The 58,252-nt window shown below is 34.7% G+C and overlaps 3 protein-coding genes across 3 annotated transcripts; 1 reads left to right on the top strand and 2 right to left on the bottom strand.

Annotated features, from left to right (window-relative positions):
• Nucleotides 1-16,343: 16,343 nt before the first annotated feature.
• Nucleotides 16,344-20,954, bottom strand: LOC138322267 (U1 small nuclear ribonucleoprotein 70 kDa-like). Its single transcript, XM_069266308.1, has 6 exons — nt 20,898-20,954; nt 20,283-20,347; nt 18,513-18,550; nt 17,107-17,357; nt 16,841-17,019; nt 16,344-16,653 (listed from the first exon to the last, which is right to left on the bottom strand). Exons 1-6 carry the CDS (start codon nt 20,952-20,954, stop codon nt 16,344-16,346), a joined length of 900 nt encoding a protein of 299 aa, XP_069122409.1.
• A 14,474-nt stretch (nt 20,955-35,428) lies between these two features.
• Nucleotides 35,429-39,123, top strand: LOC138321551 (ubiquitin-ribosomal protein eL40 fusion protein-like). The gene is made up of 3 exons (XM_069265297.1): nt 35,429-37,370; nt 38,262-38,343; nt 38,465-39,123. The coding sequence occupies exons 1-3, from the start codon at nt 37,302-37,304 to the stop codon at nt 38,893-38,895; spliced, it is 582 nt and encodes a 193-aa protein (XP_069121398.1). The 5' UTR covers nt 35,429-37,301; the 3' UTR covers nt 38,896-39,123.
• Nucleotides 39,124-41,027: 1,904 nt separating this feature from the next.
• LOC138322266 (cilia- and flagella-associated protein 157-like) lies at nt 41,028-48,096 on the bottom strand. The gene is made up of 11 exons (XM_069266307.1): nt 47,942-48,096; nt 47,651-47,741; nt 47,197-47,317; nt 46,017-46,166; nt 45,517-45,670; nt 44,694-44,961; nt 44,204-44,334; nt 43,451-43,601; nt 42,823-43,028; nt 41,817-42,024; nt 41,028-41,294 (listed from the first exon to the last, which is right to left on the bottom strand). The coding sequence occupies exons 1-11, from the start codon at nt 48,094-48,096 to the stop codon at nt 41,226-41,228; spliced, it is 1,704 nt and encodes a 567-aa protein (XP_069122408.1). The 3' UTR covers nt 41,028-41,225.
• Between the last annotated feature and the right edge of the window lie 10,156 nt (nt 48,097-58,252).

Below are 58,252 nucleotides of genomic sequence, written 5' to 3'. Positions count from 1 at the left end.
CTGGATCAGCTGTGCGGCTGACATTTTTGTCCGTTTCCGTTCTATTGAAGTTACAATATAATGACGTTACAATAGATAACCTAACGTCACTGAATTCGAAAAGTCCCTTTATGCTATATATGGCTACGACTCAACGTCAAAAGAGTTTATGACGTCACATATAATTAGCGAGGATTTCGGGATATTGCATTTGATGAATACTTCTGCGAACATGTATCGGTCCAATCAAAAACAGCATTTTTAAAAGTTTATAAAATAAAAATCCCCCTCTGGTCCCAGTCCAAAACCCATCCCATATCCATAATGTTATTTTTGTCTAAGTTTATAATAAGCACGTATATTGCTCAATGTAATTTTATTTTGATATATAACATTTTGTTCAAACAATCCTACTCCTCCACAATGAGCTGTGTCTGTAGGAACGTTACCAAACATCAATGACCATCCAGAAAAGGCACAACACATTTTTGAAATATTTTTTTATAGAAGAGACAAACTTATGAAAAGGACATTAAATTCTAATTAATTAAATAACATACATCTTGAAATCAATTATAACATAAAATAACGGCCAAAATTGTTCTACACCGTGAGTAAGATATAGTGTGACAATTATTTGTAATACTAATATAACAAAAGAAGGTTTTAATCCATTATATGAATTGTACCATGCACATCGAATGTGTATTGGCCGAATGACAGACATTATCTGTCCACAACTCAAAGGTAACTAGTACAGTGTATGATAAATGAACCACAGAGGTATTGATCGAGTCCCCTCGAATAGATGGGTAAGATTACAAAAAGTAAAAAAATACACATAATCAGCCACTGTAACCCTGAACGCGCGATGGGGGTAAATGAGAACTAAATTTGAAATCACAATTTAATAATATTTACACGATTATACAAGCTACAGTTATATAATCACACCTCAATTAATGGTGGTAAAAAAACGTTTTAAATTGTTACCTATCTGACTGCGAGTATCCTTGGATAACTTAGTTTTCTTAAGTCGTCGATGGCTCCCCAAATTAAGAATTCACGTCAAAAATACACATATCCACATACAGATTCACACAGTACATTGTATTAAATAAACGTTGTAAATCATATCGGCTGTCCATGCAGTTCTCACATAGCACTAAATAATTCCCCACATTATAGCAAGGGAGTATACAGAAGTCATAAATAAGTTTGTTCGTATATTGTAAAACGATCTATTTCAAGTATTGCCAGTAAACAAATACCAAATAAACAAACATACTGGGGATATTTTACATGTGTGCCTTACAGTTGAGATTGGTCTCAAGTCAAGAATATTTACAACATAGTTTCCTTATAACATAACTAAAATACATAGCGCCATACATAACACTATTAAAGGTGTCTACAAACATTACGGGTTATTCATCAATATTCCAGGTAAAATAAGCTGAAAATTATAGTTCAGGTTCAATTCCTGGTAATCAACGGATAATAGTATCAAGTACTTTTATGTCCACTATTCAGGGCGACGTGTCTTTTCGTCAAAAAACTAAAACACACAATTTTATTTATCAAGAACAAATGGTTATAACACAGATTTTTGGAAATAAACAAACTTTGTGAAGTTTACAAAATCGTACACTCCGACCGAGTTGATCCCGATTCAGAATTGGACGTCATATTCATCCCTATCACTTCGATGTGGCTGGCCTAGGATTGTGATGTCAGAAGTGTTCTGTACCAATTCATCTGTTTCTTCTTCCACATTCCCATCTTTCGATCTTCCTAATGGAAGTATCGCCGTTCCAATTCTTCCCTTAGTGTTGAATGCATTTGGAAAAAGATACTATTGACATTGTGAGGAACATTCGACTCACTTTCATCACTTCGCGCTGAATGCCTTTGGGTTGATATGCTAGAAGTATTCTGCACCGCATTATCTGCATCTTCTTCTGCGTTCAACCTGTCGATTTCGATATCGCCAGAATTATCCGGTTTCATCAGCAAACAATCCTAGGTCAGAGTCGGTGTTAAGGGTCAAACTTGTTCGCTCTGTTCCTTCGTCAGTAGTAGTGTTAGCAATCTTCTTTTGGATAGGAGCAGCATACCATCTCTCGTACCAGATGTCTATTTCAGTCTGGTAAAAAGACTTCTGTTTCATCTTCAGACGATTCCAGGTCAGAGTCGATGTTAAGGGTCAAACTTGTTCGCTCTGTATTATCGTCAGCAGTTTTCATCTCCAGTAACACCACTGAGGTTTCTTCGTTATCCTCATCCCATGTGTTGCCAATCTTCTCTTGGATAGGAGCGATTTTGCAAGGATTATTGTAGGCTCCACAGCGTATAGTTGCCATCGGCTCTAGGTTTGGTAAGACAAATGAAGCAGAATTTTCTGGCCACATACACAAACCCTGTGTTTACAGGCTTCTGTATGTTCAACTCAGCAATCCGCATTTTGGACAGGCTCGGATCGATGGGCATCACCTTCAACTCCAACTACCTCTTTTAGTCTGGCTTTCTTTCAGGATTTTTTCAGTCTCGGATCCTCACCAAGTGCATGCATCATTCCCACAGTTACTGGTTCCAGGTTGAATTCCAGTCGCCGAGGCAGTACCAACAGAAACTTCCTACGTTTTGCCGTCTTTATTCTTTGCAGGTTAGATCAATAGACGATGCGGCCTCTATCTTTGGAGATTTGACCTCAATGCAGAAAAAACTGAACGAGTTTTGGACATTCTTGAATACCGGCAGATCTGACCGCATATAGTTTCTCATGACGTGTTATATTTTCGAAAGTATATACATTTTCGCGTAAAGTGTCCATGTTTCTTTATATTGGACTTGGGAACTACGCCATTTTCCCAAGAGCCAATCAAACGTTCGCTACAGTATTCGGTCAGAGGCATATCTGGAATCTGTGAAATATGGAGATATTATTTCTTTAAGCATTTTCGATGTCCCTAACTCGTTCAATATCCTCGAGGAAAAACATCTTATTTCATCAAAACTCAAACAGGAAAATTATTATTACGACGACATGAGTACAGCATCTGCTTCAGGGCATTAGGCGAACCTGTAGAAGCTGGTGTATCAAGTTCAAAGCTCATGTTAGAAAAATCCACATAAAACTGAGCCCTACAGCCAAATTTTCTTGAAACTTTGTATATCGAAAGTACTACTAGTTACCCCTTCAAAAGTACCTGCACAAACATGCCAGAAATTAGGATTAGCTTCTGTTAAATATTTCTCTTTAATATTTTTTTTTTATTTTATTTTTTCTTTTTTTAATCATTTAAGTAGATCGTATATGTAAGTCATTTATTTTTTATCATTAACAGAAAAACTTTTATTTGAAATAATATTTTTTTCGAAAAAATAAAAACTTTTGGAAATTACGAAAAGCGAAACAATTGTCATTGTTTTTGTCATCTCATTTCACCCTATCACGGGTTTTGTCCACACAATTTTAACCCACATTAACAAATACTTTCATGACTTTTTCTGGTCTATGTGTAAATTAGTTATCGAAATTAAATCCGAGGAAAACCGTTAATTAGAAAGGGCATCTTTAATCTTGATCTTTAAAATAATATGAAAATTCGGTAACATATGAGGTAGTTTCATTTCAACAAAATGTGATTTCAAACAACGAAGTTGAAACTATGGATCAGTACCAGAAAAGGGCAGTGCCTATATAAATCATATTTGTTCTCTCCCTGCGTAAGAAAATGCTATATATACACATGACACAAAAGAGTATTTGAACACGATTGAAAGTATACGTTTCATAAGTCATGACAATATATCATATATTAGTTAACTGAGATTATTGAAAAGTAATTTTAGTTTTTCAAAAACAGTAAGTCTACATAATAAAGAAATGAGGAGAATGCAGCAGCCATGAGGAAATAACCTTCTCACCCCCCCAATTACAGGACCTAGAAAGTCCAGTGTGACTAGAACAAGCCGATGGGGGTTCATCCACAATATGGATTCAGAAATTCTACCATGGCTGCTGTATTCATGTATATGATTTAAAAGATAAAATGTTGCAGAATATTGAGATAAAGTTTGGTCTAAATCTATAATTTGTCAGGACACATGCATTAATTTTAACAATTACCCTAAACATGATATGTAGCCGAGAGATAAATGTATTAATATCATATATTTTAAAAAATATTGACAATTTATATAAATAATTACGTAAAATACAATGAGTTATGAGGTATACCGAATGAGATAGTAACAATTTTTGATACTTTGTTTGTCATTGTAACGCAAAATAAAGGCTCCCGGATTTGTCAAAATTATGATTGTAGCCTTTGTGGTGCTGGTATTCGTTTAGAGATTAAACATTTTTAGGCTGGAATCTAGGGGAGGCTCCAAGTGCACCCCCCTCCCCCTACAACTTAACGACCCAAATGTTTTTCTGAAGCCACTGATAACGAAATCGAGAAAGGTAACATTGTATAATCTGGGATTGAACTGTTCGGTTATGACGTCATCAAGATGGCCGTCATCTCGAATTCACTAACAATTGAAAAAAAAATAGTCATAAACATTGACTCATTTTTCACCGAAATAGGACAATTGAGGTTTCAAAATGACCACAACTCGAACAACAACTTCATATCAGGACCATATAATCTCAATAATAACCATTATCATTGTGCGTGCTTTTGCTGCCTCACTTCACTATCCTCTGACGTGACTCTGCATGTCTGGTAGCTGGTACATGCTTTCCGAATCAGAGTATTCGGGATATCAGTATCAACTCGGCGAAAGTCTGAGCGTCGTCTTCGATGTCGATGAGCTGATGTGACACTATATTACCAGTGTTATTCTAGCCTGTCATCTTTCATGACCCATCCATGGCCAGAGTTTATATCAGGAACAACAGGTTCAGGGATGTGGGATCTCCTTCAGATTCTAATATATCGTATATGCTGTTTCAGACTTCTCAGGAAATTAGACCAGATCCATATTCTTCGAACGGTGTAATGATTCCATAACTTCATGATTCGTATGAAGCACCATTCATCAACCTTGTGGACACTCGTGCGACAACAGATGACATAGGTGATATCCTCGATACTTTAATGAGGTCATAAATGTTAAATGTTTTTCATTGGTCAGACTTTTCCCAGTCCCTTGAAGGCACTGGTTGTGTCGCATTTGGTGTATGCGTGGAGACACCATTGAAGACTCTCCAGAAAAAAAAGTTTTCTACAGTGCTTTCCAGACTTGGCAAAGAGAGGACCTCATTTATGACCTCAAAGAATTCACCTGTGCCATCTATGGTCACTAAGAGTTCACCAGGATGAAGAATTGTGCTTCATACGAATTAAGGAGAAGCAACTCAAACCTTCGAAAAGAATGTGGATCTGGATGTCGCTCTTTCCAATCCTACCGGGGAATGGTCTGGAACATTCATATACGATATGTGAACACTAGGTTGAAAACAAAGAAGAGCTCCCACATCCGCGTACGATGTTCTTGATGTTACCTCTGGCCATGGCCTGTTGACTCAAGTTAGAACCTCCGATGGTTAAGACCCGGTACATGTAATGTCACATCACTCTAACGACACTCTGGCGAGAAAGCACGCACAATCCGCGGATGTTCATCATTAGAAGGAACCTATTGAAAGAAAGATTGTGGATTACGGTAGTATATCCATATGTACATGTCCCTCTACGTTATTATACACAGGACATAGATTTAAGACATGGGTGTGCCATTTTCTAAAAGACCACAATATGTCGGAAAGTGTGCGTAGGATATTATCGGATAAACGCTATAGGCTTTTCTTCTCATTGTAATTTGTTTACCTAGTTAGTTCGGCGTTGTGCTGGAAAATTCAGTGTGAGACGCTAGCTTAGTCTTACAAACGTGCGAACATGAAAATGGATTTATGTTCGGACTACTTTTCCACTTCGATATTACGCCAACTTAAAATGCATAAATGTGTTAAGATAGATTAATCGTTACCAATTAGCCCCAATGCTAGCGTGCAAGAGAAATGCTTCATAAGGACACCCGGATAGACCTGTAGAATCTCAGCGGTTTGGAAAAATAGAGAATAGCAATTCACATGCCTTAGTCATATCGCATCCGGTGATGTTTTTGTAAACCAAATGATGGTTATAACAATATTTCTCTTGTGGGCATATCTATATATTTTTGTTGTTGTTGTTTTTACTGATTGATAAGAGGTCAAATAACTGATTACGAATAATAGTTTCTTGTTGGAAAACAATTTTAGCTGCCGTCAAACTCCTATATGGAAAAAATTTGCTGAAAATATTACCATTTTTGAGCTTAAAATCCGATATTTTCATTTCCAGCCGAGACATCACTTTACATTATTATTGAATTTATTGTGGTTACCGATGTTGTATTTGTTGTTCTATTGTGGTCATTTTTGAAATACTCATTTGGCTACTTTATCGGTTGAACAAATGTCTCAATGTTATGGACTATTTGTTTCAACTGTGTAGTGTAAATCTTAGTAGGCGAGGCCGTCGTGATGGGACGTTCAATCAACCGGAGCTTAATATACATATGTTAGCATTCTTTTTTTGTTTGGCGTGTTGTTTTACTGATTGAATAAGAGGGCCAAAGAACTGATTAGAAATGATAGTTTTTGCGGTTGGGATTGAACATTGTTGCTGCGTCAAGCCAAATATGAAAAATGTTGCTTAAAAAGTACCCATTTTGATGCTTAAAATCAAGATTTTCGCATTTCCTGAATCGCGTAGATTAAAACTATCATATATTGGGATTAATATGGTCCTGATATGTGGTCATTTTGGATACTCCCATTTGTTCTTCTTGCGGTTGAAATAATGTCAATGTTAGGATACTATTTTTCAAGTTGTTAGGGAAATTTGATTGATGACCGGCCATCTTGATGACGTCATAACCGGACAGTTCATCCCACGTTTTATTATCATATTTTACCTTCTCGATTTCGTTATCTGTGGGTCATAAGGACATTCAGAAAAACATTGGTCTTTAAAGTTTGTGGTAGGAGGGGTGGACTCGTGGACCCCCCAGTGATCCCGCCTATTTTATTTGAGAACGCAAATACTAACTCTGTTTCTCCTCTTTTTACATTTTGAATTCAAATCTAAATATCAACTATCGCAAAAAATAGTTGTTTATCTTTATAAGAGGGATGGATAATCTTAATTTTGTATCTTAAAAAAAGTTATGAGGTGCTGACGAAAATTTTTCTTTCTCAACTAATTTGTGATTTCTGGATATTTAACAAAAAAAAAGTTTCACCACTACTAGTTTAATTTATTTAATTATGCTTTTTTTGTACTGTCCTGGTTATAGTGTAAGAAAAAATTCACTAGTCTTTTGTATCTAGGTAAAAATACTAGGTTTAGACCATTGTGCGAATTCATCTCAAAGGTGGGTTTTTATTGATGAATAGTCTCTGACATGGCCAGAATTTTAGATTTACCTCTCATCAGAGGGCAAAGATAATGATATTTGCTTCTGCAGTAGAACATATAGATAATAAATACACTGGCTACAATTTTCATGCCCATAAAATACGATTTTCACGGATATTTTTAACTGTTTTTGATAAAAAAATTAACGTTATAAAGACTTACGATACCTATGGCATGGTTTTTAAAATGGTTTAAACAAGCGTGGAGACAAAATCGTTTAAAAAAATTCCGTAATATTTCGAGCAAGCAAACCCACTATCCTTAATTTTAATCCTGCAAATATTTTTAAATCTTTTGCTTTTATTATAAAATCAATCTGTGTGGTAAGTAAAAAATGGACTAAGATAAAGAGATCATTATCAAGTGGTATAGACACTAAAGGAATTCTTAGGTATTTTTTTAGCCAACAGACATAGTTGAGTAAAACTAAAACAATATGTTTCATAAACTTTGAGCATAAGGTGGTACCCCCACTTATGGCCACAGTTTCCATAGTATTATTAGTTCGAGGCCCAATTAGGCGCTTTTTATGGCACCTGAGACCCTTTTGTAAAACACTGCCAAGAACTGTGAGACATTAATATAATGCTGGAGGTAGGTGGGATTTGGTTACACCCCTACATTTCGAATATAATTTTGTACGTTACTTTTATCGTCAAATTCCTTGGGACACACCCGTTAGCAATAATTTATTAAAAAATCACAAGATACTCTTAACATATACGCCGGCATATTCTACACAATGGCATAACAACAAGGCGGATTTGTTGGCACGCTATGATGATTCGGGATCATATTTTCCCAGTTATCATCACTCTGGCGGAATCATATCACGTCATTACGGTCATCATTCAAGATTTGTGTTTTAACTGGCGGGTGGTTTCTTTGGGGTATCCGGGTCATTTCCTCCGCGGAAGCTTGAAACAACTTACCAAAATAGCTTAGGATCTTGTTCTGTTCGAGAGTAATTAGTCTGGTAGATTCATCTTCTTCACTAGTCTTAATCGGAGTTTGAAGCTCCGCATGGCGCAGTACAAGTAAATATAATAAAATTGAAACTAAATTGAGAGAGGTTGTTTTTTGTAAAGTTCCTTGAATGATCTAATATCATATCAGTAGCGGGTCTTCGTAAATGGGAGATTGTTCAGACAATGATTCTTTAATGTAATATACGGTTGCATTAAAGCCTGTCAACATAGGTACCCGTTGAATTGCTTGGAGTCTTATGTATCCTGATATGCCTATTCCGCGCTTATTATAGCTCAATAGAGGTCTTCGCAGAGTTTGTACGGAGGTTCCTAAACGAGAAAAAGACATATGTTTTTTGATCGGCAGCCTTCGGACAGACAATTGTCCTCGCTAATGATTGGCATTAGATGAGACTTAATTTATTTTTTGATGCAATAGCGCCATCGCTTCAAAATTTAACCCCATTTCCATAAACTATAAATATTTCCATCTGCATGTGCCGAAAAATATAATCATGATCCATTACTCTTGGTTAATTGTTGTGTAAAATGAACTTAAGAGATCACGTTTAATACTTGAATGTCAAAATGCAATTCACATTTTTAAATACGAGTTGCGTGCAGTGAAAATCGAAACGCTAGAACGAATTCAAGGGTTTTGTTCTCTCGATCTGATTGTAAACAAACGGAGGGCTCGTATCTAGAGTCAGACCCAATGCCTCACTTCTTCAAATCAAATAGCGTTATATGACTTTAAAGCGATTATCTCACGAGAATTCTTGAGATGAGTCAAAGGAGATTCGCTTTTAAATGGTTTTGATGGGTATGTTATTGTGAGTCACTTTTTGCTTAAAGTGGAATGTAGATATACATGCAGCGGTATAGTTAAGGAATGTGCGTATTTGGTGGTAATGTACTACTTTCTCATTATCCAAGGGAATGTTCAAAAGATTATTGTTGACTTTAGGATTTGTTCTGTACTACTTTTGTTGTAGGTTACGCTATAATAGAGTATAGTTTGCATGATGTGCCCAGAAGGAAATACCGTTAAATAACTATTTTATATTAGGTCCTAGGCCACTATCTGTGAAAAATTATATATAACACACGGCGGTAATGTTTAACTCCTTTGGCAGCATGATTTCAATTTTGACTAGTTCAGATTTCTTGACCAGAGATACAAAACCAAAGACATAATGAAACCGTATTGATGGGTCCTCGATGCGATAAATTCGGCGTTATATACGACAGTTACTGACCCCCTATAAAGGGGTCACAGGCGGCTCTCAACTTCCCTGATTCTGATTTAAGCTTTTAACCTTGGACTACTTGTTTGGCGCATTTGCTTTTAAATTACACATTAAGGGTTCATTTGCTTATTTAAAGTGTAATACAAAATTAAATTTTACTCTGTATTTTAGGTACTATATTTTATGGCGGAAATGATTCATGACGCGAAATATAGTTTTTTACGAATTAGCCCCTTTGACTAGTACTATTTTAATACCAGTCATATGCAGTGCAATCTGTTGCAATTCATGGCGGCACAATAACTTTTCCATAACCAGGTTTTAATCGTTAGATTCATATAGTAATAAGATAAACGCATTGTGTCTTATTCCGATATCCTCGTGTGTAAATAAGATATGATGGTCTGTATTTTTACGATCGACATCCAGCGATAAACTTCATATGATATTTATCAAATTTAATTATCTATTGTTAAATAGCTATAAAAACGTTCAAATTGAAGATTTAACTAAACCAGTTAAGGTAATGTCGCCACAATATATATTTGCTCATTCGCTTTTGCTATTTAATTGACTAATTCCATACCTAACATGATTTAACCCTAAATAACCTTACTGTGTGTATTATCTGGTGACAATCGTGTAGCTTCGCTTTGACGAACATTTAAATTATCACAAATTGGGATTCAAATCGCATTCTATGTACACACAATTATTTTTAAAGTAATATGTGAAGTATTTTCCACATACTTACATAATATAGATAATGCTTTTATTTACATCATTCGCCACCAAAAAGTTATCAACATTTTGAGAATAGCAATACTCGCTCATTTCTCTTTTACACGTAAAATTAAGAGCTAAAAAATGTTGTTTTGTGAGTACTGCCTAACTCATTACATTAACATCTACAATGCGCGCTAGTGATATTGGCGTAACATCACGATAATAAACCATGAAGAAAAATTGTGATTTATAGTTTCATTTTACATTTTTAATTTTTTATTCTGTTAGTAATAATTGTTATGTGGTCATTCCATACCGGCAACTAAAAACAAGAAAAATTTACACATATTTAACGTCTGTGTTTATGCTAACGTTTATTTGGTATATTATATGCGATACTCAATTTATCGTGCCGTTTGTCCCTTTTGAATGATTATCCGCAGGATTGTAATTAAAGGAAATATCATGGTTTTAAATAGATTACCGAAGGTCAACTTAGATGTCAAGATTTTCTAAGACGGCGGACCAATATTTATTTAATTTGTAATTGAAATTTATTTTTTGGTGATTAAAATACTGAAAGCAAGACGTAAATATATTCATATTTGTTAAAATTGCGATTTAGTTGTCTTTCTGGAGGTAGATGATTGTACAATACGTACATCGCGTTGCAGATGAAAATGACCAGTGTTTGGAATTCGAAGCGCATCTTTTCATATGTGTGTCGCCATATTGAACAAAACCCTAACGCATTCCATTAGACAGAGTGTCGTAATTCAGTTAAGTACAACTGGTACGAAATCTGGCAGAGAAACCGCCTTTTTTGAGACATAAGGGTTCAGGCAACGGGTATTATTAATGCAGGGGTTGTTTTCTATTTGTTTCGGTTTGTTCTTCACTTTCGTTTTTTAAAATGTTCCACAAATTAAAACAAGCATTACAAGTATTAACGTTTTTAAATATATTACAGAGAAGCCGGGTAATGGTGACCTTTAACTTTACTCAGTCTCAAAAGATACTGGATGTAACAACAAATATTACTCACTCTTTGTTGTATGAAGTGACTTTCGTGCGACAATAGATGGTGTTGTTTTGGTCTGTGGTTCCCCCATCTTACAACCACTTGCCATCATGTCATTCAATTTTCCTCGGATCTCCAAATTTACGTTCTGGTGAAAATCATATAGTAATGTATATGAGTACGAAGCGGGATAAAGGAATATATACTCAAGGCCAGTTGTTGGCTAAGTTATTCGAAACTTTTAAATTAGAAATGAAATACAGCACTAATGGACTCATCTAGATATACGTCATGATTTGTTTTCTGACGACTTGGTAAATTGCTTCATTGTTCATTTATTACTCACGGCAGTTTCGACTCACTGCAGATCTGTCTATAGATATTAGCTTGGTTGATTGCCAAATATGCAGGAATCCGTGAGAATCAAAAGACTCTGTTACATTTAAGGCCTGAATAATTGCAGACCTAATATATAAGACCTGATAATAAACCACCACTCTCGCGAATGGCAAGAAGGAAAATGTGGGACTAATATCATTACATTACTGCGGTACGAAACACAAGCTTAAACAATGCATTTTTATATACGGCTGTGAGTTCCTTTTAATATATTATTGAAAGAAATGATGGCTGTAGTGATAATTAAAATGAACTATGATTTAATAATCCGTTAGATTATCTCTAGCCGATCATGTACATTTAATGATCCTTTAAAGTGTGATTATAAGGGAAAACAATTCATGGAGTATTTCGTTGTATTCTATATCTTGACACTTAAACAATCTCTACTCCACAATGACATATGTCTGTAGGAACGTCACCAGGGGGACATCAATGAACATCTAGAAAATGGCACAAACCAAACATTTTAAAAATATTTTTTATTCAAGAGAAATTTTTTGAAAAGGACATTGAACATTTTAAATTCATTCATTTTGAATTTCACCTAAGCCTAATATTGTTTTACCCCCAACTGGAGTATATGATATAGCAATCGTTGGTACTATTGTGGCAACTGATCGGAATAAATGTTTCAGTGGAAATACATGTTACTATAGTGTTATGTACAGTTCGCAGTATATATACAGATATGAAAATTTCCTAGGAAAAAGGCCTTAAAAACGAATACGTAGGTATTTTTTCAAAGTATCATTCAAATTAATTTTGCCGCTTTTTTTAGAATTTTTATTTAAAAGGGTTATGATAATGTAATTTTTATTGTTAATTATTTTATATTAGTTTAAATATCTTTACGACACTCGTGTAATAATACTATTGTGACGTAACAGGTGTAATAATGAATCGTCATTTTGAAAAAGTATGACGTTGCACGATTGTCCTAGTAGAAGAAAACGTCAAATCCTAGTCTGATTTTCACCATCTTGTATAGAAACGAAATTGAAATTTTTATTTACATTTCCATAAATACTAGTTATTTGATAAATATAATCATCCACTCTGATGGCAACGCAATCTGTTTATTAAAATCGTTAAATAATTTGATTATGACCACTCTCCTAAAGCCTCGTGGCATTATCAAATTATTGAACTCTTTTAATAATTTTCATATCGGTATTACTTAGCCACTCATGTGTGATCCTTTCTATGTAAAGATATCTTGATATCGTATAACGCTTTGACAGAATCAATAATTGAGTATCGCACAATTTATCACCCATATCTAATAATGCCAAGTGCCTAATCCCTACCAGTCTGGAAAAGATGTATGTGAATTCATCCACAACGAGATTAGAGGAACATGCGAAAGATACTCTCGAATTCTGGCAGGGTAACAAAATGTCAATGGGCCAAGTGTAGGTATCATATATATCATACATCTTGTTAGTGCTTTGTATATGCTCAAAAATTACTTTAATATGTTTTCTTTCTTACAATCGCGTATACCACAACCAGCATGGTATCTTCCTAAAGAATGACAATCCTACAAAATCTTAACCACCTCTGGGTTTAAGAATAACTGTAACATAAATGAAATGTAACAATGTTAATATCTGTATATGTGATTCTGATTTACTCAATGACCCTCCTCAGCGTTTCACCCTGTCTCTATTACTGATTCGGAAGTGCAATGAAGGGGAATGACATCTTATAGATCTAATCCCCGGGCCATATGAAGGTTTGCTTATAGAAATAAAGGAGAAAATCACACAAGTACTAAATTTCACGCCACGACAACAACAATCCTTTTTTCTCGAGCAGGGACGGTTATTATTCACGTTGACCAAATCACCAGATCACGTGGTTACACCTATGGGCAGCATCTACAACTGGGAGGCATTCATGTAAAAATATCCCTAGTGTATTTATTTATTTGGTTTTTGTTTGTTTTCTGCCAAGGAGAATGCTGTATGGAAAGGGCTACAATAATTCACATGATATTGAACTCCTTGACGGTCATAGTGTATTAATGTAGTTATAAACATATGCCAAAATATGTGTATTTACGGGACGATTAACTGAGAATATCATTGATGTCATAAATTATATTATTTTGACATTATTTTCATTCCCTGATTAGAAGAGCCATCTATGTAAAACAAGGGTTTTCTATATAATTCTATATTTGCATTCACTTCTCTCTAGTTACTATATGAACAATAACACAGTACGCCAAAGTCTTAAGTGCAATAATTGACATCCGCAAAATTATGTCCATTATGACGTAAATAATGTTGACATAGAAACAAACCAATGGTCATAAATCCCTCTAGGAGGAATTAAAGTCAGTCGTTGATAAAAAGTTTTTTTTTTCCGTCTGACCTGCAAAACAACGTAAACGCAAAGGAGACCGTTAGATGAATCATAAATGATATTATGAAAAAATTGACGACAAACACTCCTTCAAAATAATCCGCTCTAGATTAAGCAAACAGTACCAATTGTTGACATTACACAGAAAAAAAAATTGTAGAAAAATTTCACAGACATTCGCCACAGAATACGAAGGGGGGGGGTACTTTACTGATGGCTGCCACGTGTGGATTTTTTTTTGTTTTTTTTTTTTTTTTTCTACTGAACTATCAACTTCGATTGGTCAGTATTTCGCTTCAGTTCCCGGATATTCATTCTAAATGACCCAAAGCAAAATAAGAAGGATGTTATTATCTTAAGAGTTCCTATTGTATGCAAAATCAATGATGAAAGGAAAACGAATATGGTAATGTAATTATAGGAAACAAATATATCTGCTGTCAAACCATTCTAGAAAAGATTAATTTAGTAATTTTAACACAATGCTTCCCTGATATTATTTGATTTTATCAATTTTTGTTACGCAAATCGAATTTATGATAGATGAAATATTTGTTTCCCTATATTTACATTTTTTGTTTTTTGACTTTGACTTCATATGAAATAACTAGTCGTCCATTTGTAATTTTGCATGTTTATAAATGCATGTTAAAGGTAAATTAAATATTATAGCTAAAACGACTTTAAAATGACACACGATTTTTCATGGGCTGGGGAAATTATTTGTGACGTCAGTCAACTATATTGACGTGTCGCGCTGGAATTTGAGTACATCGTGACAAAATGGCGGCGGCTGCTGGATTGTCGTTCGCGCTTCATCTTGTGGAAGTATGAATTCGATAGTAGTGTCTATGATGGAAATCATATTGTAGGGAAAACTGATCAAAAGTGCGACCTGGAGATGAACTACCATTTTAAAAAGTGAATTACCACAATACTATCATTAAGTGTGTTATATACAATTTTTAATTTTATTTTTCATTCCTTTTACTCATTCAGACATATGATACAATTGGTCTAGTGTGTTCTTTCTACCACTATTACATTACATTAGCCTTTGTAACAGTTTTCCACCACAATCACATTAGTGGTTTGCAGTTCAATACATCAAATGTCGTTTGTTAGGTTCCATATCAAATCCATTACGATTAGATTAATTATGAAATGTGTTTTACTTGTGTTCCTAAGTGGTAATATCTACAAATCAAATCAGTAATGACTTTGCTATCTTATAAAACTATAAATAGACTAAATATTACTACAAAATGATAATAACACAATATGATTACTCAGTATATACTGATAATTCCTGTGAGAAACACCGCTCGAAAATGAACTAATAAATAAAAGCAGCTGCTTTTGTGACTACACATACATTTTAATATGATAATGTCTAATTTTATACAATCAATCAAATATACTGAGCGTAGAAATCAATTGTTAATTACAATGAATAAATCAAGGCCTACCCCTAAAGCGTTAACGTTAACGAGCTACCGAAACGCCCAATGTAACTTAAATGATGCTCGACAAACGGTATTTTTTCTCTATCAAAAAACAAGGATATCTTTGGACAATCGCAAAAATGGCCAGGACTGTCTGGATGATTTATACTGGCTAAATATATCCTCTACCCAGTTTTCATTATTATGAAGCTGAAATTGTTGACTTGCAATGATTTTCCATCTATCCATTAGAGAATTACATTATTGCATCATAACTGAAGTTAAAACAGAATCTGTTTGTCCATTGAAAGTTGTCCTAGTAATTATCCTTTTTCTGACGATGGGTCACAGAGTGCAGAGTTATAGAACCTGACACAGTATTGCACATACAAATGTGTTAAAAACGATGTTTTTTTTTATAATTTGAATAAAAATATCTTTTAACACACTAATGTATTCATTCATAAGGTTCAAGTAATTAACATACATGTTATCACAGATTAGACGAAATATTTACGTGATCCATATATTAGTAATGTTAAAACGTGACTATAAGCAGATGATAACATAAGACATATATTTTTCTTCCTACAGACAAATTCTTCTTATGGAGAAGAAGGAATAGTCTAATAGATAAGTTGAAAAACGCAAAATCCATTCAGCTACATGACCATATCAGCACCAAGAGTCATTACTCTGACCATTCACGACCTTATCCTCTGTACTGTCCTTTGTCCTGTCCTAGTGTCCTGTCCTCTGTCTTGTCTTTTGTCCCATGTCCTAATGTACGTGTCCTCTGTCGTGTTCCATCCAGTCGTGTCACTCTGTCGTGTCCTTCTGTCGTGTCCTATGTGTGTCCTATGTCGTGTCCTTTGACGTGCCCTGATGTCGAGTCCTATGTCGTGTCCTATGTTTCGTGTCCTCTGGCCGTGACCTTTTGTCCCTGTCCTATGTCGTGTCCTCTGTCGTGTCCTCTGTCGTTTTCCTTTGTCCTGTCCTATGATCGTGTTCCATCTGTCGTGTCCTTTTGTACTGTCCTATGTCGTGTCTCTGTCGTGATCCTTTGTCCTGTTTATGTCGTGTACTCTTGTCGTGTCCCTTTGTCCTGTCCTATGTTCCCAGTCCTATGTCGTGTCCTCTGTCGTATCCTATGTAATGTCCTATGTCTTGTCCTCTTGTCGTGTCCTTTGTCCTGTCCTACTGATCCGGTGTCCTCTGTTCGTATCCTGTGTCCTGTCCTATGTCGTGACTTCTGTCGTATCCTTTGTTCCTTGTCCTATGTCCTGTCCCTATAGTCCTTGTCCATTGTCGTTGTCCCTTTGTCGTTGTCCCATGTTCGAGTCCTATGTCCTGTCCTTTGTCCGTGTCCTTTGTCGTGTCCTATGTCGAGTCTATGTCGTGGTCATATGTCGTTCTTATGTCGTGTCCTATGTCGTGTCTTTTGTCGTGTCCTATGTCGTGTCCTACACATGTCGTTGTCCTATGTCGTGTCCTATGTCGTGTCCTTTGTCGTGTCCTATGTCGAGTCCGTCTGTCCTGTTCCTCATGTCCTGTCCTCTGTCTTGTCCCCTTGTCTTGTCCTCTGTCCTGTCCTTCTGTCTTGTCCTCTGTCTTGTCCTCTGTCCTGTCCTCTGTCTTGTCCTCTGTCCTGCTCCCTCTGTCTTGTCCTCTGTCGTGTCCTATGTCCTGTTCTCTATCCCTGTCCTCTGTCTTGTATTCTGTAGGAAAAACAAGTACATACACAAATATCGATAAGACGTGTCACAGTCGTAGTAACGTTATGCATATTACATGTTTATGTGCGACAAAAGGCCGATCCGACTAGGATTATTTAGTACAAAGAATAAAGCCTATTACAAGTATTATTATAATGAATTTCAACGCTTTTGTTATTTCAAAGTTTTTGTTTTTATAAAAGTTTAGCTTCTACATTTTCTATATATTTTTATCGACATCAGGAAATTCCGTGACAGCAACTTACGTTGTTTGAATTAAAATAAATTTCACACACTTTGACATTGTCGATAGTATTCGTGTTGTTATGACCACAGAATAACAGAAATGAGAAACCAGCAGCTAAATTCAAAACACAATTTAATTATATATACAATACTATACAGAAACGGTTTACAATATCTAAAGTAATTGGTGGTGGCACAAGAGTAATACGATGATTTAAAGTGTTACTTATCTGTATGTGATTGTCCTGGTATAATCATTGATCCTTCCAGGTTTCAAATTAACAATAATCACAAATCCAGGAGGAAAATGAATGTCCACAGATTATTTGTAAAGTTCCAGGCAATTATGAAATAAATCCACACAAAGTGTTGTAATAATCCACAGATAAAGTCACAATAGCTCTCCCAATAGAATCTTATATGGCACTGTACAATTCTTGATATGTCTCATTACAGGTCTCATTACAGTTCTCATTACAGTTCTGATTAGCCTTGGACACCTGGAGTATATATAGCTAAACCCTAATTCAAGAATATTGGAGAACCTTCTACTTCTAGAAATATCTAACAAAAAACAGTAAACAAATAAACATACAGAGCTTGCTGGAAATAGATCATTCCAGATCCCTACTTATCAAACATGTTTACAAACATAATTTGTTTATATACATGATACTATTCTAGAAGGTTGTATAACCTAAATTAATGATATAACCTTTATAGGATTTATCGATAATAAAGCTATAGGAGTTATCTCCCTTATCTAATAACTACATGTATTTAGTGTCATACATAACACGTGCAATAGCACCTTAAAGGCGCACAATCTGTTTCCTTTTAGTTTTTTTTAAATGGGAGGGTAAAACAGAACACATGATAAATTATGAAGAGACGCAAAAGTTATTAACTTACCGTTAGAACTACACTTATCATCATCTTCTGGGCAAATACTTATAAAAATAAAAAAAAGTGTTAATTTTTTTTGTTTTTTATAAAGGCAGGTCGTCTTATGTTTCTCGCTACTTATGTTCTACTTACATCGCTTTAGTTGACTATCATTCATTGCGCAACAACGACCAAAACAGCGACATATATCTTCACTGTAAACATAGATTACGCAGGGAATATTGCATTTATTTGATATTACCTCATCTAAGGCAATTCGCCAAATATTTCTTATGTTTATTATTGCTAACTAGGAAACTTTGTTTTTTGATCTTGGAAACGTTGTGGATCCTTCATACCTTTTTGATGGCAAATTAATTCGCATTTTAATCATAACATGATATAACCGAATTATTTAAATTAAACTCTATCAGTTCTTGCGATTTAGGTAGGTAATAATGAAAAAAAAAAAAGTACGCAAATGTATTCTTTAAACCGAAAATACGTTGACGTACAGGATGTTTTCTTGTAAATGTTTGTTTTATATACTTATGTAATTTTAAATACAATTTCCTTCTCAGTTCCAAAATTTTGACGAACAACTGGTAACATTTTAGTCATTTTCTTCACCGTTTTACTTGTGTCAAATGAATATCGGGGAAACATAGTTTTGTTTTGATGATTAGACAGGTCAAAAATCATAATTAAACGTCACCACAAATATGATGACACGTGTTAAATGACGCAGTCACGTAGTAACCGTATGTACACAATTTGTGCGACAAAAGTCGATCCGACAATGACTACTTAGTACAAAAAGAATTAAGAAATAAGACATAATTTTACGACGAAAACAACGATAGTCAGTAGCGATTGGTGTAACTCGACTTTTTCCAATACGATTATGTGGATTTATCGTGTTAAAACTCATTCTTACCGAAATAAATATCTCAACAACTGTCAATTTGTTTTAACTCAAACCGACTGGTCGATTATAAATATCTCAACAATGTCATGTTATAACTCCGATTTGCCGACATAACTATGTTGTCAAAGTCGAGTTACCGTAATGCGACCTAAACGACATATATCTAAATGGAAGAAATATGCCACCATACAATGTACACTGTACTTTAATTGAAGGATTTAATGGTCGTAAAACTTAGTACTACTTAAATCAGGAAGTAGTAATTTGACGGCTCAAACGGGCTATCAAACATGTGTGCTCTAAACCTGTACAGGATTTACAATTATGTAATGCTTCCATTTATACATAAGTTGAGAGAAACGCCACATTGGACTGTCCCTTCACGCATACCAAGTATAGTAGTCGCGCTTTCATAATACTTTATAACATGTTTTTAAGCTACGAGAAAATTAATGTTAGGGTGCAATCTATTCTTTTCAATATAAATTGGAGTCACCACACATAAATATTGACAATATCCTGAGAAATACAACACGTATTATTTCCTGCTTACTTGGTTGCAATATATTCAGAGATACAATCATGTACGGAATCCTCCGCACCGGCGTATTACGGCAGTGGTGACACTCTGACGTCAACAATTTAAAAAATTGGCTAGGAATTAAGTTAGGCATGCATTTTTCACCTCTCTAGAATTTTCTGTACACTGCATCTAAAACATTATAATCCCCTATAGCCTACAAACAAATAAGGGAGATTTTCTGCTATTTTTCCCATCACCCGACATGGAAATGCGTAGAACCAAAACAAAAATTTGGCTCTAACCAACTAAATAAATAATCGGGGTCCTTCGAGCATGGCCAACCCACCTGTGGTATACAAGACTGAAGCCCAGGATCAGAATTTTTAACACGGGCCGCTGATTGGCCTGGAGCTAATATGAATTTCCAAAAGTAAAAAATGTTTTCATGACAAGGCTAATAATTTCCTAGCATAACCAACTTGATATGAATTTGGAGAAATTAATACTGAGATTTAGGTTCAAAATATCAACATTGTAATTAATACAGATGGTAAAAGCAATAGAATTTTTCATTCAGGTTAATTTTATTAGTGCAAAATATGCGCCTGAAATTCACAATACAGCTACGACCCTGGTTGGTGTTTGAGTCAGTATGGACCCCAAACTTTTTTTTTTTTTTTCCATTTAGAGTGTTATATCGAGACCTAGACATTAAATTGTCATAAACACAGTGGCTAACTAATATTTCCCTTGTTTTTAAATAATACAGTACAAAAACTATAAAAACCAAAGTTTAACACTTGTGTGGTCGTTATATGTGAAAGAGTTATTATAGGGAGATGAGGTGTATTGGCGTCTCGAGAGGGCTCAGGACTTTTTTTACGTCTGTGTTGCAGAATAGAGAAATCATATTGTTATATCGGCAGACTAGTACATAGTCACACATAATTGGTAGACATACATCTTGCTCGGTATCTGTGACTACTTTGAGGAGACGCTTTAACGAGGTGTCATCCATCGCACAATTTTTGGCATCAACAGCAGATAGTTGTTGCTAGTGCTATATGCTGAGAGATATCCAGTAGAACAAGAACATCGTTCTCGAGTGTTACCCATTAGCTCAATATTACTCATTATTTGCTTTAATTGTAGTCACGATATGTAAAAGTCGAGAAAGCGTACCGAGTGAAAAAAGGACATGGCATTGACGGTTAAAAGTAAGTGAGCTACACGATGTTTTATAATGGATTTTTCTACAAAGTACAGGTCATGACAACTCCACAAGGAGATTGTGGATGTACAAAGTTATGGGGTACTGGTTTTCAACACCAAGCGTAGATTTTGTGATTTATGGGCTTGGTTATTTGAGGTACCCATTAAGAGCCCGGGAGCGAACATTTTCGACGCGACAGGGAAATGTCACATACCTAGCAAATATTTCGTAAATTTCCCGATTCTTTCTAAGCCATAACTTCGTCAATACTTGGCCAATTTTGTTCATCATGCACGCAAAGGACAGATATATTATTCTTCATTAAGGTAAGAAATCCGACCATGTTGTATATTACACCATTTACATTAAAATAATAACGGTTTTAAAAAAATAGAGTCCTCGTTTTTACTCGACGCCGAGTTTCATACCCTTGATATGATAAAACATACTATATGTATATCTAATGGGTAAAAATTTTCGTGCCAGGTCCCCTGTGTTTTTCACACATTAATGATCAATATTTTAATTGCAACAAACCTAATTTACAGTAAAGATTAGTATAGGCACAGCTAAAAATGCTAGAATAGTGATTATTTAAGTATAACACAATTCACCGTAAAAAAAATGGTAAAAACTGTGGCTCAACTCAATGCGAAAAAAGACACATATTACAAAAATTATGCCAACCATATGGGTCATTTCTTAAAATGGAAGTTTAAAAAATCCTCTAAGTATTCGGAAAATGTAATTCACTTTTGACAAAATTTAAAATATTGAAAAAAATGACACTATATTAAAATGGGCAAAAAAAGTTCGCACACAGAACCCCCCATTACTCAAGCATGATTTATGTAAGAAGCACCCTTTCGTCTATTGATAATGCAAAATATTGATCTAAAGTTAAAATACCAGAACTTTATCTGTGAAGAGTTAATTTTGGCAAAAAAATGGCTGAGAATGGTGCAATTTTGTAGGCTCAAAATTAAGGGCGTAGGGGTAAGCATATGTTGTTTTTCTATTCTTATTAATCATTACAGGTATTATTTAAGAAGACACTATGGAAATATAAATTCTGACATATTATTTCACGTATACATGTATATGAAACACCTAATAAGGAATTTATGGCAACCTTAATCGCTCGTTTAATATGGTCCTAGACGGCATATTCACCACTATAAAATCCATGACTTTTGTCAACTAGGGTATCTTTGAATGAAAAAAGCTCAAAAATCGAGCACACAGGCCCCATATGTTTTTATTCTTCCAATTTTCTTTTATGGTGTTGAACACCTATTTTCTAAAATCTAATATGAGAAAAAAAGTTTAATTCAAGAAAAGTTAGGACTTCGCATAAGAGTACTTACTTCTCTCACACGGTAAAAAATGGAAATACAACCAGTTGATATTGTTCTTTTGACATATATATATTTTAAATATATACTGTATTTTATAATGCTTTACCTTCAGGATAGGAATAATTTACCCTGGAACATAAAAAAAAAGAGGGTTTTCCAAATTGCACAAAATTCTAAGGATGTCCAATTTTACTCATTTGTTTTATCCCGTTTGGATCCTTCATCAGATCCTTTATATCCACTAGTGATGTTTTGGGTTTTGGTTGTAACTCATTTTAACGTCCAATTAACAACCCAGATCACTCGTATGGGAGTAAAGTAAGGCACAGTGCCGGTTTATAAATGGAGAATAGCCCCCCCCCGGAGTATACATCCTATCAGAGGTCAGTACCAGGAAACACGTGGACACCGAAACTCGCAACCCAGATGATGGAAGGCTCTGAGGTAATATGTCCAGATTAAATTAACCACGAGAACCTCCGCGGCCACAAAAAAGAACGATCCATTCTTTGTTGAAAATTGTGCAGTTCCACATTTACGTTATTCATTTTGTATAGCAAAGGTTATTCTTGAAATGTTAACATTGGGCCATTTGAATTTATTACAATTACAAGAGTATCCCGATCACTACTCTACACTACACTCTTAAAAAAATTTCAGTTCAAAACCTAAGGTTCTTATCGAGAAAATCCTTTTGACTGAAGCCGCGAGTTTGCGATTTCGTTTGAAGAAATCGGGTTCAGAATACCTTAGTCGCGAGGGTACGTGTTATCACATTTCTTTCTATCTTACATTGTGTCCGCTACACAATATGAGATTATTTGAATCAATGAGGGTTGCGTTACTCCTGATAACCTATGAATCCCCATGGATATTCGAGATGATATTGTCCGCTGTCATAATAGTCTTACTCAAGGTACTAAGTCACTTTTCATAAACTAGAAGGCTCTTGGTGGAGACAATACAGATGGGAAAGGTAGTCTGATACTTTTATCATTATCAAAAATATGTTATTGATTTATTTCATTGCTTTTGTATGGCATCTACACAAAAAGGAGTCCTCTGAGATTAGTAAAGTGTTATATTCTCCTGAAAATACCCTTCAGTTTCTTGCATTTGTCATAGGCCAGAGATGCAGAAGATTATATTGACTGTGATAGTAAACCCATCGAATATCGCGGATGCTGAAAGACTTTCCTTACAACAAATACCAATGCATAAGAATGTGAATATAACACAAAAAGTATATCTTATATTAAAGAGGCTTCCACCGCTGACAAATGAACTTGTTTCGCTATCAAAAAAGAGAAGCAGGACGAATGATATTTTTCTTCTTTTACAAAAAGTACTTACTTAACACAATTGTCTATTTGGATTTCTGCCACCATTCAATTTCCAGCTTTATTGATGCAAACTTCCCCTGATCCACCATTTTAACACATCTTTTATATCATCTGAAACTTATAAATGTGTGGTGGTCCACTGGAGCCGCGGTGGTCGAGTGGTTTAGATGTTGTTTATGTTTGGACTAATAATTTATTGTAGTTTTGAGATGAAGGAGATAACACCTATCGATTATTTTATCAATACATCCTAGGAAGGTCATATAATTGATTTAGGTTATACGAAATTTCTAGAATATAATCATGTATAAAACAAATATGTTTGTAAACAAGTTTATGATTTAAAGTAGAGATCTAGAATGATCTTATTCACAGAATGTTATGTGTGTGTTTATTTTGTTTACTGCTCTTTATTTAGATATTTTTCTAGGGGGGGGGGGGGAAAAGTAGAAGGTTCTCCAATATTATTGAATATAGGTTTTAGCTATTTATACTCCAGCTGTCCAAGGCTAATCAGAAACTGTAATAGAGACCTGTAATATGACATATACAAGATTTTGATACAGGCGCCTTTTAAGATTATGATTGGGATAGCCTATTGAGACTTTATCTGTGGATTTTTACTACACTGTTGTGTGTGATATTTATTCATATTGCCTGGACCAGTTACATATCATCGGATGGAGACATTCAATTTTCTCCTTGTGGATTTGTTGGATTATTGTTAATTTGCAAAACCTGGAAGGATCGAAGGATTATACCAGGACATTCGCATACAGATAAGTAACAACTTTAAATCATCGTAGTAGTCTTGTTACCACCACCAATTACTTTATGATATTGTAAACACAGTCGCAGTAATTACTATTGGTATATAAAAATTAAATTGTGGTTTTGGAATTTAGCTGCAGGTTTCTCATTTCTGTTTATACACGTCCATGTCAACAGAAATTGGGGGCTCTTGTCCCTAGATCGATATTCAATTTTGTGAAATCTAACACTTTGAGAAAAATTAATTAAGGAATATAATTTTCAAAATTTGTGTACAAACTTTGAGTATACATTTGACACCAACCACTATAAAAAAAGATAATTAAGGACAAGTCTTCAGGTAGGAACAAGTTTGTTTAAAAGCGCCATCACATGGAAAGTTCTTTTTGCAAAGTTTGTAATGCAAGGATTTACTGATTATTGGGTAAAACATTTAGGCCTTACAATCAAAACTAATTTTGAGGAAAGCTGAAAAATTAGGAATGTATTTATAAGATAATTTTTGGTTGACAATGGCAAAATTCTGACTCTAGTGCATTTAGAATAGTAATAGAGGAAACTGTCACTTCAGAAATCTAAATTAAACCAATGACACTTGAACATGAAATGATAAATGAAAACCAAATAGAGAATGAAAATGAAAAAGAAACCAATAGAGATAGAAAATGTAAGAAATGAGAAATTAGAAAAGGAGTTAAGAAGAAAAAGAAATAGACAAAGAAAGAGAGTTAAGAGAAAAAGAAATTGAGAGAGATCAATGTTTAGAGATAGTGTAAAGCAGAATATTCAAGCTGAATCAGAACTTAGAGAAGAAAGATATTACGAGCTAGCTTCTCATGACAGTTCAAGTAATTCTAACTTTTTGGGGTTTACAAGGAAACAGAGGTTTTGATGTCAGTAGAAATATTAGGTTAGTTTCCTCACTTTTTCAAGAGAAAGATAAGATGACCAAGTATTTTTCTACAATTTGAGAAAATAGATGATTGTATGAAATGGGCCTTAAGTTAAGCTTACAATTGCTTTCTTCAAAGTGTCTTGATAGGTAGAAGATATGAGACCATTTATTTATTCTTTTTCTGTAGATGACATTTAAAATTTCACAAGTAGTCAAGAAAAGCTATTTTGAAAGCTTACGAGTTAGTTCCTGTGGGCTTACCGCCAGGAATTTCGAAACTCGAGAAAGAGAGGATCTGAAACATACTCCAGGTAGAATTTTGCCAGAGAAATGTAACAATTATTTAATAGGTGGGTGTGATTATAAAGATATTGATGAGGATTTCGGTAAACTGAGGCAAATTATTGTTGATACGAAGAGTGTTTAAACGTTGTGTCCACATAAACATAAAAAATCATCTTAGATGAGTGAAAAGTACAGAAACCATTAGTGATGCAGTCTACAATGCGCTGATGCATTATGCTTCTCTAAACACAAAGGCTCATTTGTTAAAAACTGTTCTCATGACTAAACCCGTACCACAGGTAACTAGTAAATTTGTGTCCTGCTAGGAACCCAACTTTTAGTGGCCCTTACCAACGACAAAACCTAAATTAGGTGATAAACCACTAAGTCTGGATTCTAAAACAGATCATCAGGCAGGTGTGGTGTCTCCTCTTGTCACAGTTTAGTAATTACAGCCAAGAAAGAAGGGCAAACTATGTCCTGAATGTTATTCTCTCCCAGCGTAACGGGGCAAATGGCAGTAAACCAGTCAGTTCATTCTGTGATACGCTATGTCATAGCCTAGTCAGAAACGTTAGTGTTATATGTGGAAGTTTCTCTATAGTGTCTGAGTGGTGATTAAGAGCTCAAGGTCTGATAGTCTGTCTTGGATAAGTACTCTCCCGTACATTTCTGATGGTTGGTTCTTCACTTAATTGTGATATTACCAACTTGAAACCTGTGAAGATATTTTGCCCGTGATACTCGGGCTCTCCTCATTCTTTGATATTAGATGGCGTAGTGACCTTTTGTCTGAGTGAGACCTAAGGCTGGTAGTATTGTTTTGCTTCAAGGTGTTGGAGTACAGTTTTGTTTAATGTGCCTTCTCCATTGTGTTTATTTAAAGTAAGATTTGGTTAACTGGGCCTGTCACCATTTGTGTTATGAACCGAACTTCCCATAGAGGGCGTGTCGCTTCATTTTAGGCATTGACTTGGGCTGGAGAGAAAGTTAGGGTAGATCCTTATAGAGTGTCCAGTATTCCAGATATAAAAGATGATGCCCTGTGAACTATTCACAAGGAATTTCTTTATATTTTTCCCATTCTTGTGCTGTAACTCGTTCAATGAGTAAGAAAGTTTTATGATGGTGCAGTAGTTGAGGATCCATTATAGTATCAAGGGTTAGGTGACACTTTCTTGGCTACATGTAATAAGTGGATGTTACTATTGGGAGCAAGTGTGATCTTTTTGAGCTATCTGTAGACTTTGATAGTGGATAAGAGTTGTTTCCTAACCAAGGGATATCTTCTTTGTCTGACATGATTGAGTAAATCATCTTTGTCTAGAGAGGAAGCTTATAGTAGAACAGGAGAAAGATCCTGAAATCTCCCTTATTGTGTAATCGGGCTTTGAGTGAGGAAGAGCTTGAGAAAGTCCCGGTTTGTTACTTCCGTCCTGTAGTCAGGTGTGTTGATGCGCAAGTGGCGCACCCCCCTGAGTGTGTCTCCCGAGGTTGACTGGCGAGGTTGTCAATCAAATAGTTGTCCCAACCGAGGAATATAGTGCAAGATATTCTAAGTTTACAGTCTCATGACGTACCTATGGCAGGGCCCCATTATAGGTGTGACCAAGACTTTTCATAACAGGATCTTAGATCTCTCTACTTTTGGCCTCAAGTTGAAACGGATGTGAGCTGATTTTTGTAGGTCTTGTCATAATTGTCAGGTGGTAGGGAAATAATAAAAATAAAAAATCACTTAAAAAATCCCTTGTTGCACCTTTGCTCAACCCCATTCCCCAGCATTTGAGGAATCCATTAAGTAGAGTTATTATAGACTGTGTAGGTCTCTGTCTACCAAAAACTAAGTCTGGGGAGATTGAGAGTATACATTTTAAACTATTATGTGTGCTTCCACAACGCTTCCATTTTGGGATGAGAGGGGGGGGAGGTTTTTGCCATTTTTTTTGGTGTGTGTGTGTCTCAAGAAATATAAAGCAAACCTATGAATAGTCAAGGTCTGTGGTTAAAATTCTAGTACACTTGGTTGCATTGGTAGTCTTCCATAAAGCATCAGTCCAATCACGGACCAAGGTATCGAATGTTCTTGTCATGGGTAATTTTTTAACATATCCATAGTTACCTGCTCCAGATCAGAAGCCGGTTAAACGTCTATGTGTCTTATCATCCAGAGTCCTAGGGTTGCCTTGCATAGAATCGATTTTCATCTAGACATTGAAAGAATAGATTTTGAGAAGTTCTCTTATTTGTTATGAAAACAAAGTAGATGCATGTTGGACGAATGTATACACCATGTTTGTTGTTTTGGCCGTTTAGAGGAATCCTGATACAAGAATATTTTCTTGACCTTTGAGTACCTTTTGAACTCTTGGTTTGGACATACTGTAGGGGGGGGCGATAGGTCGCTTTGAAGAATATTTTGAAGTGTACAAAATTTTGGACGAAGATTCCTAAAAGTTACTCTCTTTCTATAGAGTATGTGTCTAACTTGTAAGCAAAGTTGACGGACCATGGAGCATGTGAACTGGCCATAAGAAGAAAATTTGGACGTTTACTCAGAACAAGAATGAATAGCTGAGTACTGTATAAAGATGCGCCGGTGCTGATCGAGGCTTTTTGTTCAAAGGTGACAATATATTTTTGTGGCTTAATGACCATTACGGTCTGTCAGCCTTTGTCAAGCTAGATAGATTTTGGACCTTATGTTGTTGATGAAATATGAGGCAGATGATTGTTAACTACATTGTACTACACTCCCAGGGCTGGGCAAGAAAGACATCAATGTATGGTCCATGTTAATATGCTTACATAAATTATGTAGTAATAGGAGAAGTAGAGCAAGACTTCTCAGACCTATTTGCTACTTGGGTCCTACTTGTTACATCCACAAAGTTGAAAGTACAGCTGATATTTGTAAATTAGACTTAGTTGGTGGTGTCAAAGAATGTAGGTTATAGAGTCTGTCTGTTGTCTAGAGTTTTACAGGAACTCCATGGATGTGTCACGCGATAATTGGTACAAGATATAACTGTATGTCAGATCTAGCGCAGGAAAAGATCGGGCGTCACAATGAGAACTTAGAGATTTGATACTTTGACAGTTATAAAATCATTTTGTTTTCCGATACTACCTAGCAAAACAGATTGCTATCTATCACGAGACGTGGAATCTGGAGGCTCGAGCGCAACCACTTCGTGCATGCACAACTACCTTCACACTGTTTGAGTCAATCCTTATGAAAGAGAAACATTTCTTAGTAAAGTATAATTCAATATCATCATGTTGTAGGATCAATGATATCTATTGGAACCAAGGCAAAAAGGATTGGGATAAGCTTCTCCGATGTTTTCTTACACAAAGGGCTCTTCAATGTCAGACAGGACAATAATACCTGGTGTTCCTGTTGTATCTGACTTCATAGTAAATGTGTGAAAAACGGCTATTGTCAGTAATAAACATGATCTACTTATCATCCATAATTCCTAGAGGGAATTTGGGTCTTCGTTTGTTTATGTGACAAGATAGTTGGCTAAGTACCCTAAGGTCACGTTAAGTCAAGGGTTGACCTCACATGGATAGGAAATTGGCTGGTTGCCCCCATGAACAGATAGATGCTTAAAGAAGTGTCGGCATTTGTAACCTCACAAGGTTTGTACCAGTACAAAGTTATGCCGTTTGGTATGAAGAATGCCCCGGCAACATTTCAACGTCTTCTTAACAGCGTGATATCAGACCTGGAAGGCTGTGATGGATACATTGATGACGTCATCAACTACCACGACACGTGGGAAGACCATCTACGCGGGATTCGTGAATTCTTCGAAAGACTCACTACCATGAAATTGACTGTAAACTTATTGAAATGTGAATTTTGTCATGCAACTGTTGAATTTTTAGGCCATATTGTAGGACAGGGGCAGGTTAAACCTGTTCAGGCCAAAGTAGAATCAATTATAGATTTTCCAGCTCCTGGAGGCAAGAGAGAGCTGATGAGGTTTCTTGGTATGGCTGGATACTACAGAAAAATTTTGTCAAAATTTCTCTGTTATAGCAGCTCCACTTACTGCTTTGTTAAAGAAAAATGTGATCAGTCAGGCGTCACAGGTAAGGTATACCTATTTTCTTTAACCCCAGGGGGTCCATTATAGCATTCAATTCAATAAATATATAGCATGCTGTGACAGCCTCTGTACCTGATTAGTTTAGTAAAGTCTAACTGTCTACTTGACTCCACGTGGTTTTGTTTCATAAAATAATAATAATAATAATAAACTTACAGCTACTTTTTATCAAAATACGCCTATTCTTTCAATTGAGAATAATTGTTATAATATTGTTTTTCCCCCTCAAAATGAAGATATTGTATTCACATTGTTTTGTATCTTGTTTTTATTTTATTTATATTTTTTGAGGAGATGGAGAGGGGTTTATTAATTATGTACTATATAGTTAAATTTATAAGTACAAGTACATGTGTATATGTGTATTCCAAACATGCTTCGAGACAATAACCCTTGGGCTCCCTTAATACCCCAGCCCCACCCCAAACCTACCTACCTACATGTATATTGTATGTGTATTTCGCCACTCTGACACTTATTCTGCCCTCTGGACATGAATTGTTTTACCTGAAATTTAACTTACATGCTGGCTCAGTTATACATACGACCATCATATATACTAGTCCAAGAAATGGATGTGATTACATGAATGAACGTGTAAAATCAGATATTTAGATAATATATTGTATAAATTTCTGGTAAAACCTATAATCTAGCTAGAACAAATGTAGCTTCATGAACACTGTATCTAAAAATACAATTTTAATTGTCCATGCACACTGTTGGGATTACTTTCATCCCCCATATTACAATTCAATGTTAGTAATTGTAAGGATCCATATATGGTATCCGGAAAATTAATTCATTTACTTATTTCAAAATGAATATAAGTTATACCACAAATTTGAATATATACTTGTATTTGTAAGGTTATACTGGAACATGTGTGTATCACGTACAGGCACTGTAAAAACTGAAGTGCACTACGTAGTGCACTAGAGTTAACATTGTAGTGCACTAGAGTTAACATTGTAGTGCACTAGAGTTAACACTGTAGTGAACTGGAGTTCACATCGTAGTGCACTCTAGTGCACTACAATGTTTAGTCTAGTGCACTACGTTGTTACTACGTGTGCACTACAAAGTGCACTAGATACCAAGTTTAGTTTGCTCCCAACTGTATTGTTTCTGTATTGATTCTGCGATGTGTCTGCACTTGTTGACACGAAGACGTTTATTTGTATATTTCGGATTTTTTTGTTACATTTCTAAAGTTTTAATTGATGAGGTATTATAAAACAAACACTTATTAATCCGACAATTGAAAATATTAATCGAAAATCAGCATGTTCTGGTGATAGGTTTTATATTTATTCTGTCATCGCAGACGGTATCGGACGTCATAGCAACGACAGGCCGGAAAGTTTAACTAGTTTAAAACTACCAATATACTTTTATATCTATAGTCAACACCGCTTTTCATTATGTTAGAATGATTTTTAAATATCTTTTTCGGATATATGTTTTATTTAGTCCGCTCCACTGCATATCCGACTCAAATGTTTGTTCGTTATTATGCAACTTTCCTACCATAGCATTGAAGAGTTACACTATCAAAACACAAACTGTGCCATTAATATACGTACTTTAATCAAGTACTTCTGTATGTTTCATGTATTTAGGGATGCTTGCTTTCAGATACGTAAGAATTTAAATATCTCTATTGTTATTTTCCCACCATTAATTCATATATTATAAAGTATCACTGTAACTTGTGTGAGTTTGTACACAGTATTAAATTGTGTTTTCGAAATTGATTCCCTTTACCCTACCGACGTCCGGGGTTACAGTGGCGGCTTTATGTGTATTTTTACTTTCTGTATCTTACCCATGCATTCGAGGGGACTCAATACCTGCGTGGTTTATTTATCACATTGTACTAGTTACCTTTGGGTTATGGTATCTGTAATTTCTGTCATTCTGCCAATACACAATCAATGTAATGTGCATGGTTGCAATTCGTACAATGCATTAAAACCTTGTTGTTAATAAATGTTACAAATAGTTTTCACACTTTATCTTACTCCAGTGTAAAACAATTTAGGCCTAGGTGATGGGTGTATTATAACTGATTTTATGATGTACGTGATTTAAAATGTTCAATGTCCTTTTCATGAATTTGTTTTCAATAAAAAATATTTTTAAATGTTTTTGTGTCCTTTCTGGATGTTCATTGATGTCTTGTGACGTTCCTACAGACACAGATCATTGTGGAGTAGGATTGTTTAGTGTCCAGATATAGTATACATAGCTTAAATAGTCCATGGATTTCCCATTATATCACACATTAGGATTATTAAATGTACGTGATCGGCTAGTGGTAATCTAACGGATTATCAAAACATCTGTCATTTGATTATCATTACAGCCATCATTTCATTTATAGTATTTTGAACGTCAGAATTGCCGAGCAATGAATGCAGTATTATAGTTAGAGTTTGTGTGTACTGCAGTAAGTATAGAACAACCAACTAATGCTTTTACATTGACCATAGTGTTAACGGAATATTCTATAATTTTTTAAATTCAAATTACGAATAAAATCCCAAACAATGGATATGAAGAGAATATAATCCTCTATTGATGCAGAATTAAACACATCCACTGAATTTCTGTATATATCCCAGATCGAGTTTTTCTCCTTATTATGAATTCACCATTTAACATTTATCTACAGCATTAACTCCAATTTCTGCTTTCTGAAAACCTTGTTGTTTTTGTTCACCACATTTGATTTTAAATTTCCAAATTATCTACACTGTAGTTTACTCTTATTTTGATATTGTTTCAACAATATTTCAGAATTTTTCCTAAATCCCATTATCTTGTTGAATGAAATTGCACATGGTATAAATAAATCCAAGATTGTCCCTGGAGAGGTCGAAATTTTAAATCCTCTGAATTCAATGTTAGCTTAGGGGGCATTGACTGTTTTCAACTAGCCTGGAAATCACTATTATATGCGATCATTTTAGCAAGACGCTTTCAAACAAACACCTAAATTGCAAGTCTAGTTCATATTTCATTTCTTTACCACATCAGACAATGGACAAAAATGTCCTTTTAGCAATAAAAGTCACTAAAGTCGCCCTATTATATCGCTTAAATGAAGAAAGTAATATCCCTCCATCACTGTCGGTGGACATGGTGATAGTGAAGTTATAGATAGTTGTCCACCCAAAAGCATGCTTCATGTATTCCGTTCATGAATGCTATTCATCACATATAACACAGGCAAAGGTATATTCTATGTTGCCATTGTCTATATTGGATTTGTCATGGTTGAATGCACATTGGTAGAGTTACCTGAGCTCATAGACAAAGGCAAAAAAACTGGCTTATATTAGAAATAAAAGTGTACTTTATTAACACAAAGACTTGATATGTTTTAAGTTAGAGATAGCCGAAAACTATGCAATATGTTGGAGAAAGAACAGATCTCGGCCTTGACGGGCCTCGATACAGTTCTTTCTCCATAACATATTCTCCCGTTCTACGGTACTGATGTTTGTCAATAAAGCTCTGTACCTAAATAAGCAGCATATCCTCGGTATTACACTATATATTTTCGTCAGTTACAGTACAGGTACAGCAAAGTTATTTTCTTTTAAAATGATACCATCACAAAATGACAGATATGACAATACCCTTGAGCTTATCTCAATCAATTAGGGACCGCGGTGGCCGAATGGTTAAGATGTCTCCACATATTAACACAAACCCTTCACCTCTGGGTCGAAAGTTCGAATCCCATGTGGGGTTGTTGTCAGGTAATGACCGCTGTTCAGCGGATTTTCACCGGGTACTCCGGCTTTCCATCGCCAACAAATCTGGCACGTCCTTAAATGACCCTGGCTGTTAATAGGACGTTAAAACTAATAAAACCCAACCTAACTAAATATACTAACTTTATTCCGCATTCGATTAATTTACACGCATTTCAAGTATAGAATTTGGCGAAAATGAAAAATTTCGCCGCGAATGTAATTTAAGCAGAATCAATGAGAGTCTAGATCTTATATTGTTGTGATTACATCGTCCTGCAGAGAAAAAAAAACATGAAATAATTGATTCACAGTACAGTAAGTTTTTTTTATTAATTTTGATTTCAGCAAAGAACGACAACGGTGTGAAAAGTATGTCCGACTTTATACAGGTGTCCGTTAAATCACGCAGAAACCAGAAAATTAATTTTAGAATACACAAAGTGAGTACTAAAGTTTATTGCCCAACTTAAATAATGTATTGAGTAATTTATATTTTTATCATTAAATTAAAACTTTATATAATCGGAACAAGAAACATTGCGTCACCAACATCTAATACTTCAGTGCTTGTTGTTGAAGTAATATTGCGCATCATTCTTCCCGGTAAGAATAGAAGCATAAAAATAGCATAGATATTAATTCAGAGAATTTAAAAACAAAACCTCATTTATATCGTTGTCATGTTTTGCCTAATTCAATGTTTTCATTATGTCAATAAATCATTTAGCTACTGTCCCCGAGTCCTATGCAGATGAGATGATAATTTGTCAAAATCCAAAAGTGAATGGTGTTGCAATATGAAAATGAATGATATTGTCTCTTCTTCTGAAGAAGAACCCATACTTTTGTTATAAAGAACAAAAAGAATTAATCATCCACTAATTTTACTCACTTTTCTGATTGGCATGAAATTTGTTATGCTTGTCATAAATCATTATATGATTACATGTATTTTCAAATGATTACATATGAAAAATAATATAGTTTCTTATTAGGATAATTCATTGATATTATGAATACTTTGTCTCCTTTAATTGTACGGCTATTATATTTGTCAAACCCTGTATGCAATATCAATATTAAAATACTTCGGTGGATGACCGACAGCGAATAAGTCATTATGAACATTTTAGGTCTGCATCCTATATCTGGGGGATCCAGTTATTCATATTGATTCTTATTTATAAAAAGCAAATATATATATTACGAAAAACTGAATATCACTCATAACATCAGTGTACTCTTAGAGTTTTTCCTTACAATGCTTTATCAATACTTCATAAAGGATATATCTTTCTTGTTGCTTTCAACAAGATATTAAAAAAATAACTTATTCAATTATTGCCAGCCTGTCTTATATGCCTCTAGGGTTGGCCTTCTATCTGTACAATTTGACTGTGTCCTGGATATCTAAAGATGCCTTTAGTTTTTGGTTTATGCTGATTAGATGGTCAGAAAAGGACATACAATAAGGAAAATACGGACAGACAATCAGAGTATAGAGTTATAGAGTTGATAGTCTGAATAATTAATGAAATGAGGAAATGGTATTGTTGTAAGATGCGTCAGTGGAGGAATTAATGCGAAAAAATATCCCAATGGAATGGAGTAGACGCGGAAAGCCAATGTGTCCTTTACACAGGTAAAACGCATACTAAACTTTAAATATTTCAAAGCATTTTACAAACATTTTGCACCAGAGAGATTATGTTTGACAAACCTGATTTTACTTTCAGGTCATGAACTGCAAATGGAGAAGAATGGGAAGAAGATGTGTCTGTCTGATTATAAGGTGGAGGACAGGGCTATCTTGTTTGTAGTGTTTACACTAGTGGGAGGTACTGGCCCAGATACACCAGAGGAAGCATAAGGATAACTTAAGACGATGACCCAGATAATCAACGCGCAAAAATGCCCTGTGGACATGCCATTGGAACGTCACTAAACTGAATATTAATGTCTTAAAATATTTGCGGATAATTATTAATTTATCCGTTTACATATGACTTACAGTAACTCATAATTAAGTTTAATACATTAAATGAATAAAGCTGTATCAAAAGAATACCATATATTTTCAAATACAGGTCCAGAATCGTTGACCGCGTATTGCAGAAGTTTGATGACGGCTGGAAAATGGCAGTTCCAATGTCCGTATACTGAATATGAAACTGGATACTGTGGTCAAATTTGGAAATATAATGTAATTAGACGCCTCGGTGTACTGACTGTTGAAAAACGAACATTTTTGGAAACTAAAACTTCGGAAAACATCTTACGTAGATCAGGCGGTATTCAAGAATGTCCCAAATGTACCGCTTTCTACAGGGAAAAAATTCTGAAGACAGAAGATTAACGTGTCTGTTCTGTAGTAAAGACAGCGAAAGGTACGAGTTCTGTTGGTACTGCCTCGGCAAATGGAATTCACCTAGAACCAGTAACTGTGGAAATGATGCATGCACTGGTATCTACCAGACTATCACCTGAAGGATAGGTCCCAGTTATTTGTAGTGTTTCAGCTTCCGGAGGAAATGACCCGGATAAACATGAGAAACCTCGCCTTAAACAGCTTGATGATTACGTAGAACACTCTAGCGCCCGGACATTACTTGGGATGATGATCCAAGAAATCAACGAGCAAAAATGCCCTCTGGACATGTTATTGGTATATATGCCGTCTAAATAGCATTTCTGAACTTAGATATTTGTTTCAATTATATTAACAGTTTAAGATGGGGTACCATAAATCACAATATCATTTGCAGATCTAGAATTTCTGACAAAGTGCTGTAGAAGTTCGATTGCGGTTGGCAAATGGCCAACCTGACCTTAATCACATGAGATATCATGATGTCCTAAACCCCGGGTATCTATAAACAAAAAATAATGCTTGTCGGTCATGGCCACCAGAGATCACAAATTGACATTCCTTCTTTATTTATTTAATTGTTTATTAATCACTCAACGGTACCAGGCACGTTAGTAAAAATGATAATTTATATCGGAAACATTTTTCATTATTAAGTTATAATATATTATTAGTGCGTCTGCAAGGGGTTGCCCCGAGTAGCCCCGAGGAGAGCCCCGAGCTCTGCCACAATCAGATGCCCCGAATTGGGGTGACGTAACCCCAAACATTCTTGGGGAAAGCTCTGACCAGTTTTTAAGCCCCTATTACTCAGCAAAATATAACTACTGTTGTTAAGAAATTCGTGCCAGGTCTGTATTGGAGGTACGTGGCCATTGACCTCTTGTATTCGGTATTAAGGCTGTTTTATCAGCCTTACAGTACGTGTCTGTTTGCCACACAGTTCCGCACAGTTCTGCATATTTGGAAGTAGATACCTAAACAGTCCACACTGCAATACAATATAATAATATACAGATCCGCATTGTCTAAAATGTCGAGTGGTTAAACACAATGAAGTATTGTACAAATTCGCAGAAACAAGAATGACGTATAACTTAATGTGTCTTCAGCGTATTTTATTTCATTATGGTTTAATCATGACATCAACTTTTTGATAAAAAAAACAACAACATTTTGTTGCATCTTCACATTATATGACATGATACGATATTCATTGGAACGAAAATAGGTGAACGAGGAAAATGGCCGATATGATTCAACTTTTTGTAAGATCGGGAACCAACAGGAACACAATTATTGAAGTACACAAAGTGAGTATATCTATCATACATTCATAGTCTTAAAGATTAAAATTTCGTACCCGGTTTTTAAATTCTTTGAAATTACACATACTATTGTAAATGCTGAACATATTTAAACCGAAAGTGAAAACAAAACAACGCCAATCCTGCCTAATATTACTTTGAGATTCAATTATGTCGCAAAAAATGTGTTTTATTATAGTAACTTTCGATACTGAACTTTTTATTAACATATCTTTGACATTATGATAAACAGAAATAAACCAAAAACCCAAAATAGACAAATCTATAAATGATTTTGAAGACTGTTGTAAAATGTTTGATATTCAGACATTAGAGTTACTTCCCTTATTTTCATTCTGTCTTTACTGCTTGACGTATATTATCGACGAAAATGGTAATAATAAAAGAGGTTTGCGAAAAACAAATAAAATTACAATTGTATCACAATTTGCGTTGCATCAGAATACAGTTCTCCTTTTAAGCAAAATGGGTTTTCAAACTCAATTATTATATTATTGAAAGATGTTATTTAAATATATCTACCTAGATATTTGTGACGGGTTTCGTCAGGGACGCATTGAGTGAATATTCGAGATTCTCTGCGCGAAAGCACTAGTGACGATCTTGTCTCTCACCAAGACGGACATTAAAGGTGTTTCCTCTATAGGCATATAGACATATCTTAGGACACCAGACAATTACTTAATCCATCAACTCTTTACAATAGCTGTATATTAATATGTACTTTGAAGAACATTTAACGCATGTCATAATTGTTTAAACGTATTTTGAGAAAGTAAAATGTTCTTAACGGTATAAGAAACTAAAACTGACATTATCCTGGCTAAAATAAGGAATACTATATGGAAATGTATGATTTTTTTAGTTTTGTTTTAGGACGCGTCGGTGGAGGATCTAATGCGAAAAATTTACAATTGGAATAAAATAGACATGGAAAGCCAACGTGTCATTTTCGAAGGTAAACGTCTTTTTAGGTGTCAATTAAAAAATGATTTAGGTTGATGTAAGAAATCTAAGAAATTTACAAATGTATTTTCAATTTTGACTAGAAAATTATGTTAAAATTATTTTATTTACAGCCAAAGAATTGCAGATGACTAAAGACGGGAGGAAGATGTATCTGTCTGATTATAACTTGCGAGACAGATTGCAGTTGAATGTAGTGTTTCACCCTCCGAGATCGCAAACTGTTGAAGATCCGAGACTGGAGATCCTGAAATCGGCTCCAAGAAAAACTATAGCCGGTCTATACGCTTGTCCTTCAATCCGAGCCTGTCCAAAGTGCGGATCGCTGATTAAACATACAAGTGGCGGTAAGCACATGGTTTGTGTATGTGGCCAGAAATTCTGCTTCATTTGTCTCATCAAACCTGGAACTGATGGTAAATATCGCTGTGGAGCCTACAATAGTCATTGCACAATCGCTCCTATCCAAATAAATATTGGCAACATGGATGAGGATAACGGCGAGGACGAACAGGGAGGCGGCTGGAGATGTACTTTAATGTAGCTGAACGTTCCTTTCTTTTCTAGATGTGATATTTGATTATTCATATTTAACACTTTGCTTCTTAAAAAAGACGCAAAATTTGTTCCAATCATTGGATAAACATGTTTTTGTCCGTTTTACACGTTTAGAAAAAAAAGTATCTGTCTGAGCTGAGCTATGTTAATGACGTAATATAGTTGTCCGTTAGAGTATCATAATCTGGGGTCAGTAAATACTACCAAAAACATATTGTCACATCTAATGTCATCATGTCTCCGGCCTGCTCAGGGTAATAACCCTGTACATGATACATGTCTGTACATGATACATGTTTTAAAAACATTGGTATGGAAATTTCGTTTTGCCATCAGAATTGATCTTGAACTGACAACGTTATGTGGTATAACCGATTTTTTTGCGACGATTATATTTTTTGCGATTTCTAGAGACATTGATATTGTCTCGAAAATTCTATCTGTGTAATGATACCTGTCAAACCTCAAAATTTGTATTCGTTAATATTCATGAACTTGTAACGAATGAAAAACGCGATTGTTAAATAATTTGCTTAACGTTATTTCAGCATATATATATACAATGTATATTTCAGAACAATGTGAAATGAAAACAAAAACACCTTCAATTTAATGGTTAAAATTGATGGAAATATTCTACTTTTGAACTATTCAGAGCCCTTAGCTCGGAATTCTACATAATTACATGCCACATGGGAGGATTATCCTCCTTCATACACAAATGTGCAGAGACGTATAATGTTGATGCTACAGAGTACATTATCGTATTGGCTAAGATAGGCGCGGTTTTGCATTTAAAACCTTTTATTGTCCAAATTGTATTAAACAGATACTCTTACATGAGCCGCTTTGTAATACGAAATTTAACGAGTTCAATAATTTGAAAAAGGCTCTGGCATATCAAATTATTTAACGGGTTTGATATATTTCATCTTACATAGTCACAAGTGATTCTATTTATCGCATAACTTTTATTAAAGGTAGGTTTCGCCCAATGAAATATAAAGACTACGAAATTGAAATTTATTCTGTACATAGATATGATCTTCAGATCATTTTTAATACATACAGCGGACAATATGGGTGGTTATTTGCCTAGTTTGACCAGGAAAATACTCCTCTAAAAATAGAGCGAAGTGAAGCTTTACATAGAACATGACGTATTTTTTTTCCAAAACGAGGCCGCATCAACAAACGGAAGAGTGCAACAAAAAAGACAGATAGCAGTGACAGTGTTGCCACGGCATGTTCAGTAAAAAAAATAACAACATTAAATCGAGGTGCGATGGACTGTTTATACATATCATATCATCTAAAACACTTCATGTTACTTATATACGCTCGCTAGCTTATTACATCAAACATATATCAAGTTAGTCTGCCGCTGTATTTTCGCTGGCATATGTGTTGAAATTTAATTCACCACGTGGTCGCGAGTCCAAACAGAATCCGAGCAAGTTCCGCTTGAGATACATGCCATCTCTGAATTTCATTCCCTAGAGATATCATAGGGTGCTACCGATTCCATTCTAATTTCCTCCTCTTTGTTGCCGATTCAGATAAAAAAATTTTCTCACATGCTTTCATTCAGCCATTTTGTTTACTTTTAGTTCGTAACAATGCGCATGCGCGAAACCTCGACAACACAATCTATCGCAGCTTCATTTGCATACTATTCTGTCTGACTGACAATCGTAATAAATCAAGGATTTCCTTCAATTTTGTATTCAAGACACATTTATTCAATCTCATACGAATAAAGAAATTAAATTGAAGTATCTTTAATATGTTTTTTCATCTTTTCTTCCGATTATCGGATTTTACAAAAATATTTATTTGGTTGGGCGAAACCTACCTTTAATATAAACATGAAACTTTTAATTTCGTTTCTATATAAAACAGTAGAAACCCGTCATCATGCGACGTCATATCTGGTTTGTGACGTCATAAAAGTGTTTTTACACATGTGTCTTATGATATTTAGGACATGGCCGTATGACAGGGCCAGTTATGTGATAAAACTTATTAAGCAAGTAATTGTAAATATGAACATATAGAACACAAAATTTATACAGTGCTATTTTAATAATGAAATAAAATGATGTCAAACCAATATAATTGTTGACGTAAATGATATTTTAATCACCCCGTTATACACATGGAATACACATAAATGCACTTTGACGACAGAGTCAATATCATGTGACTTTGTAGCCCTTTCCATACAGCATTCTCTTGGCAGGACTAACAGGTCCGATGCTGCCCATAGGTGTACCACGTGATCTGATCTGGTCACGTGAATGTTCCCGTCCTTGCTCATGAAGAAAGGATTGCTTGTTGTCGTGGCGTGACATTGTCGAGGAGCTGGTCAGCGTAGTACAAGGCCTGAAATGTCATTAATATATTACCTCACTTCACATTTTACAACTACAAATTAAATTTCAGGTACTTGTGTGATTTTCACCCCTTTGTTTTTGTTGCGAGGAATTAGAATTAGGAGATATCACAGCTAATGATTTCATTTTGTAGAAAAAGAGGAATTTCCTCGATTTCAAATCATGACTTTAAATAAAAATGATATTTGGCATATTAAGTTTATAAAATTAATTAAATATTGTTTTTATAGATGCATTTTTGTCTATCAAAGTTAATTCCCATCGTGGCACTCAATCAGTACTGACAGGGTGAAACGCTGGGGAGTATCTTTGATAGATTAGAATGGTATAGATAATAACAGTTGTTTGATTAATTTACGTTAGTTACTCTTATATCAGATTGAAATCCTTTTGGAGATAAATGTTGGTATGATGATTGTATAGCATGAAATATATGTAAAGCGTAAACATTTTTTGAACAATGTGATATGCTGATGATATACTGACAGGATTTATGATATACGAGACCTACCTTTGGCGCGTTGACTGTTTGTACCCCGACAGAATTCGTGAGCATCTTTCGCAATTCCCCCAATCTCGTTGTGGCTGACTTCACGCGCATCTTTTCCAGACTGGTAGGGATTGGATTCTCGGGACGTGGGATCATACCTAAATCTCCAGGTTGATAGTGGAACAGCGTGCCCTTACTATTGGTGGCGATAGGCGAAACAGGAAGCGCGCTACAATACATGGGAATAGTCGTATGAGAAAATTGTTTGAGTCACTGAATCAATTCTTGAAGAATATTCATACGTGAAGATGATATTGCAATATATCTATATAGCATATAATGAGTGTTCATTTCATAGGAGATTCTATCAAATTTGCTTTTATTTTTGTAAGCATTGGCGAGCAAAACAATTGAACGAATTTCATAAAATCGCATATGGAATGAACACAAAATTGTCATATCGCTACAACAACCTACATTTCGAAAAGGTTCAAGGTCAAAAGCTGTTGCAATAATCTAGCGAAAAATTAAGATGAGTGAAATTTAGATGTCTCAAATATTATACTTTCACATATCAAAGAAACACAATTTTACAAAGGATGACAATTTATTGAATCGTGCCCTATCTGGGCTTCGAGCTCAAGATCTACGGTACCCAATCGCCTAACCAAACATACTTGCGCCTTCTACCACTGCGCCACATCCACGTCCCCAAAAAGGGCTTTTCTATGACAAGGTGATAGTCGGTTCGATATGCTGACATGATAACTGTGTAAATTGTCAACTTAAATCTTTGAATCAACATCACATAGTGCATCTGATACATTGTGTTTAATAATTTTCAAAGAAACACGAGTTTAGCAAAGGATGACAATTTATTGTCTCCTGCCCTATCCGACACTCGAACTCACGATCTACGGCACCTAATCGCCTAACCAAACATACCTGTGGCTTCTATCACCGCACCGCATCCTTATTATTATATATTATACTTTCATTTACCAATGATAATATACAAAGCACTCACCCTCGCTTTAAAGACATTTTTCCTGGAATTTCACTTGCACTCTTTTTCCGTATCCTGTATTTAGACGTACTACTTTTCCCAGATTTTGGCGCGGTTACCATGGTGACCATACCAAGTAATTCTTCTAATAAGGCGTTTTTAGGGTCCGGTTCATCGTCTTCTTCTATTCCATACACCGGGGTCACAGTCCCGGTAACGGCCTCTTTCTAAACATAGAATGAGGACTGCTTTGCTATTCACGTCCGATTGTTATTTGGTTTTGAATTAAGCTGAGACCTAATAAAATGGCTGTAATTTCGGAAAAATAAAGTGCAAATATGCACGAACCATTCATGTGGGTTTTTTTCTTCGTTATGAAAGTTCAATCGCACGTTGTTGAATATGTTTGATAAAGTTTTAAAATTGTCAATATCCGCACATACATACTGCACTGGCAATATTTTTTTTATTTTTTTTTTCTTAATATCAAATATCAGATATCAGAATAACAATTCCCGGTTTTTAATTTCGATATCTACATATAAATCAAATAAATGAATGAATAGATTAATTGTATTTATTCATTTATTAATCAATTAATTAATTAATTATCAATATTTACATATTCGTACTGGATATACCGTCTTACCATGAGCACTTCCCTGATGGTACTAGAAGCGTTACTGAGAACCTCTCCTAACTTCAACATCTCACGGTTTTCCTTCTTCAGCTTTCCTTTCACATCTCTTATCTCCTCCCGTAACCGTTTGTTGTCACGGATGAGTTGCTCCTTGTGTAATCTTTAAGAAGAAATATTATCATATTATTCAAATTCTTTCATGTACTATGACTTGATTGTATTGATATATTTCGCTATTACATTTTATATTGACAGAACTTTTTCTTCAATAAAAGTAGAAATGCAAAACATAATAAGATTTCAGAAATGCAAAAAATAAATGTTATGCATTCGTATACAGTAGAATATGGATTATACGTTGGTAATTTCGTTCGTGATATGGAGCTTTCAAATCATTTCGCGGATGGAAACGTTCGTGGCTAGTTGATGACACAACGATAATAATGATGCTTAAAACATGATTCATCGTTTTTCGTGCTCGCGTTTCCTATAGCAACCACATAAACAACGAAAATTTCATGTTAAACATTTATTTCATCGCTATGAAAAGAAAAAAAAAGTATTTATGTATTTAGATGCATTAGATCATGAAACATTGTATGAAGTAAATGGTACGATTTATAGTTTACACTCACTAATCTTCCAAAACGAAACATAATACCACAGATAAACAATACTAATTAATTAACCATCCCCCTCTCTTGTCGGCTGATTAAATGATAATAAACATCCTAATTAACCTAATCTTAAACCTGAGCATACCTCTGAGCCTCGACTTGCGGTACTAGGATGGCCCGGTCTCCGTCTAGGTCCTGGAAGGCGTGGTCTCTCATCTCCATTTCCTCCAGTAGTTCCTTCATGTGTTGACTCCGGCTTTTTAACATCTTTATTATCTGCCATGTAAGTACGATATATAACTTATAATTGTGTTATGATTTATCAAGTTTGTGCGAGTTTACTCTAATTGTTAACGGAGAATAAAAACAGGTTTCTTTTCCACAACATCTATTACCATTTATATATGGATAAAAAATCAAATAGTCAATATGCATCGTGATGTGATACAAAAACAATAGTATCGAGAAAGAAAAAAAAATGCAAAGAGCTTATACAACAATTAAGTATTGCATCAATACATTATTTGAGAATGGCAAAAATCAACCAATTTGAGAAAAATAATTGCATATTTTCTTTTGCTCTATATAAAGATATGGTTTTCCAAAATTTCAATTAATGTCTTACAACTATATACCTTTGCACTGCTACTGTTATTTTTCGCTAATTCTTTTTCTCGTTCCTCTAACACTTTTATACGTTCTTCCTGTTCCGCCACGCGTGCGCGCGCTGCTTCGTTTTCCGCTTTAAACTCCACTGTTTTATCTGTTGTCTGAATTATCTCCCCTCTGATAGCCACGTTCTCCCTTATCGCTCGCTTGGTGGTGTCCGCCATCTGTTTATTGGAAACCTTTCTGAAGTCGGCAGCTCTTTGATTAACCTGATCCACCATCTCCTTTTTCAGTCTGAACGTAAAATGTAAATTTTGAGTTGAAATACGACGCAAAAGCATAGACCATTGCGTTATTGTTGTCTACTCAAATCACTTTAAGCTAAAAAACGACTTTTAATTTTAAAACTATAAATATAAAACCATTTTGATGATTTTGTGGAGCCTCAAAAGTTATTGGCTAAGCGATAATACTACACCATTTTCATTTCATAAACAATTAAAAACAGTAAACATACATGTACATTATTATACCATATTTATGCCCATAACTCGGGTCGTAGTATTATTCTAAGCGTCAACCTAATCACTATGCAGTTGTTGCCTATCAATATGCCATGCGTCAAAACAGCGAAACAGACCTGTATGTTGACCATAGATTTACACAATGAATCATCATTATATTCATACACCGAGTTTGGCTCTAAATACAAACGTTTTCACGTTATAATTTTTATTTATAATCTTTTTTTTCTTTTTTTTTTTTTTTTTTTTTTTTTTTCAGAAACGAAGTAGGCCTTTAGCTGATTATTTTTTCTATCACCTATCTACTTGATTTCGTAACACGCACCTGTCTTTGTCGACAATTGCCTTCAGTCTGATATTCTCTATAATGTATTTCTGGTCCTCATCACTCTGTTTCATGTGCTCCTCCATAGCAGCTACCTTAGCGATTCTCTCCTCCTTTTTCAATTTGAAATCTTCTAATTCATTAAGCTGTTGGCCTGGAGTTGAGATAAATAAAACATCTTACATTCACCTATTACTGCAAACATTGGTAGACTGATTTGAACCTTTTTGTGGCCTTTCAGTCCATTTTATTACTAGAAAGTAATTGAAATTGTGTTTTGTAACCATAGGAAATGTCAAGTTATTGTGAATTTTTTTCTCTTAAAGACCATTAGTTTCATATCTATAAGAATTATTACCTGTCATAAAACTTTTTTGCTTTTGAAGGCAGCAAACCAATGGCCGGGTCAAAATATATCCTGAGCTCGATCTTGTATACACAGGGTTCATTTTGAAAGTCTATTTTTATATTTAGTTGGCTGTTCACTATTAAATACTTACTGAGCTGACTGTTTTCGGCAGTGAGCCTCTCTTTGGTATCCTGGAAGTCCTGTCTGATCTGGTCTATCTGGTCATTAGCCCATTTCTTCTCCTCCTCTCGTGTTGTCTGTACTCCATTGATTTCCTCCATTATCAGGGCCTTCTCTTGTTCTGTAAATAACAACACCTTTGTGTTTGAAGCTTAAGGATGTGGCGATCAAAATGTAAACAATTATAACAGAAAACGCCGTCATTATATAAATACCTCAAACTGATATCATTATAAAACCCTAATGGAAAAAAAAGTGAATTACATTATAGTAATTTTAAAAATTGATTCGTACAGAGAGGGAAACAGCGGGACTACTACAGTCGAAACTCGTTATCTCAAAATCGCTTTAGTCGAAATTCCTTTTGAGTCAATTAATTTTGAAGTCCCGTTATTTCCCTTCTTTGTGTATGTATTTTAAAATCGGATGACTCGAATTTCAATGACTCGAAACACCGGTTGAGTCAAAGTCAATTTCTGGTCCCTAGAACGGATATTCGGCGAAAAAAAGTCGCTATCTCGAAATCAATTTCAGTCAATATTTTAAATTTCCTACGGGATATCAGGATGCATGCTATTATCGTGACGATCATATTATCGTAATTCAAGCTTTATCTATTTTAAAAAATCCAAAAACATCTGAAAACATATAACTAAAATGATTTAATAGAAACCTTATTAGTTGGAAAATTACGATAATATGCTGATCACGGTAATAGGCATGTACCGCTGTATAGTCATAAGATAATGACCATTGAAAACCACGTTCTGATCAAACCTAATGACATTACGTTATAGTCGAATTCCGGATGAGTCGAATTATTTAATGTATACTCAGGTGTTACGGGAGGGTAATGTTTCTTCTTAAAGTATATGTGAAGCCATTTTTTTGATAATACGTAAGGAAATTGCGCGCAACGGAGAGGTTTCTACACGTGCTAATATCGCCATGCCCTGTATAAAATGAAATTATCCTTTTTGAATGTACAAATCCTTTAAAATATCTAGGTTGAATCACAATTTCAATCTGAAAGATCTAGCGACCAGAAGAACCATCCCTACTTTATAATTTTTTTAAAATCTATTGGTATTGATGTTGAGTAATACTAGATTGATAACGCGTATAAAATGTATATGGAATATTATGTATACCTTTTTCATGATCTTGACCCTGAAAAAACTTTTCAATATCAGCGTTTTCTCTGGCCATTTCATCATGTTTTTCCTGCAGGACGATCTGATTTTTCTCCAGTTCCTCTGACTTGCTTTGTATCTAGAACAGTATGGTATAAATGTTTAATTTATTTTTAATATCTAAATTTTAAGGGACATAAAACTGACAATGATGATTTCCATATTACGATTTCTACAAACAAATGAAAAAAAATAATCTGATAAATACTGTTATCCATTTTGTGAAAGGGAAACCGATTTCTTTCCTAATCGAATGTATTGGAAATATCCATCACTAACAACAATAGTAAGCACCAGTAATGTAACAAAATAGCGACATCATAGTTATGATATGGCACTCGGCACAATTAATTATTTTGCCAGGTATACATATTAATCATATTTGCTTACACAGAATCACATCTTTTCGTACAAGTTGATCAGTCATGTACATTATAAGAGGGAGCTGATGGGCATTTAATACAGATGGTATTTCGATCGGCCTCTCATTTAATATATTATTCCTGTATCAATAAGACCAAATGAAATACAAATATACCACTGATGAAGAACTATAACGTTCTATCGTAAGCATATAAGTATGACAGTACATTGGTATTGAAGTATTTTCACAATTAAAACCATTAGTTTATATATGTATATTTTGATGTAATAAGAGTAGTACAACCATCTATTGTTTCTATAGGGAAGGGCTTATACTTACTTCATTAGCTGGTGCTCTAAATCCCTAATCTGCATGAAAATAAAATCTTTAGACATCTCATTGACGCTGTCACTAGACATTTTAGAGGGTGACCCTCGTCCCGACTTTCCACTTTTCTTCCCTTTCTTTCCACTCTTCTTTTTCTTCGGGGGCATCTCTTATGTTTTAGTTAACCGAGTATTTACAATATCTCTTGCCAAAACAAAATCTATCACCAAAACAAAAATGGCGTCAATCTACAAGTTAATTTATATATATAAGCAGGTCCAATCAGGCTTAATTGTTAGAGCTAGTTTAAACAATAGAGGGGTATTCCTTAGCTACGGCTATAAAAAGAACATCAGTAGACATTACAGGTCGGGTGGATGTGGTGTGTATGTGTACGAGTGCGCATTATATAGCGATAAAAATCTTTATTGTTCCAACTCACACCATGACAAGACAATCAGGTTTAAATACCAGGCGTATACGAACAGCACATGGTCAGGAATACACATATGACAGACCGTAGGCATTGTTTTAACTTTGTGGGCCGCTTTAATCAAAACTTAAAAGGTACATATTGCTTGCAATTGTCTTCCGTTTCTGAGATTGGATCGGGAATTCGTTTTGATGTATAACACAGAAACAAAGAGTTAATAGCAACTTTTTATCAATTAATCAATTTTAACTTTATATTACATTTTACGCTTGCTTAAAAGATATGTTATTAATGGATATAGATAGGTCATAAATATTGATGATATGTCTATGTGATAGTGATGAATTATATTAGTTAATATTGACACAATAATATATCCATCAAATAGGACATAGATTAATGAGAAGAAAATTTCTATTATATCTAGTTTATATAAACATGAAAGGCAACAATTATGTAACAACGGATACTTTTTATATGCTATAAATCAAAAGATGAACTTTATTCAAGAAGCATATGTCCATTACATGCATGTACATAACTATTTGTTTCTTGTTCCAATGGCCTTGGTACACCATCATTGTTCTTTGCGCTTCATTTACCTACAGGGAATATTCAATATGTTCTGCTATTTCTATCACAAATCAATAATATGATTTATGTTCCTCCAACTTAAAAATAACTCAATACAGAATAGACATTGAAATGACCACCATAGGTGACATATATTTATTATCATGAAAAATTAAAACAATAACATTACGACATCAGAACAAATCGTTTTTCACTCAAAAAGTATTTTAAAACTACATTACCAAACATTATTACAATTAGCCCTAGTTGGGTTGTAAAAATCCGCCACAAAAGTGTGTATCTGCAACACAGATAAACACTTTCCCCACAAATCAATAATATGATTTAATGCATTTTAAAATTATATTTCTTTGTACTTCCAAACACCTAAATTATTATTTATTTTATGATGGACGATTTCATTATGCAATTTATGGTCACATGATTTTTTTCACTAGTGATTGAAACTTTTTAATTCAATAACGGGTATGTTCTGCTATTTCTTTCATAAATCAATAAAATGATTGTCTGTGTTTTTGAAAATATATTTCTTTGTACTTCAGAAAAATTATTTTCGCAAGGTTTCTATTATTTATTTTATGATGAACTCCTTTTTTACAGCGATTCGTTTTGTTATTTATAGTCATATTGTTAATTTTTCACAAGTGATGAAAACTTTTGAACTGCGATTTATTGAAGCGATTTCAAATCTCACTCGAATGACGAGCAATTTAATCATACTCGAGAATTGTTGGTTTACAGTTTTTTCATTTTTGTTAAGACCTACTACCTTTCCAAAAAAAAAAAGTTTCTTCAGGGCAATCTATGATAATTGTGAAGATTCAATTTACTGTTGTGCCGTCTAGAGCAGTGATTGTCAACTAACGCTCGTTAACAAGCCTCCATTACAAAAATTAGCATCTGATTTATTTTTAAAATGTTCAGAATGTAATTATAGTGAAGTATTAAACGGTAAGCCAATACCTTTTGTGACTTTGCAAAATTGAAATTGCTATTTCACATAACCATTTTCAAAATTAAAAAGCGGTTTGGAAAGGTAGTGAACATTTTATAAAACTAAGCACCGTAGATCTAGTTATTTAACCCGGTCAAAATAACAGAATAGCATTCCTACGACCGGTTATACCGTGTAATTCTTTTATATCGTATGCTTCATCAAACTGAGAAGGGCATTTAAAATTTAAAAAAACCCGAACTTTTAATTTGCATTGTCAGGTTTTATACAACATATATTGCTCTTGCTATTATGTAGATTTTATTATCCTTTTTAAAGAGCCATACCCGGAAAAATCAAAGGTTCTCTGACAGTTTATCTAGTTGAACATACTTTATGTTCGGTAAAGTATAATTGTGACTGTTGAGTACCTGGATGATTTTTATCTGACATTTAAAGTTGTATATTTTTGTAGTTTCACCATCACAAACTCTCATCAAACATTCAGTGTGTGAATTTAAATGCTTATATATGATGGTTCAGATCAATGAAAGCCCCAATATATTATTGGCATAGCGGTAAATGTCGAATGAAATATCACACGTTTTGAAAGAACCACAACAGTCAACGCTATGTTTCAAGCTTTCGGGTAATATCAGGAAACCGAGTTGCATCACGTGACCGACATCGGCAATACCCGTATAGATCTTAACCTCCCAAGCCGTATCACGTGATCAATATCGACAATACCCATACAGATCAGAAAAGATCGGAACAATCCGGATACTTCGAGCTATTTTAAAGGTGTACACGTTTTAAATCAATATCTAAATTTAATTGTTTAATAATTCGTTTTAAATAATTTTGCGAATACTAACTATACTTTTTCTAAAAATACACAACAAGTCATAGACCATACAACTTTAAACACTTTGTCATTTCTTTTCAATCAATTTTATTAAATAAATCCAAAAGGATCGGTCAACTAGCTAGGCCTATATCAGTCCTCTCCTAGTCAGAGAATTTATATACAATAGTCTTAAAAGATATTAACAACTTAGAAAGAGATATGTACGAACAGGTATGGTTAGCATAAAACACAAAGACAATGATATAAGTATGTTATAAGCAATTACGTATGCTGTTATAGATATACAATGTATAGCTTTAACTAAGCTTTTTAATACTTCGTCGACATCTAAAATCACATTATATCATAGTTACTTACGTGATCTGCTGAAAATCACATTTGCAACATATTTTAATCTCCTTAGATGATTTTAAAGCATTTCTCGTTTTTACATTTTTCGGCTAGTGTTGTGTTCATGTGTAACCATCTAATATCATTATGATATCAAAACTACATTTTTGTTTTTATTAAAGGCCCATTACTTTTCCGGAGCAAACAAATAAAGGTTCTTAACAACATCAAAATCCCGATGACCTAAGATGAGGTTATAACATCAAACATATGCATAGATTTCCTGCCTATTATATGTTAACAGTCGAGAGTCATTTCGAATGGCGACCACGCGTTATGAAAAATAACGTTTTATTTATTTAAATCAAATTGTTCAGAAGGTGGTGTAGTATAAACGATAAGTTTATAACTATTGCGACTCTATAAAATTATCAATCTCGTTTTACATTCCCATTAGAAAATAATTAAAAGCCGTTTCGGAAAGGTAGTGGGCCTTTAAGAATAAATCGAGTACTATAACAATATTATCAATAAAATCGTGGCAGGGACAACCTTGGTTTACTGATTGATGTGTCCGTTTGTAAGAAAGTTTTTTTTCCCAAATATGTAAGCCATGTAAATATACTTGGCTCATTAATATTTCCAAAGCATGAAATTTCTACTCTCTAGTCATCGCTACTCATATCATGTTGATGTTGACATCTAAAGTATTATTATCACCTGTACTATGTTCGATAATGAAGTTTTCTTAGATGAACATTCATAACAGCAGTGAAAGCAATGCTTCGAACCTTAAATATCGCCTCTTTAACAGTTATTAGTATGTACTATTTAGTGATGTAAGCCACTGTTAATTCTCATTATTCTATATTTCCAACGGTGTTTTTGTTAATGGAAATGATATTCGCGAATATATGAATTCGCGATCAAGTGCTGTTAGGTTTGTTTACATTTTTATACAATTATTACGCGAAAAAAAAATTGAATTCGCGTCGGACACATTCTTACAAAAATAAGTGGAAATGTGTTATCTCGCCAAAATAAATTTTTATTTTCATTATGCCAAATGCCTCTTTGATCAGTTGCTAATAGATAAAACTCTGTAGTTATCTTATCACGTCTCCATACTCATTTGTAATACACGCCATTAAAATGATAAAATTAAGAAAAAATATCATAAATTGACGGCGTGACGGCACGCGGTTGTATTAAAGTTGTATTCATGTAATATAGCTACCGGCAACACTAGGGCTTTTCTATAAAGGTTGGTGTAAAAATATTTTTTTTTTTTAATGGTTGCATGAGAATTCCAAGCGTTTTACTCGTAGTAGCAGTAATAGATCCGCCAGTTCGGCGGGCCATCCTTTCTCGGAGTTTCTCCAAAGGCCACATCTCCGTTATTGAATGTTGTCGTCCATAAATTGGGTATTCTCTTTTGTGAACGTCATGTTAGTTGAAGACTTCTTGGCATTCATCCAATGTATATCTGAACAAAATAAACGGCTTGGTCCTTGGTAACATTAATTGGATTCCTGGGATCATCGTCATTTCTGCAAACATAAGCCTATGGTAAAAAGCTCACCTCGGTTACCCCCCCTATACCCTTTATATCCACACATATGGACTTCGTATACGTCATAGTAAAACTGAAGACTCTGTGTGCGACAACATATGAGATAGGTCATTTGGTCATTAGATGTAGATATATGTAGCTTATGACTATCATGTGGGATAGTAGTGTATGGTAATATTGTAAGTAGTGGATGATAATATTGAAGGTAGTTTATGATTATAATGTAATTGGTGTATAGTATTTTTGTAGGTAGTGCATGGTAATTTTGTAAGTAGTGGATGATAATATTGAAGGTAGTTTATGATTATAATGTAACTTGGTGTATAGTAATTTTGTAGGCAGTGTATGGTTAATTTTGTAGGTAGTGGATGATAATATTGTAGGTAGTTTATGATTATAATGTGTACCTGCAGCAAAATTGGATTCTAGAATTAACATCGAATGTTCCATCTGGCATTGTTCCGTTCATTTGTCGATCAGTAACGTCGCTGTCTTCCTCATCCCAGAAAATATTTCCTTCATCGAATCCTCATAAATACAACATCAAAAGTATTTTCAACATCAGATAATAAAACAATCCTAGACTTGCAGAATTCGCAGGGTCAATAAAAATTTTCAATATTTGTAAAATTTTATTTTTCCTTTAGTCACCTTCCTCTAAGATTAAAAGTACAATGTTCGATATAAGTCCGTTATGGAAAATGGTTTCGCAGTTGAGAAAAATTGCTGAAGTGTAATGCTATAAGTTAAGGGAATGAACTTTCACCTCAACTACTTTTATGTTTGCTTATCTCAATTTTGACTGAGTTGTGAAAAACACGGGGAAATGAAAGACAATTATTCGTCATTAAAAACCTGTTTCAGCGACTACCTCTGTACATGGACCACATGATTAGTTAAGTTGTGTTATTGGTGTCTCAGATTCAACACAAAGCTCTTTTCAACACGTGTATTAACACCATATACAGCTAAGAGAAATCACTATATTTGGAAGTAAACACGCAATCACGTCATCACTAGTTACCAATAATACAACTTCATATTTCGGCCAATGGCATAATGTTATGTTATAAGCACGTGACTCGTTTTACTACGTTTTTACTACAAAAAACTTCGTGTTTTGTACCATTTGGGGGAACATCCCCCGCGGATCGTGGATTCATTTCCAAAGTAGGGAAAAAGATCGAATTTCATAAATTTATATATATTTGCATTTATCTTTTCGCCGAAGCGTTTGTTATATAAAGACATAACGATTTTTATTACGGTTTTAATGGCTATGTACACTTGATATTGGTTCAATATTTGGGGTGAAAATCCTCCCGGGACGTGGTTTAACCTCAAAAGTCGGGAACAACATTGGATTTTATAAATATATATTTGCATTTATCTTATTACCGAAGCGTTTGTTATATAAAGACATAACGATTTTGTAATTACGGCTTTCATGTATACATGTATATATACAAAAATGTACATGCATATAAATAACAGTTCACCAAGCACGTTGTAATCTTCAAATTTTGATACATTTACATTTCCTTTTATACTCACATACCTCGGCAAGAAAGAACAAGAGTAGTGGTTTTGTTTCCAGGAATATGAACACGTGTTCATTTGTTCGCGCATGTGCAATAAAAGTTGAATTATCAGGGATACATATCGTGAATATGCTTTAGAATTGGATACAAGCATTTAGTATCATTTAGTATATCGACAATATTCGTTCTGAAAGTTATAACATCTACACGTTACGTGCCCCATTTTTTGAATGTTTGAGGTTTTTAAACAGTCATAACAGATAATTAAAAATTCCACATGAAAAATATGGTAATCTATACTTTTGTTACTGTTTCAGAAAAAATATCGAGGGCAGTTCTTTAAACCGTTATTCGTATACATATATGTATACATGAAACCCGTAATTACAAATTATACTTTAAAACGTTATGCCTTTATATATCAAACGCTTCGGTGATAAGATATTACATGCAAATATATATTTATGAAATTCAATGTGGTTCCCGACATTGGAAGTGAAACCACCTCCCCGGAGGAATTTTCACCCAAAATTGAAATAACATTAATTGTATATGGCCATTAAAACCGCGATAAAAAATCGTTATGTCTTTATATAACAAATGCAAATATACATATATTGATGAAATTCAATCTGTATCCCATCTTTGGAAATGAAACCACGATCCACGGGAGATATTCCGCTAAATGGTTCAAAACACGTGGTTTTTTTGTTTTTGTTTTTTGTTGTTTTTTGGGTTTTTTTTTGTTCTTTTTTTGTAGTATAAACGTAGTCAAACGAGTCACGTGCTTATATCTCATTCATGCCATTTCCCGTAATATGAGGTTGTATTATGGGTAACTAGAGATCACGTGATTGCGTGTTTACTTCCAAATATAATGATTTCTGTTACCTCATATAGCTATAGAGACCTTTTGATCTCGTAGGCGGTCTATGTAGACCGGTTCGACTGAAGAACTTACCTTCTGGACAGATTCCACCGAATCTCATTACACAATAGTTCCCGCGTGGCCAGTTATTTTTGGAACTACTTAGGCTTGGTAAAAAAACAACCCTAGTACAGAAATGCCACTCGACATTTGCTCCAGTAGCGAATCCTGAAACATGAAATATTTTTTTCTATCAACCACTGTTGTTGCTTTGAATTTCAATTCCGAATTTTCGATCTGTTAAGGAGTATAGAATATTTATCGTACAGTGATTTCGCAAGTGTTATATTTTTTATCGTATCATTATCTCTGTCGAGCAGGAAATCCATTGTGACGTCAAGACATAAAAAAAATGACGTTGACGTCAGAATTTCGAGGACGGCGATAATAAATTAATGGAAATTTACAACACATTTTTAGCATTGAAATTTTTTGAAATGTAGGTTGTTGTATCTGTGTTAATTTCATATTTCGCCATGGGTCGCAAAGTAAAATCTTCTTAAATTCGTTTCATAAAACCTCATATGATATTAACACTCATTTAAGATCCTTTTTAATGGTAAATCATATACCTACCTTTTAGATTCGACCCTGGTGACATTTCATTAGTACTGGTTTGCTCAGTGTGCCACATCCGACTGCCAGACTCAAAGCCAGAAGGACAGCCAGCGAGAGGTTGTAGAAGGGAAAATGAACCAAAGGGCCATTCTGTTGAATATTGGCCAGTGGATAGTTTTTAGTAGAATATACTATAATCGTAATCTAAACTTAAAATTGATTGATCAAGGGTAGGAAAAAATACACATATGCACATAAAAATAGAGATTTGATAAAAACCACTGACTAAGGGAAAAAATTTAACCAGTGGTTTCTGTAGAGTCAGCGATCTACATGTATTTTGCCATTACTTCTAACGTATATTCTATTAAAATTTGTTTTAATCTGAAACGTACAATACATGTATTTATATACCGTAATATTGAATTTTTGAAGATTGGGCTTTTTCATGTATATTTTATGTATGTGTTACCTTAGAAGCGCTTCATATCACATTTCGTGCCATTCTGTCACGAAAGGCTGCGCCCATAATATATAGCTATGATACATTGATATTTGTATAATGTATTGTTAGACATGAATCATTGATATTTGTATATCATATTTTTTTAGCTATGATATATTGATATTTGTATATCATATTGCTATGATACACTGATACTTGTACATGAAACATGTATTGCTAGCTATGATATATTGATATTTTCGTACCATTGCTACCTATGTTACTAACCGCACATAAAGTTCGGAGCTGTCCATTGGGCGTTACTCTGACATGTGATGGAGTAGTTGACCGCTGTATACCCGTTACACATGTATGTCCTCACACTGCCAATGGTGTTAGTTCCTGGCTGAATGGAAGTCACCTGTACAGCAGGGGCGGACCACAGTCTAATGATACAATATAAATACTTGTTAATGTACACAGGAGGGGCGGAACACAGGCTAATGATACAATACAAATACTTGTTATGTACAGGAGGGGCGGACCACAGCCTAATGATACAATACAAATACTTGTTATGTACAGGAGGGGCGGAACACAGGCTAATGATACAATACAAATACTTGTTATGTACAGGAGGGGCGGACCACACCCTAATGAATACAATACCTATACTTGTTATGTACAGGAGGGGCGGACCAACAGTCTAATGATACAAATACTTGTTCCAGGAGGGGGCGGACAACAGTCTAATTATACAATACAAACACTTGTTATGTACAGGAGGGGCGGACCACAGTCTAATTATACAATACAAACACTTGTTAAATGTTAATCATTGAGGGGCGGGACAACAGTTACAATACAAACACTTGTTTAGGTACAGAGGACGCTTACAACAGTCTAATGATACAATACAAATACTTGTTATGTACAGGAGGGGGCGGATCACAGTCTAATTATACAATACAAACACTTGTTATGTACAGGAGGGGCGGACAACAGTCTAATTATACAATACAAAGACTTGTTATGTACAGAGGGGGCCGACCACAGTCTAATATACAATACAAACACTTTTATGTACATGGAGGGGGCGGACCACAGTCTAATTATACAATACAAAACACTTGTTATGTACAGGAGGGGGCGGACAACAATCTAATTATACAATACAAACACTTGTTATGGTACAGGAGAGGGCGGACCCACAAGTCTAATTATACAATACAAACACTTGTTATGTAAGAGGAGGGGCGGACAACAGTCCTAATTATACAATACAAACACTTGTTATGTACAGGAGGGGCCGAGAACCACAATCTAATTATACAATACAAACACTTGTTATGTACTGGAGGGGCGGACAACAGTCTAATTATACAATTTACATAACCCAAATACTTGTTATGTACAGGAGGGGGCGGACAACAGTACCCTAATAAGACAACTACAAAACACTTGTTATTACAGGAGGGGCGGACAACAGTCTAATGATACAATACAAACACCTGTTAGGTACAGGAGGGGGGGCGGACCACAGTCTAATTATACAATACCAACACTTGTTATAGTACAGGAGGGGGCGGACAACAAGTATGATACAATCGGACCTAATGATAAATTAAACAATCAATAAATATGATACAATATGTGTTAAAAACACTGTCATATTATACAATACATAACACTTGTTATTACAGGAGGGGCGGACAAACAGTCTAATTATACAATACAAACATGTACAGGGGGCGGACCACAGTCTAATTATACAATACAAACATGGGACCATTGACATATTATACAATACAAACACTTGTTATACAAAAAATACAAAACAGTATAAATAGATTAAGTATGTTACACAAACACAATGTTATGTACAAGGGGGCGGACAACACTAATTATACAATACAAACACTTGTTATGTACAGGAGTTGGGGGCGGACAATACAACAGTCTATATATACAATACAAAAGTACTTTGTTATACAGGAGGGGGCGGAACAGTCTAATTATACAATACACAAACTTGTTATGTACAGGAGGGGGGACCAGTGAAAAACATGGTACATACTTGATAAATAGATAAGGGGTATGTACGGACAGTCCTAAT

Source organism: Argopecten irradians, chromosome 4, assembly GCF_041381155.1.
Source record: "Argopecten irradians isolate NY chromosome 4, Ai_NY, whole genome shotgun sequence".
NCBI classification, from domain to species: Eukaryota; Metazoa; Mollusca; class Bivalvia; order Pectinida; family Pectinidae; genus Argopecten; species Argopecten irradians.
The sequence above is the reverse complement of the archived record's forward strand: the minus strand, read 5'-3'. Positions and strand labels throughout refer to the sequence as shown.

Excerpts from the sequence above, each read along its gene's own strand:
- LOC138322267 (XM_069266308.1), bottom strand. The coding sequence starts at position 20,954 with ATGGATGACACCTCGTTAAAGCGTCTCCTCAAAGTAGTCACAGATACC. Across the intron at positions 20,348-20,897 it reads TCACAGATACCGAGCAAGAT|CTCCAGGCCAATCAGCGGCC; the intron begins GTATGTCTACCA and ends AATTCATATTAG. Across the intron at positions 18,551-20,282 it reads TTCAGTCTTGTATACCACAG|TATTTGCCCAGAAGATGATG; the intron begins GTGGGTTGGCCA and ends TATTTTTATAAG.
- LOC138321551 (XM_069265297.1), top strand. The coding sequence starts at position 37,302 with ATGGCCGATATGATTCAACTTTTTGTAAGATCGGGAACCAACAGGAAC. Across the intron at positions 37,371-38,261 it reads CAATTATTGAAGTACACAAA|GACGCGTCGGTGGAGGATCT; the intron begins GTGAGTATATCT and ends GTTTTGTTTTAG. Across the intron at positions 38,344-38,464 it reads CCAACGTGTCATTTTCGAAG|CCAAAGAATTGCAGATGACT; the intron begins GTAAACGTCTTT and ends TTTTATTTACAG.
- LOC138322266 (XM_069266307.1), bottom strand. The coding sequence starts at position 48,096 with ATGCCCCCGAAGAAAAAGAAGAGTGGAAAGAAAGGGAAGAAAAGTGGA. Across the intron at positions 45,671-46,016 it reads TGCCGAAAACAGTCAGCTCA|GCCAACAGCTTAATGAATTA; the intron begins GTAAGTATTTAA and ends TCTCAACTCCAG. Across the intron at positions 43,029-43,450 it reads CCATCAGGGAAGTGCTCATG|AAAGAGGCCGTTACCGGGAC; the intron begins GTAAGACGGTAT and ends TTCTATGTTTAG.